Source organism: Mangifera indica, chromosome 12 (genome assembly GCF_011075055.1).
Source record: "Mangifera indica cultivar Alphonso chromosome 12, CATAS_Mindica_2.1, whole genome shotgun sequence".
Lineage (NCBI taxonomy): Eukaryota > Viridiplantae > Streptophyta > Magnoliopsida > Sapindales > Anacardiaceae > Mangifera > Mangifera indica.
The window spans coordinates 5,132,506-5,204,594 of record NC_058148.1 but is presented as its reverse complement, the minus strand read 5'-3'; the positions used below and the strand labels follow the sequence as shown (position 1 = coordinate 5,204,594).

Here is a 72,089-nt window from a genome sequence, read left to right as displayed (position 1 = left end):
AAATAAAATAAATCATATTTTTCCAAAATATCACTTGCTATAAGAGCTACAAAATATTCATTGTTATTTTAGTTCAAATACAAAGTTTTTACAAAATCTAACAATATACAATAATCAATCTCTTCATTAGTAGCTCTTCATATTGATATCATCATTAATTCTTCATGTTGATACAAAGCAACATTTTAAAAAAACTAACCTACAATAATCAATTTTAAAAGCAAAATTAATTTAAAAGTAACTTACATAGGAAATACTAACGAATTTGTAATTAAAAATATTAAACTAATTAATATATACTGGAAAATCGAAATCCACTTACATGTCAAACATCAAGGTTGGACAATGAAACTGAAGTCCATGTCATCAATTATTAACTACAACACATGCAAAAAAAAGGTAATAAATTCTTACAATATTTTAAAAACTCATGTTTCATATTCCACTTAAAAATAAAATTAATTATTTGATTTGATTAGAGAGATTAATAAAAAATATTTACTATCTTCTGAATCATTATCATCATAGATTGTCGAACAAGACTCTTCACCTTTCAAGAAAATAAAAAAAATTAAAGACAAAATTTAATAATTATTTACTTTGTATTAAAGTTGATAAAAATTCATTTTATTACCTTTTAGGTCAGCTCATAACCAATTTTGAGAGCACATCAATGCCTCTAATGTACCTGAATGAAGTCTATTGCGATGTGGACTTATTACCTTATCAACAATGCTAAAAGCAAACTCAGAAGCAATAATAGAGACTGGAATAGCAAGAATATCTCAAACAATCCTCTGCAAGGTTGGATATTTAGACCCATTTAACTTCCACCAAGTCAATATATCAAAGTCTGGACTCTTAGGTAAAAGTTGCTTCTCTAAATAACATTCTAGTTCTGACTTTCTTAAGATATTACTTGACTCTTGTTCAATAAACATATCAAAATCTGTTAGATACTCTTCATCACCACAAAAACTAGATTGAGAAGAAGATGAAGCATAAAAAAAAAAAAATACTTATTAACAAAATATATATGTATATATATATCACCACAAAAAATACATACTCTTCATTACTATATATATATATATATATATATATATATATATATATATATATATATATATATATATATATATATATATATATATATATATATATACACACACACGTATATATGTATATATTAACAAAATATATTAAAAGACATTAAACATAAAAAAAAAAATTACCTTATAAGTCTATTTTGTAACTCTTATTTGTTATTGATGAAGTGGGCTGTAATAGTCATGTAACCTTTGTTTTGGTTGCTTGCAGTCCACAAATCACAAGTGATTGCAATTCTCCCTAAATTTTTGTTTAACAATTTCATTGTCTTACCCTTTTCAACATCATAAATGTTTATTATGTCCTTCTTAATGGTGTTTCTAGAGACCATCTTGAACAATGGTTGAATGCTGTTACAAAATCTCCTAAACCCACAATGATCTACTATGCTTAAAGGATATTCATGTAGTATAATCATATTTGCAAGGTCTTTTCTATCTGCCTCTCTATCAAATTGATAAGTGGATAATGTCAATTTATTATTCTCTCTATGGGATCCCACAAGCAACTTCTATGCTACATCCTGGTATTTTCTCTTTGGACAAATTTTATGATGATTATGTAAATGTCTAGTGCCATTTTTTTCTCCCACTAACCAATTGTTTGTGGCAATAGTTACACTCCGCCTTGTTAGTTTCAAGCAATTGCATCTGATTACTTCCTATCAGAGCTACAATATGATGACCACTTTCAGAAGATGTTAGTTTTTTAAAATATTGAGAATTTTGCATGTTAACATCTTCAATATTTTTTCTTTTATTAACCAAGGAATTTTCAGTAGACAATCCTATCAAATAGTCCAAAATTTAGAATACAAGTTAATATAGAACACAAATATTAAAACCCATAATGCGAATCACAATCAATAAACTTTACTTATACTAAAACTAAGTTCAAAAAATTTGGGTCAAATACAAGCACTTAAATAAGGTGCAAATACAACTAGACAAAAATATAAGAGAACTTTCAATTTATCCATGCTCAAAACTAAGTTCAAAAAATCATCTATCTGTATATCTACACACAATTAAAAAATAATGTAGTCCAATTGCAATAAGAACACCTACTTTTTCATCAAAATCAATAGTCAGGTTGACACTCAGATGAAAATAACTGGTTCTATATTACAACCAAATATTTCGGGAAACAAAAAATTGAGCCATAGATAAGCATATCTACCTCACAATAAGGGTAATGAGACTGGTCCATTTAATCTATTAGAGTCCAATCAGTCCAGGCTTCCAGTTGGTGGTATCAGTTGAGTAGTTGCATCTCCATATGTTTCACCATTTTTTCGTACAAAACCTGCTGATTCAAGTGCAAAATTCCATCAGCCAATTGGTACTATTCAGTACTCAATTGCTTTTTTTTGCATTCTAATTTTATTGTTCTTACCTATTAGTGTCAAAGTCCAACTACAAGACAAAGAAGATTTGGTCGGGAGAAGGAGTGTGTGGCTGTAGAGTGAAAAATGGAAGGAAAAGAAGATTTAGATTTAGGGTTTAAAATATGGGTGGCAATTTTATAATAAATTTAACATTTTTTATTCACTTCAATTGTTTTTATTAATTTATAATATATTTGTTATTTGTAAAACCTGGTGGATTGGCTGACTAAGTTTTGAAATTGAGATAAAATTAATTTGGTGCATTTGGATTTTATAATAATAAGACTCTAGGGTTTTTTTAATATATTAGATTAATAGTTCAGAAATTAGTAAAAACTGATAATTGATAATTCAAAAATGAGTAAAATTAAGGGTATAGTTTTAATAAATCAAATGTAAAAGTTTCTAAAACTTAATAATTCAGAAATTATTATATTAATATATTATATTTAGGAGGTGGGGAGGGGATGGGGTGGGGCGGGGACATATCACTGATTACAAAGATTTTTTTCGTCTCCATCCCCACCCTTTTCCCTGTTTTTATTAGGGAATCTCCTCCCCTTTAGAGTTGAGAAGGGTCGAAGCTTCTAAATTCGGATCGAAATTACTATCTCTACATGACAAAGACTCATACTTAGACCTTTACTTTAAAAATTCTAATATTCTATCAGTTTTGTTATCTCTTAGAGTCTAACCACCCATATTTAACTAGTTGCAATTTCCTCATATTTTCACACCTTTGATTTAGTTTAATATAGGAGGACATTTTAGTATTATTATTTCTCAATATTCTTTTATTACTACCAACTAAATAATTATTTATACATATCAGTTTTATCAAATACAATAATAATTTGTTCTTGATAATTTTCCAGACAAACTACTTTTAAGAAAGGGAAATTAAAATAATTACCCCTTTTTTTGGGGCAATATATGAATTTACCTCAAATTTTGGGGTTTAAGCAAAAATACCCTTATATTAAAGTATTTAAACGAAAGTGCCCCAAGATCCCTTTAAATACCAAAACTATCCTTCTTAATTAAATTATTATTTTTTAAGGGTAATAAACAAAATTACCCCTAATGTTGAGGTTTAAACCAAAATACCCTTAATTTAAGTCTTTTAAACAAAAATGCCATAAAATAATAACAAAACTACCATTCCTTTATTTCTATATAAACCTCATACCTTCCTTCATTTTTAACATATCTGAGAGAAATTTCTAAAAAGAGAAAAGAAGTTCGTATTCAGAATTTTGAGCGAGAAGAGAAAAGTTCGTTATTTCGAGGTATTTATCCCTGCTATTACTTCAATCATTATTATTTTATTAATAATACAATTATATATGATATTTTATATAATAAATTATAGTTGTGTGTAATAAGTAAAATAATAAAAATTAGATAGGCTATATTGTAAATATTATAGTAGTATAGGATAAAATGATATTACTTTAATTGTTATTATTTTATTAATAATGCAATTATATGTGATATTTTATATAATAAAATATAGTTGTGTGTAATAAGTAAAATAATAAAAATTGTAAATATTATAGTAGTATAGGATAAGATGATATTTGTTAATAAAGGGTGTTAGAGGATAGTTTTGAATAGATAATATATTAGAAGGTAAAATGATATTTTATAATAAAGGGTGTTAGAGATATGTTAGATAATATTTAGGAAAATATCATATTATAAAATGTAAAGGTAAAATGATATTTCCACAAATTAGTATAACATTAATTAAAATATTTAAATAGTCACAATATATAATTGAATTATGGAATAGGTATAATTATGCAATAGACATATGTAAATAGTATTTTCAGACATATTATTTATGTTGATTATATATTTTATTGTATGATTAATCAAAATGGTTGGATATAATTCAATTAGATATGAAGGAAAATGGATAGAAAAGGATGACAATATTATAAAATATGTTGGAGGTAATAGGAAATTGATTAAAATTCCAGAACACACATCATTCAAAGAATTAATCCAAATAGTGAGCGACAAGTGTAATTAGATCGAAGAATATTTAACATTCAATTAAGCATAAAACTAAAGCATCTCGACGACGACATTTCGGTAGAAATTTCGAATGATGAAGATGTTGAGGTTCTTAACGGTCTATCTAACATCTTCAAAGAATATGTTCCAGTTTTTGTTATAACTACAGTTAATGATGATAGTTATGAGGCTCAACAAGCAAATACAGATTTACAAGGTGGCGAACCGAGTAATTATCCAGAAAATTAAACTATTGGTGTAAAAAAGATTCAAAATATCGAGATCAATCCGAAACAAGAATTTTTAGAGGAAGATTTTGCATATATAAATGAAGTTGATATTGATGCATTGTATCTTAATGGCTACGAAGAAACTTTTCCAGAGTGGAGTGAATTTGATGGAAAGTTGTACATGATATTCCAATTGAGGAATCGGAGGTTAAAGAGAAGGTACAAGTAGTTTTTCGAAAACAAATCCTGTTGGTAGGAATGTTCGTACTGATACATTTCATTGGTTACCACCTTTTCCTGATCAACCATCTATATCCAGAAGCTCAAAAGTATTGACCGATAGTGATTCTCCAAAAGTTGGTACATTATTTCTAAGTAAACAACATATCAATGATGCGATATATCAAGACACGCTTTGTAAGGGATATCAATTTTTGGTGACCAAATCAAACACGCTTAGATGGGTGGCTAAATGTCATAACGAAGAATGTAAATGGCGTGCACGAACAGTTAGGGTGGGAGAAAGTGATAGTTTTAAATTACGTCGTTTGAATAGTCGTCACACATGTTGCAGAGATCAGATATTACCTCATCATAGGCAAGCATGTGCATGAGCTTTAGGACAACTTTTGAGGACCAAATTCATATTAGTTAATCATGTTTATCGACCAAAGGAGATAATTATTGATATCGCTGACCAATATAAAATTGATATATCATATGCATAAGCATGATAGGCTATAAATTTGGCGCTTCAATCATTGAGGGAGACACCAGAAGTCATTTATGTTGCTGCCAGAGTATTGCTTCAATTTAGAACGTTATAATCCGGGAACTATGACACATACACTAACGGATAAGCAAGATTGATTTAAATACTTTTACATGGTATTCAGTTGTAGTATTCGTGCATTCCAGCAACATATTTGACCAGTTATTTGTATTGATACTGCCTTCTTAAAGGGTAAATATCTGGGTCAACTATTTATTGTTGTTACATTGGATGACAATAATAAAATATATCCACTTATTTTTGGGATTGGTCTTAGGGAAGATCATGACACATAGTGTTGGTTTTTAACAAAGCTGAGAGATTGTATTGGTGAGGTACCTCATTTAGCCATCATTTTAGATTGACATGTCAGTATAATTTCTACAATGGTTGAAGTATTCCTTAGTGTGCACCACAGTTATTGTTGTCATCACCTCTATTGTAACATGCGATCCAAGTACAAAAAGAATGTCAAAGTTGCATGGATGTATTGGAAAACAACTAAAGCGTACACAGAGTATGAATTCCAACAGGTAATGAAGTCATTGCCCCGTATGCACCCTGATGCAGCTGCATACCTGTGTGAGGTGGGTTTTGATTGATGGGCACGGACATATTTTCTAAGGCATAGGTATAATATAATGACTACCAATGTTGCTGAGTCATTTAATGTCTTGGTCAGACACGCTCGAGACTTACCTATTACGATGCTAATTGAGTTCATCAAAGGTACATTACAGCGATGGTTTTATGAAAGAAAAAATCATGCCAGTAAGTTCATATTCAATGTTATAATATCTTATAAATGTGTGTCAGTAAACTTATACTTGATTACTCACCAGATCTGTTTATATTTATATAATTTACAGATGTTTGTACCAGTTCAGTCACACCTTGGGTTGCAGATAAGATCGCCAAACATATGCACAAGTCTTCAAACTTGGAGGTGTGTCCTATAACATATGAACGATATCAGGTCCTTGGTAGTGGCTAATATGATGTCCTGGTTGACCTGACGGAGCGGACATGTACCTGTAGAAAATTTCAATTATCACAGATTCCCTGTATGCATGTTATTGTTGTAACCAGATATATGAAGCTCACCACTTGCATTCAATAGGTGCATCTATACTACAACACAACTTTTTATCGTACGGTATACATAGAGGTAGTCAATTTATTAGGAGATCAATCAGAGTGGATTTATCCAGAGGAGGCAAGGGTCGATGTTGAACATGAGCGTCAATAGGAGGAGGAGCAACTATCGAAGAACTAACGTCAGAAAGACTCAATGATACATCTCCTGAAGACGAAGAAGATCGACTATCTGATACCCCTGTGTATTAGACGATATCCTCATACCAGTCTATATCTCTCTCAACTGGAGATAAAACTACGGGAAAATTAACATCATCCTGCAAAATATTTATTTTTAGTGCATTTTATTGTTATACCTTATACATATGTTAATGCTTAATAAATTAGTAGTTACTACATCTCCAGTGAAAATAGTTGAGATAGAATCCCATCCCGGAATGTCTTTCCTGTGCCATCTCAACATTCGGGCGACTCCTACAATCGGTGACATATCCACCCATCGATATAACGAGTCCAGCGTCTCATATATCTAAAACTGCAATATCAACATAAATCGGTTAATGTATATATTTACAGTCTTATTAAATTAATTTTATTTTAAACGTAAATTTTTTGTTTAAATTAATAAATAGGCCAAACGACTATTTCCCACCCAAGGTTTGATGTATTCTCAAAAGTCTCCCCTTTAACTATGGAAACACCAAATACCCAACCATGGCCGGTTATATTTAACCAAACCCTAACGCCTGAAAATTTTATCTCCTTTTGCCCCCCTAAATTTTAAAAACTGAAATTTTCCCCCCGCCTAAGTTTTAAAAAATTACAGTTTCACCCTAGGGTTTGGTTTTGAAATCTTCGACGACCTCTCCGGCTCCGTTGCCGACGGCCGCTCCCTCCCGATGACCTCTCCGGCTCCGTTGCCGACGGCCGCTCCCTCCCGATGCAATATCTCCTTCCGGCGATCTCTTTCCTCCCATTTGGAGGTCCGATCGGCGCCCGGAGACGCCGTGGGAGACGAAGAACTTTGTCGAGAAGACGAAGTTCTTCGTCTCCCACGGCGTCTCTGGGCGCCGATCGGACCTCCAAATGGGAGGAAAGAGATCGCCGGAAGGAGAGGTTGCTTCGGGAGGGAGCGACCGTCGGCAACGGAGCCGGAGAGGTCGTCGGAGATTTCAAAACCAAACCTTAGGGTGAAACTGCAATTTTTTAAAACTTAGGCGGGGGGAAAATTTCAGTTTTTAAAGTTTAGGGGGGCAAAATTAGATTCTATTTTAGTTTATTTTTAATATTATAGCAAAAATGATGATTTTACCCCTACCACCGTTAGGGTTTGGTTAAATCTAACCGGCCATGGGTGGGTGTTTGGTGTTTCCATAGTTAAAGGGGAGACTTTTGAGAAAACGCTAAACCTTGGGTGGGAAATAGTCGTTTGGCCTAATAAATATCATAACTACCTAAAACGCTAATGGAAATCCCATGATTTCATATTGTTTCAACTGGTTTTTCTTTTTCTTTTTCGGTCGAAATCTATAGAAATTCGGGAGATATAATCACATATAGAGCAATATGTTATCTGCCACACTCGTACTCCCCATGGGTATGCATTAAACTCATCAAGATGATTAGCTAATTGTAATATCTTCTGGGGAATTGTTTTCCTCAAATCACTCCCTAACAACTCCATGTGAAGATAAAACAACAATGCTAATTTCACTACATCAGTGTCGTCCTCCCCTCACGGTCTCTGTTGGAAAACACGGCTCAGATCAGCATACGTAATTGACTTACACCCATGAAAATATGTCTGAAGGATCCAATCTGTGACATTCGATGGAATATAGATGTCAATATCTACCATATGACTAAATCGAAGGCCTGTCATAATAGCAAACTCATACGCACTGAATCTGACATCCACATCATTAACTCGAAACCATAACTCTTCTCGCGAGGTCACCTTATTTACCGCTTGAAGGATGAAGGAATGTATTAAGACCCTACTAAATTGACTATCCTATAAGTCCAAGAAGTGTCCGAAACAGGTACGTCGAAAAATTTCTAATTGCCTCTCTGTTAATAATTTTTTTATCACGACTCCCACATCTCTATATCCACATGTAGTAACTTGAGCCTTGAAGTGTTTCTCGGAAGGAAATCGCATTTCATCCTTGCCTTCATCCCTTTTCCTTTTTTGTGCAACTCCCTATTTCATAATTAAATTACGATTATATTAAATTTATATCAATTTTATTATAAATTATCCAATTCTACACATAGAGGGCTTCTTAAAAAAAACAAATATCAAATTCGAATTCTACACATCCAAAAACCTTAAAATGGACAAATTTCAATTTGCACTTCATATGAAAAATATCAAAAAACTCCTAAAATTTTATATAATCGCATTTTATCCTTGTAATTCCAACCATGATTTGCCACCCTGAAAACTTTGGAAAAGCGCATTTTGCCCCCACCACACGAATTCGGGGGGTTGACCGTAATTTCACATGTCAATGAACTTTTCCAATTTATACTCTACCCCACCACACAATGAAAACTCGTATTTTCACCCCCAACCACACGATATCGTATAGTCCACGAAGTTTGAAAAATGGACAAAACAACCTCGTCTTCAACAAATCTAACCACACAAATTTGTGTGGTCACTACGCCATTCGCGTGGTGACTGCCCAATTCGTGTGGTTATATTTCACCTCCCAAACTTCATTTTTCAAACTTCATTTCAACAACAATCAACTCTACATCTAATCTAACACAAAAGCCCTAAGAAGATTTATCAAAATCACCAATAAATCAAGCATTTTCAGCAAAAGTTTCAAATCGAAACCCTAACGCTAAACACCCAAATTTCACATCAAATCGTGAACCGAAATGCATAAAGAGATGAGAAAGGTTGTTTTACTAACTTTTTTGTCTATTTTCGTGAACGAAAATGTCACAAAAATTGTCAGAGAAAATCTGATTTGCCAAGTGCGCAAAAATGTGTGTTTGAATTTTCTATTTTCGTGTGTTTTGGCAGAGTGTGTGTGGTTTCATCGATTTTGATATGAGGGGTATTTTTGTTTCTACACAATTTTGGGGCATTTTCGTTTAACTGTTAAATTCAGGGTCAATTTTGTTTTGCTCCCTAATCGTTGGGGCAATTTAATTAATTTCCCTTTAAGAAATATTTTTTTGATAATAAACAATTATTTAAACCAAACACACATTTAATGTCATCTTGATTTGGGGGTAATTTAGTAGATTTATAAAATGATTGATGGCAATAGAAAATAAAGAAATAAATGAGATATTAATTAAAATAGGCAAAAAATTTTCCGTTTTTACGTTTTTAGGCCAGTGAACAATCGTTTTACCAAAATAAGCAAACCAATATTTTTTTACCTGTTTTACCCTTACGTTAAAAACCCTAGTAAAATCCAAAATGAAATATTCTGAAAGTTACTTTGCCGAAAATGGAAAAGGGGAGGCCGAAATCAGCAATCTGAAAATACAAAGCAAAAATCACCGGCGAATATTGGAAGAATAGTAAAAACAGCCAAAATCTGTCGAAGTGGTAATATATATCAACAATGGCTTCACAGGTTAGATACAATTTGTATTTATTTTATTTATTTGGTTGATGTAATCTCCATTGATCGGTTGTAAATAATTTATTGTGGGTATTGCTTAATATTGGGATGTTATTAATTGAATGGATTATGAGAATGTGCGTCGATTTACGGAGGTTTACGGTGGATATAATGGTTGCGATGGTGGCTAGGGTTTGTACAGTAAAACCCTAAATCTACCGAATTATATATATTTGCGTTTGGAATGGTAATAGATGGTTGGAAGTGAAGCCGTCGAAAGACGAAAGCGACGCAAAGTTCAGCCGTAAACGACGGCACTGCGTAAAGCGCGCAAACTGCGCATACCACGCAAAGCGCGCATACTGCACAAACCGCTCAACGCAAACCGCACAACCGCGCGCAAAATCGCAACCATCACGTTTTGGACTGCGATATCACCTATTTAAATTTAAAATTTATTGAATCAAACTCATATCATTTCATTTTTTACATGTTTTTTTTCAAAAATTTCCGATTAATAATCAAGTTGGCGAGAGACAATTTCATAATGCCCATGATTTTAGAGTTACTATTAATATTCGAAGTCACAGGGATACGGTTCAACATATAAGAGCAAAATTAAATTCACAGCAGAAAATATTATTTAGACAAACATGTTTTGGGCATTTTTTGGATCTTGAAGTGCATGGATATAGTTCAACTTTATTACATAGTGTATTATTTCGACAAGTGAATAAGGATGAGTTGGGAGAAGTGTTTTGGTTTCGATTAAATAGGATTGATTGTAGATTTAGTCCAATTGAGTTTGCTATGATTACTGGGTTAAGGTTTAGTAAAGAATCAGATATGATTGATTACATAACTACAGATTCATTGAATTTTAAAAACAAATACTTTCAAAGTGATAAATCAGTGACTTATAGGGATCTAGGTAAAAGTTTCATATCTAAGGTGTGGGGAAATAATGATGAAGATGTTGTGAGGATGGCTGTATTATATCTGATACATTATGGATTATTAGGAGCAGATAATCGAAAAGTAGTATCAGAAGATATATTACAGTTAGTAGATGATTGGGATAGTTTCAATAAATTTCCGTGGAGGACTATGGTTTGGAAGTTGACTGTAGAATCAATGAGCCGAGCAGTAGAGAAACGATATGAAGAAGTTATGAATGACCATCGGGCATACGATCCAGATATTCCAGTGCAATGTTATGCATTAATGGGATTTACAGTTGCATTTCAAGTATCCTTCGTTTTAAATATGATTTATATTATTTTTACTCTTTTGATGCTTAAGTTATTTATTTTATAAATTTGATCTTGTTACAGGATGCAGCTATGGATATATGAAACTCTCAGTAACTTGGGGGGTTTTGTAGTTTGCAAATCTACAGATAGAATTCCTCGTATGTTGAGATGGAAGACACTTGAGCGACCAGGGTGGGATCTTGTTAACTGTCTATTTGAAACTTCTCAGGTATATTAATATATTTTTGATATTAAAAAATAAGTTAATTTGTTATATATAAAAAATTGATACATTTATTAAAATATTTATTAGGATGTTGTCACTCCTGTCTTGATTCCATCTGTTGAGGAAAAGCAATCTGATTGGTTTAAAGAAGTTATGGATTATATGGGGTATATAGAAGAATCTGATGATGATCGTATGCCTATTCAATCTAGTGATGCAATCCAATCTCCTCACCCTACACGTCAAAGCATACCTGTACATAGTCTAGTAAGGTCTGAATGGACTCCACCACCAGTTACTAGGTCGGAGCATCAATCCACACACCGAACATCAATGTCTCCTCGGCAGACTACAAGAAGATCCCCTGGTGTTACACATGCTGCATCCACATCTTCTACTGATTATGTTCGTATTGAGGAAATGCTACGTGGATTCATGGAAACAGTAGAAGAACGTTTTAGACACTTTGAAGAGTGACAAACATCAATTGAAACAAAAGTTTCTGATATGCAACGTATGTTTTATGCCACCACCGGAGATGAGGTTAGTATAAATGCCAAAATGATTTGTTTTATATTTAAAATGAAACGATGATAATTATAATCTTTTATGATAACACAGGATGAGTCAGTTGAGGTCATTTTTGAGGTAGCCCAGGATGATGATGTTTGTCCACCTGATTATTGTGAGATAGCCATTGAGTGTAGACCAACTGAAACACCACTTCAACCTCGATCAAATACCCGAAGGACATTACGGGAAAAAATTATCAAGAAGGGACGAGCACTACTCAGCCCTTTTACTGATCCTATGAGACCACGCCGACCACGAGAGGGGAACCAACAAATAAATATTGATTTTGACCAATGGTATGATAATGCTGACAATAATGATACAGCTTTGACTTATTTGCATGGGCCTCGTAAGAAGCTTGACTGGTGGGGCCACATTTGCACTGAAAACAAGTGGTTAACGGATGAGGTGCTTAATTATCAATATATTTTTATATTTATACGATTTCATTACTATAAACAAAGTAATTGTAATTTATGTTTTTGTCGTTTTTTCAGCATATGGATAATTACTTAGTGATGTTGCATCATTCGTATCCCAATGCTAATTGGACATGTGTTGATACGTTTTGGGATGGTTGGTTACCACGTATTTTACAAGATCGAGAAGTGGTTGATGTTGACAACTTTCAATGGCCTCGAGTATTACTAGACCCTATCGAAGGGATCAGTCCACAGCTTGTACAAGGGGAAAGGGATATGAGATACGTTGCATGGGCGAAAGTTGACAAAGTATTTAAAATGTTATTTATTAGAGTATTTTATTTTAATTAAGATTATGTTATGTTATTTACCAAATTTTTGTTATTGCTTTTGCAGGTGTACATTCCTATCAATTATGATTGTCAACATTGGGCATGTGGGGAAATTGATCTCAAAGCGTGGACTTTTACCGTATACGACTCTTCAACTAGCTTCATATCTTCCACGGATAAGTTCATTAATATGATGACACGATATCAACATCTTCCGGCTATCTTTAATGCCACTAGATACTGGGAGATTAGGGGCGATAACCCTAACTTGGAGCCATTCACGTTGATGCGATGTACTGATGTTCCACAACAAGGCAAAGCCTCTGGTGATTGTGGAGTATTCACACTTTTGATGATAGAGTATTTAGCGACTGGTTGGAAATTTGACTATACATCCTCTGATACTATTCCTTTGCGCAGGATGATCGCGTCTAAGATTTTTGCTCACAGATGCACTTGTTGATATTGTTTCTTAGTTATGTATATTTATAAATTTTTTGGATTGTATGTGTAAATAGTCCATATATTTTAATTATTATGTTATGTTGCTATTGAAGTGTATTTTTGGTTGGATTGGTTGGATTGATTGGATTGCTATTGAAGTGCATTTTTTGTTGAATTGGTTGGATTGATTGGATTGCTATTGAAGTGTATTTTTGGTTGGATTGGTTGGATTGATTGGATTGCTATTGAAGTGCATTTTTTGTTGGATTGGTTGGATTGATTGGATTGATTGGATTGATTTTGAAGTGCATTTTTTATTGAATGGATTGGATTGATATTGAAGTTGATTTTTGGTTGGATTGATTGGATTGATTTTGAAGTGTATTTTTTATTGAATGGATTGGATTGATATTGAAGTTGATTTTTGGTTGGGTTGATTGGATTGATTGAATTGATATTGAAGTGCATTTTTGAATAAAATGTAAACAGGACGAAGAAGATTTGGATAATGATAATAATATAGGGGAGACTCTGCCAAAATTGTTTTAAAATATTACCTTTGTTACAAAGCCAGGTGGCTTTCCACCAAATTAAGTTAAGAAAAAGTGGTGGGAAGGCATTTATGAATTACAAGCTCATGAGAAGAAAATTTGGCTAAAGTAATGTGAATACATTAATAATATTGGAAACTTGGCTTAGAAGAAAGCCACTTTTGCTGATTGGAGGGTCGACAATTCTCCTATAAATACCCCCCTCTCTTCATATAATGAGTATAATTTTTCTCCTGCTTTTCTCCTCATTTCATCCGGTTCATATATATAAAATTATTCTCTCAAGTTGCTTTCTCTCTTTTCTCAATTCTTCTTTAATAATTTATCTTTGCTAAATTAATTTTATAACAACCTTATATATATATAGTTTATCCATTATAGCCATGATATCAAAATTACTTTTAACATTCTTTTATCATCCCTTAATTTAAGCAATAATGCACTTCACAGTCACAAAAATTACAATCTATTAATACAATCAGAGAGAACAAAACAAAAATTACCATCTATTAATACAATCAGAGAGAACATTATAGTTTAATATATAAATAAAAACCATCCATTGAAATTTCTGACAAAAAATAACATTACAGTTTAATGGACAAAGTGAATGTTCCAAACAAAAAAAATAATTTCCCATAGTTCCAAACATTTGGAGATTTACACTGTACTGTCTATTCTCCTCAAATTGCACATCCTAAACATCTGCAATAGAACAATACAAAACATTATTGTAAAAAAATAAAACCCGAAATGCAAATGTAATATATAGCAATTTGATACCTGGACGTACAAGCAATTAGATATCTCGTCTTGCATTTTATAAAGGGTTCGTACAAGTAAGTCTAGTATGCCCACGCTGGCGACACCGACTACAAACAGGTTGACATACTTCCTCCCCCTGCGATGGTCTCCTTCTTTGTTCCGATGGTCGATCTGAACGCCAATTCTGCATTAGAGGTGGCTGGATCGTGGGAAGATTCTCCGGATGTAACCATTCAGAAGGATCTCCTAGTGGTTCAACACTCTCTCTATATACTGCTTGCCAATATTCAGTTGAATAATATTTACTAACCCATTGATAACAATCAGAAAGATTCTGAAACCTGGCCACGGCTACAACGTGTGTACACGAAATATGTGACAATTGAAATTTCTTACAGCTACACTTCTGCGCACTTAGATCCACTATAGCGATCGATTGGGCCACACCGTGGACTTCATATCAGTGCATATTTATTGGTTTGACAACCATGTTAGCTGATTTTAGGATATGACCTGCTATTTTCTCCTCAGCCCACGGAGTGAGTTTATTTGTAGAAGCCTCTGCATGATTACAAAAATATATATTATAAGTGTACATTCAAACATCATGAACACAAATAGTAAAAAATTATACAAACCTGACATAGTGCGCCAAGAGTAAAACCATTTCTGAATGGTGGAACGCAAAAACTCAAGTAGCATCATAACCGGTAATTTTCGTGCGTGCCGTGCTAAGGCATTAAACGATTCAGCAATATTTGTTGTCATTATATTATATCGAATACCTGGGAAATAAGCACGGGCCCAACGTCTATAGTCTATACCCTGTAAATATGGACCTACTGAAGGATTTTCTTCATTAATCATTCGCATTGCATCCTCAAAATCTGGTATTCGATAAGCTTTCGCTGCTCGCCAAAACAACCCCTCTATATGCGTTGTTTATTTATACTTGCTTCGTATATTACCTTTTATATGATGGTTACACCAACCGTGGTGTGCATTTGGAAATACTTCTCGCACGGAGTGAATGATAGCATGATGTCTATCCGAAATGATGGCCAAATCTGGAATATCACCTATACACCCATGTAATGCTCTTAGAAAAGGGGTCCAAGTCATTGTTTCTTCCTTTCCCCCCACACCAAAAGCCAAAGGATAAATTTGGTTGTTTCCATCTTTACCCACAGCAACAAACAGTGTATCCCAATAACGTCCTTTTAAAAAAGCTCCATCAATACAAATAACAGGACGACAATATTCTCGAAATGCTCTAATTGAGCAACCTAAGGCCATAAAGACAAAACGAAACCGATTATCCATATCAGTGTCAATGTGTGTAATGGTGCCAGGGTTTTTTTGTTCCAAATTGTAACAATATACAGGTAATTGTCTAAACGACTCTTCAAGAGAACCTCTAATCTCATTCAACGCCCAATTCTTAGCACGCCAAGCTTGAGTATAGGAGATATCTATTTTGTATCTATCTGCAACATCCGTTATAATGTCTTTTGGCCTATAGATTCGGTTAGAAACAGTAAACACAGATTGCAATATTTTTCCAAGTGTCCATTTACCTGCTTGCCTGTGGTGAGGCATTATCACATCTCGAGGACATGTGTGAGTTTCTAACTTTCGTAATACAAAAACATCTGTGTTATGTAATTTAACTCCCCTTGCCTTTCATTTACATTGAGGATGTGCACATTTGATGTCCCATCTTTTTTTGTTCGAACTAACCACCTTGATCTGATAGCCTTTTTCTAAGGCATCCCTATACATCGTATCTTTCAACACCTGTTTAGATGTGAACTGATCATTTACTTTGATTCTCCCATCTCGTGGTGGAACTGAATGTAATGTAATACCTTCGTTTTCTATATCCTTGTAAGGATCTGGACCACCGAAAAAAGGATTTGTAACTTCTACGTTCAAAGGAATAAGTTGCTCATGCATTGTTGAAGTGTTATGAAACAAACTTTCCTCAGCTAATCTACTTGGACCAACTCCTGCTTCATGACCACTCCCATTATGACCTCTGTTTTCATCATTATCATCACCGGCATCATCACATTCCTCATCACCACCATTATCATGACCATTTCCGTTATCCCAATCATTATAATTACCGTTTTCTTCCTCATCTGATTGAAAATTTTCTGTCAGAATAGTACCCATCTCATCACATCTATATGTTGTACCCCGTAAAGGGCCTTGCTGCCTTCTTATTCCATCATGTATCATAACCTCAACCCCATCACCCTCAGGCATACCTTCTAGCTGTGTCTCAGAATATATATTATCCACAGAGTTAATCGCATCATCCATAGGTTCAGTTCGCTGTTGTTGCATATTGGTTATGACTTCTATAGGCCTTGTAAACACTGTAAAAAATAATGGATCTCTTTTATGTGTCTTTGATAATCTCATCATAATCCGTATATCAAAATCATCCTTCAACAAATACGGTAAATCACTATACGTGGTCGGATTTTGCATGTAAATTTTTACACTATTGCAACTTTGATTAACGCCTAACCGAGAACATACTGCTTCTACGAATCCACCAAAATTTATTTTTTTACTAACTGATACAAATGTTTCAACTCCACCAACGTATTTCAAACTATTATCACCTCGGTTAACTCAATGTCCACCATATCCAAGCAAATATATTATACCCATATTTCTGCATCAAAGAAATTGTAAAAGAGATGAGCAGACATGCAAAACGCAAAACGCAAACGCAAACTGTGCAAACAGCTCAAACCGCGCAATCCGCGCAGCGTGCAAACCACGCAATTAACCAGACATGAACTGCGATTCCGTTTTTACTTAGATCTGGCGAATAAAACTATAGAATGCATAAATCTGAATATTTATAAAAAGATTTAAGCAGCTAAGAGGTGTTGATTACAGTTTTAAACTTTATATTTGAGTTTGACAGTTTTTTGGATACAAATATTATTTATATAAAGGAAATGCAAAAAAAATTTACTTGATATATGATAATGATGAATGCGAGAGAGAGCACACATAAAATTTGTTGTCGTTGAAGTGTTGATAGAAGAATAACGTTGAGAGAGAAGACGACGGTGAAATAAGATGAAAGCTGCGCAAATTGATTAGTTATGTTAAATGAGAAAGGGGTATTAGTGGAAAAAAAATATTGGTTTGCTTATTTTGGTAAAACAGTTGTTCACTGGCCTAAAAACGTATAAACGGAAAATTTTTTGCCTTTTTTAATTAATTACCCGAAATAAAATTTAAAAAATAGGGAAGACAGGTGGAATCGAAGTCGGAGGAGGAGCATTTAATTCAAGATAATCAAATTGGTATTATCTTTTTACACTTTTATCTTTATTTTTTCTAAAAACCAAAAATATCTTATTTTTAATTAATATAATAAATAATATAAAAATTTTTTATATCTAACCAAATGGAGTTACTTGAGATTAAAATAAGTGTTAATTCTTGTAACATATTGGGCTTCGGTGGGCTGATTCCGCCCCGCCCGGCCCCTAGCTACAGCTCCACTTGTTGGACCGTTGAAGATCTACAAACTCTTCTGGTTCTGGCATTTCAAAGAGAAGAGAAGAATCTATAAACTGTGTTCTTTTGAAACGAAGTCAGCTAAATAGAGTAAAATGCACTACTGGGTTCGAGCTTCTTCCTCCGACTTTGGAGGAACTCCTCCCCAACCTCGCAGGCAACGAATTTTCTCTGTTTCTCTTTTTTTTAATCTAATTATATTTCATATGATCATCAATAATTTAGCTTTTTTTTTTTTTTTTAACAGCGGTCACACGGCCGTTAACATCGGGAAATCTAAAGTCGTGGTGTTTGGAGGCCTTGTAGACAAGAAATTTCTCAGCGATATCGTAGTCTATGATATTGGTATATTCTTTTTTCTTTCTAAAGCTTCAACATTTGTTTTATGTGATTTTTCCGTTTAGTTTTTCTCTCTTATTTTTAATTTTTTTTTTACAACTGTTTAGTTAACACACGTTTATTTTTGTTTTCACCGTTATTTAGGTTGAGTGATTTTGATGGTTTTGTGATCTTTGGTCATGTATGATCAGTTTCTGTGTTACACATTTGCTTGCTATTTTATAGCTTTTAAAGAGATCAAAGTCTTCCATTTTGTGAATTTATTAGTTCAAAATTCTCGAAGGAAGTAAACTAATTCTTACTTTAGCTCATACTTGAAAATAAAGATGAAACGGTGAAGAGTCTTGTGGCTTAATTTAGCTTGTATTATTAATTCATGAAATGAAAAAATAGGGGTTTAGATCCAATTTTCATTTATATATTCTTGTTGTTGTGTTGGGTTTTTTGAAATGCATACTGCATTCCATGTTGTATGGAATCTTAAAGAACCCTGTTCATTGCACTGAGACACAGATGAAAATCATTGAAAGAAAAGTCTTTGTAATGCATGATTAACTGTAGCATTGCTTTAGAAGGTTTTGGACAGGTTCTCAAGTTGTGCATTTTGATTTTTTAGATAATAAACTGTGGTTTCAGCCGGAGTGCACGGGTAATGGTTCTGATGGACAGGTGGGTCCCAGCCCACGAGCATTTCACATTGCTATTGCAATTGATTGTCATATGTTTGTCTTTGGTGGACGGTGTGGAAATAAAAGGTATGTCCCTCTATTTTTCCCTGTACAATTGTTTTTTCTTATATACCCAATAATTCTGTAAATGTGTTATTAAGCATGATCTTGGAATTTCAGGTTGGGTGACTTCTGGGTTCTGGACACGGGTAAGAATTTAGTCGTGCAAGCCCTTTATGTTGACAATCATGTGCAGTGAAATTGGATATACTTTTCTTAGAGCTTGTGTTCCCTTTTTTTATTTGTTGTGAATTATTCAATCTTGTTTCAGATATATGGCAATGGTCAGAACTAACCTCTTTTGGTGATTTGCCTTCTCCACGAGATTTTGCTGCTGCATCAGCTATTGGAAACCATAAAATAGTTATGTGCGTATTTGCAATTGTATTGTTTATCAAATAGCTGGTTGAGTTTTTTGTTTAGTATTTGATTTTGGAAGAATTCAATTGAGTGCAGGTATGGTGGCTGGGATGGTAAAAAGTGGTTGTCAGATGTATATATATTGGACACAAGTAACTTCTTTGCTATTGTTTTGAGAGTTTGTTTTACTTATTTGTTATTTTGTTGATTTGTTTTTGTGTTACAAGATTCTACAAAACTTATGTCAAATTTGTTTGATATGTTCTTTGCTTCCTCAAATAGTATCACTTGAGTGGATGGAGTTGCCTATATCTGGATCGGTACCACCACCTAGATGTGGTCATACAGCTACGATGCTTGAGAAGAGATTGCTTGTGTATGGTGGCAGAGGTGAAGTGGCATAACTTATCCTTGATGTAAACAATTCTTTAAAATTTTTTTTTATGTATTCTATTTCATTTTTGTTTGGGGACTGTCTCATAATCCTTATTAAATTATCTTATGTTCATTTAGTGACTCTTTGTCTTGGCTGACAAGATTGCTTTTCTTGTATTTGACAGGTGGTGGCGGACCAATTATGGGTGATTTATGGGCCTTAAAGGGGCTTATCCAAGAAGGTTTATAGCTAATTCTTCATTTCCATCTTAGTTAGAAGTATTTTATTAATTTCATCAAGCTAAATACATCTATTCTTGTTGCTGGTTTACTTTTAGCTTTCCTTCACATTCTTGTTGGTAAAAATTCTTTCAATGGTAGTTTTAGGAATTTAAGTTGTTGTGATCATCCATTTCATCTCTTGGTGTATGCTGTAAGTTACTCTTTCATGACAAAATAACATGCTATATTCATTTACTTAACCTGATTTGACAATAATATTAATGCTTAGATCACATCTCCTAGATTTTAAATGCTTGATACAGAAACAGGATTTAGATCTTTATTTTTTTTTCTGAAAGACTCTTAGGTCATGTTTGTTTACAAGAGTAAGAATGATTGAATGTAGAAATCTTGCTATGGGCTTTTCTAATCAACTTGCAGGAGACTGATTCATGCTAACTTGCAAATTTTGATGCTATTTTACATCTAGAACAATCAAAATACACAATTTCAGAACCCGTGACGAAATTTCGAAAGCAATGATAGTGATTATTTTGTAGTAAAAAGTCTTTTCTTTTTGTGCTTATATGTGAGTCAGTGCCCTATATTGAGTTGCATTAACATTATGTTACATTTCATGATCATTGGCTTTATGTCAGAACTTGTAGAAATAGTGTAACATTAGATTTATGTAAATCAAGTTTTGTAATTACTAATTTGTGTTAATATGTGGTCTTTGTTGTGGAAGGAAGAGAATGAAACTCCTGGATGGACACAATTGAAGCTTCCTGGTCAATCACCCTCTTCCCGCTGTGGCCATACCATTACATCTGGAGGGCACCATGTAAGGACATACTAAAACCCTTAATGCTTACTTGTATGTTAATGTGTCATAGATAGTCTTTTAGGGTAGATTAATATTTGTTTGAAGGTGGAATGGGCTCTTAAAGACTTAAAATTATACATTGTAAAATGATCAAGACTGCTTGTATTACTGCAAACTTGATTCCCGTGAACTTGAAGTCAATGTTTACATATGTACTTGCTTATATTACTTAAAAAGAAGAAATTAAAAAAGAATTAATACTATGAAACCCTTGAGAGTTGCAGTTTAATTTATAAAGTGAGAGGGGGAAGGAAAGAACCAATGTTTTGGAAACTATTCAAGACCCCACCAAATAGGAAATTTTGGTAGCAGAATCATTAAAAACCCCTTTATTTTTAGGTCTATGATAATTTCCCAAAAAAAAAAAAAAAGAAAGAAAGTGGACATGGAAGAAGAGTCAATTGCCCAAACTTTATGTAAATCTAGAGTGCATTTAACTGCTTAAGCATTCAACAATTTCAGTGTTCTTTGTACTTGGATGATGTTGGTGCGCATTATGATACCGGTAACTATGGCAGTTTTTCTCCTTGCCATTAATTGAAAAAAATTACAACAATAAACGTGAGTTTGTGGTTTGAAATAGATAGTCATTGGTCCTGGTTGTACTAGATGTTGAGCACCTTAACTTGGGTCAATTCTCATTGGCCATTCAGTTTCATATGACTTAGGACAAAACATTTAAACTTGATAAAGGAAATTCAACCACATTTTGAGTTTTACTAGAAGCTAATAATAAATTGACATTGCAAGATTGTTTTTTTTTTTCCCTCAAAATATGAAACTTTGTTTCATGCTATATACCTTACTGTGGAGATCTTATATGTTTTGTAGCTCTTGCTATTTGGAGGACATAGCACTGGTGGTTGGTTGAGTCGTTATGACATTTATTATAATGACTCTGTTATCTTGGACAGAGGTGAGTGCTTCTAAACTTTTCATGTTGAAATCTTCAAGGATTTGTGTTTGATGTGTTCTTATGATGTTAAGAACCATCTTTATTATTTTTGTTTTCACTAATCTGCTATTTATATTCAAGGTTGTTTAGTTGAAGCTGTGGCAAATTAGGAAAAAAATCAATTATAAATTAGAAGAATCAACTATAAAATTAGGAAGAATAAATTATAATCAATTTGTATTTATTTGTTTCCTTTCCTATTGCACAGATGTATGTATATATTGATCCTAAACCAAGAGTGATATACACAATAAAGTAAATTTTTCCTTTTTCTTACAATTTCTACAAGTTCTGCTTAACATGGTATTAGAGCTTTAGGAATTAGTCCAGTGTGCCTTCATTGCCACTGCATTTGTTTGCCCTACATTTCCCTCTGATGTGGCCTTCATTGCCGCAACTATAACACCACTTACACGATCGCAACCTTCAGAAGCCTTCATTTAATAGTCATTAGCACAGTTTTCTTTTTCCGCTATAGCCTTCATTGTTGCAATAGTCTCGTCTTCAAATACCATTGTCACCAGATTTATCTTTCCCCTGAGTCATTGGATCATAAATTTTTCCTTGTTATTGTCATTGTTGCTGGTGCTAGCTCATTTGCACAGCTGTAACCAAATCTGATCTCTTAGGCCATCGATTTCTAAGATCTCTATCCAAAATCTTGTCCAACTATTTCTTCATAGATTTGACAAATTTTCATCATCATTGAGGAATCGAGGAAATAATAATCACGCTTGTCATCTCAATCTTTGTTGATCTTGTTCCATTGCTGGTCTCCCCGCCATCATCACTAATCTTGTGGGTGGTTGGATTGACAGCAATTTGTGGCTGTCGAATCGAAGAAACTAAAAATGTTATTCACATCTTTGAAGATGAAAAAGCCTAAACGATGGTCAACTCTATCATTTTCAAAAAAGAAAGGGACCAACCGACTTTTTATTTTCGAGGAGCTCCCTACCTACTGATCGGGGTGTCATTTTTTAAGGGTAGAAGTTCTTGAGGTATAGAGGTTTCCTTTCCTATAGATGTATGTATGAATTGACCCTAAACCAAGGGTAATATACTCAATAAAATAAAGTTTTCTTTTTTCTTACAATTTCTACAAGTTCTTTTGCTTAACATGGTATTAAAGCTTTCAGAATTAGTCCACTGTGCCTTTATTGCCACTGCATTTGTTTGCCCCACATTTTCCTCTAATGTGGCCTTCATTGCTGCAACTATAACACCATTTTCACGATCGCAACCTTCATTGTTGTAGAAGCATTTATTTAACATTCATGATCACAATTCTGTTTTTTAGTTATAATAGCCTTCATTACTGCAACAGTCCTATCGTCAAATACCACTATCACTAGATTTCTCCTTCCCTCAAATCACCAGATCATTCCTGGTTATTGTCAGGGTTGCTGTTGCTGGCTCATTCACATAGCTATAACAACAAGATTTGATCTCTTAGGCTATCAATTTCCAAGATCCCTATACAAAATCTTATCCAATGATTCCCTCTTAGATTTGACAAAATTCCATCGTCATTGAGGAATTGAGGAAGTAATCGTCAAATTTGTCATCTCTATCTTCATTGATCTTGTTGTCATTGCTAGTCTCCTCATCATCATCATTGATCTTGTATGTGGTTGGATTGAGGGTTGTTCGGGATTGTCAAATAGAAGAAAAGTAAGACGTTAGTTGTGTATTTGAAGAAGAAAAGACCTTAACAACAATCAACTCTATTGTTTTAAAAAAGAAAGGGACTGACTGACTTTTTGTTTTCAAAGATCTCCCAACCTATTTCAAGGTGTCATTTTTTAGGGGTGAAAGTTCTTAAAGTACATGGGTGTAAATTAGATAAACTAAAAGTTTAAGGTTAGAATTGATATCAACTTGACCTACAGGGATGTATTTGATACAAGATTGAACTACAAGGTTTTATCTTTTAGTTCATAAAATATAGGGGTGTAAGTGATAGATACTAAAAGTATAAGTGTGTGTTGGTTAACTGAAAATTTTTAGAAGATGATTTATCAACGCTTATCAAACATGTGTGAGGCAGCCAAATCTCTGAAGAAACCATCAAGTACATGTTCATTGACGTATTCAGGCGAGTTGCCTATTTCTATTTGATTAAATATCTTGGATGGAATTTTTGTCAACCCCTGGCTTATTGAGTCAAGAGCAATTGATCGCATGACTCATGCATCATAGAAGTTCACTACATATACATCTTGCCCAGGTAATAAGCAAATTGCCATAACTAATGATCTCTAACTACTGTTGCTGGTATAAGAGATATTCAAATTCATCTCTCACTTACCCTTAAAATGTGTTTTATATTCCAAAATTGTCAACAAATCTTATCTGGGTATAAAAACTTTCTTGAGATTCATATTGCAATGTGGTTTTTTACCCCACCTATTGTATGTTTTAGGACTTGGATTTGGAGAGGACAATTGGATGTGCTAAGGAATGAAATGGGTTGTACTACCTTTAGATAGCTATCAGCTTGAATAATGTCAAGAACATATCACCTTAATCCTTTTTTTTCCCCCTAAACATCATCAATCCACTAAAGAAAAGGGATGGCTTTATCATCGTAGACTTGGTCATTTGTCATTTCACACTTTCAAAAAATTGTATCTTTTCTTGTTCATAGGATAAGATATTGAAAGTTTTCATTGCAATGTGAGAATTGGCAAAACACAAACATGTAACTTTTCTGATTAACAATAAAAGAAACTTTGTTCCTTTCATTTAGTTCATAATAATATTCGGGGTCCTTAAAAAATTCTTCATTTTTTTGGTAAGGTGGTCTGTGTCGTTTATTGATGATTTTACTAGAGTTATTTTAATTTTTCTACTCTAATAGAAATTTATGTCAACATAATCCTCCAAAATTTTCACACGATGATACAAACTCAGTTTTGTGTTAAAATCAAGCAGTTTAGGATTGATAATGCTAAGGACTACCTCAATCAAGTCTTGACATCATATGTTCAAAAGGAAAGGATAATTCATGAGTCATCCTGCATACATACAGTATAACAAAATGGGTTGTTGAAAAAGAAAAGGTCATTTACTTGATGCAACTTAGACTCTTCCCTTTCAAAACATTGTACTGAAATTATATTGGGGGAAATTGTTCTTAAAGCCACACATCTTATAATCTGCATACCATTTAGAGTCTTAAATTTCAGAAGTCCTATGGACATGCCCTCCAATTTAATCCTAACCTTTGCGCCACAAATCACTTAGTCCCTAGAATATTTGGTTATGTGTCCTTTGTTCATGTTCATAGTCAAAACTGGGGAAAACCCGATCCAAGGGTCATCAAGTGTATATTTTTGAGATATTCCTTAGTACCAAAGGAAAATAAGTACTATCATCTTCTATCCAAAAAATTCTATGTCTTGACAAACGTCACATTCAATGAGAAAGAAATTTACACTCCTCTTCAGAGGGAGAATTTAGTCATCAAAGATAAAGATTGTGTCTTACATCTCATTTTTTCATCCAAACAAACTATGTCTTCTATGTTTAAGTCACTTGTGTCCATGTCATCTGAGTCACAAATTGAGTCATCCAAATAAAATATGTCTTCTGTCTGAGTCACCTGTGTCCATAACCATTCAAAGGACTAAATTCCACATAACCTAGTACAATACAATCAAACAAAGCATGTAGAAGTGGAGTGACATTTCATTAAGGAAAAGCTAGAAAGTGGGTTGCTTTGCACACCTTATCTAAAAAATGTCAACTCGCAAATGTACTTACCAAAGGATTAAATACTGCAACATTTCAAATAATGGTGTCCAAGCTAAGAATGAAAAATATCTATTCACCTGCTTGAGGTGGAGTTTGGAAATTAGGAAAGAATCAATTATAAAATTAGGAAGAATCAATTTTTAATTAATTGTTTCCTTTCTTATAGAGAAGATGCATGTATAAATTGACTCTAAACCAAGAGTAATACACAGTGAAATAAAATTTTCTGGTTTCTTACAATTTCTTGAAGTTTTTCAGCTTAATGGATGCCATTGTGATCAGTGATCATTTGTTTCAATGTCCCACAACTATAATATAAAACTTTTAGAAGACCAAGTAATTATAAAGTGTAATGCTAGTGTGAGGTAATAGGAAGCCAATCAACACTCGATTGGATCTTCCCATATCTTGGGAGGGGTTGGGATGGTTCCTAGCAGTAACTCGTGTAACCTATGTTTTTATTTTGGCTTATTGACTCCATTTTTGGTGTAGTATGATTTTGGAATTTGAAGTCATCACAATTTTTCTTTACCTTTATTAAATTTGGTTGAATTCTGATCTTTGGTTTATATTTATACATTTACTTTTTGCCAATTTAGTATCAGCACAGTGGAAGCGCTTACCTATTGCTAATGAACCACCTCCTCCTCGAGCATATCATTCTATGACACTTGTAGGCTCACGCTATCTCTTATTTGGAGGCTTTGATGGGAAATCAACATTTGGGGATATATGGTGGCTAGTTCCAGAAGGTATGAATATCACCATTTAATGGTATCTCATGTATATTTGGTTATTGTTGAGTCATCTTTTTCTTTAAAGAAGCTTCTCAGAGATGACTTTTGTGAAATATTGTATATATTAATTTATTTTAAAATAAAATTTGTATCTCCTCTTGTGAATAGGGATTGCAAACGAGTCGAGCTAAGTTAAGTAGTGTTTTCACTTGACTCGAGCTTAGTTTGATAACATATGTACAAAGCTTGAGCTCACTGAGTCAGTAAGATCTCAGCTCGAGTTTGAGACAAAAACGACGAATTCAAGTTCGACTAAAAAAATTACATATTAATAGTTTAATTTTCCAAAAATTACATTTTGACCTCATAATCTATATTTTTATCAATTACCCCTATATTTGAAGTTAAAAATAAGATTTTAAGAGTGCAAGTATAAAGTTGAAACTTTTTGAGGTTTTTTAATATACTCAAGTTGAGTCATGAGTTTGCAAGAGTGGTTTGAATTCAGTTCGAGTTTGACTTGAATTTATGATTCAGATTCATAACTCAGATATGTGGCTCAAATTCGCGGTTTGAATTTGTAACTCAATAACAAAACGATGTTGTTTAACAATTATTTAACATAATTTGAATCGAGTCACGAGTCAAGTTCAAACTGAATCGAGCCATATATCTAACTCACGAGCCAAACCGAGTTGAACTCTCTTTAGCTTAAGTTCGGTTCAGTTTTAAAACGAGTTGAACCTCTTAAATTGAACTCGGTTCATATTCTAAGTAAACGAATTTGAACCGAATCAAATCGAGCCGAGTCAGCTCGGTTCAAGTCCAACACTAGCCATATTGGTGAATAGAGACACTGTTTTGCATGCATATGTATTCCATGCTAAAAAATAATGTACTGTGGTTCAGTGCTTTCTGAATAGAAATTTAAACAATGTCAAAAGGCAAGCAATTATGGGTGTTTCAAAATTCATATCTGGTAATTGAAGTTGGAAGACTGTAAAAAGAATGATAGTTGAAAATCATCAAGTGAACAGAAAGAAAATTTTAGTAGGCAATGTATTAGTTATATAATCTTAGAGGAAAATGGATTTTACTAGAAGTAAACAAACATGCAACTAGAAAATGGTGCTGTAGAATTTTCATTTATCTGTGACAATCTGTAATTGATATTAATTGATTTCTATTGCTGATTTCTAACATTTTCATGTTTGGACTTAAAGCCCATGTTTATAGTCTTGCCACTTTTATTTGTTTTGCAGAGGACCCAATTGCAAAACGTTTTACTGATTCTCAACCTGAAGTTCTTTCTGAAAATAAGGATGTTGCAAAGGAAAATGATAATTCCCTATCTGCTTTCAAGGTATTAATCTAGTTTTGTCCAAATCCTCTTATTTTTCTGTTGTAGCCAGTGTGTTGAGGATTGCAGCCCTGCCCTTAACTTTCAGTTCTTTCAATCAGAGTAGAACTTAACTTTTGATATTGTACTGAACTTTGAAGTTTGAATCAAGCACTTTGTGTGTTGGCAAATTTTGTGTAGTTGATGGAAATTTTTGGGGGTAAAGTATGTTTTGGAAAGTTTTACTTTCCTGGTTAAATGGAATTTATAGTGGTCTTGTTTCTTTACCCATTTTGATGGGAAGCTGTTTTTATGTTTCTTTTCTACTGGTAGCTATTTCCTCTGATTGGATGGAAGCACGTTGTGTGTGTGTGTGTGTGTGTGTCTGTGCATTTAGTAGAACACATTGATATGACACATATTTAGGTTCATTGAATGTCTAGTTACAAAGTTTAAATAGTATTTGAGTTTCTTTAGTAATTTGACTTCATAATCTAGTGAAATCTTATTTACAACCGAAAAATGAAATCTCATACCACTATGCTTTAGATTCTTGTTATGAGCTTCTGTTGAATTTAGAAACATAATTGATTGCTTCTCCTTCTGGAGGTAAATAAAATTTATCTTAATTTCTATGGCATCTGATTACCCTTCTAATGTCTTATGATTATCAATCAGTCTATGCTAATTGTCTTTTGGTTTCTGAATGAGTAATGATCGTCACATCTTCTACAGGAAAGCCACTATGTTGGTTCTGCTGTTGCAGAACTGCAAAAAAGGTTAGAAGTCTCAGTTTCACTTTCAAGTCCTAGACTTCCAATTGTGGATGAGTCCGAAGATAAAGAATTCCTTGACCTAGCATCCAGGTTAACTGGAGTAGTTTTCAGTAGTAAACAATCACAAACTCAGGTAAATTTTATATATTTCATGATGTGTACTTTTGTTATTTTCTACTGATAATGTTGTGTGTTTTGCGGAAAAAAGGCAACTCAGGCGCTTCGTGAGCATTGGAAGAAGTGTACACCAAAGTCAATACCAATCAAGGAGCTTAGTCCATTGCTTCGAGATTATCAACGTCTAGTTACTCGTCACCATTTGTAAGAATTTTCTGTAGTCCAAATCATAGTATAATCTATGATCACTTAATTCAAGGTTGAAACATTGGGTCCAGTATCTTGAACTTGAAAGACTTGAAATATTGAACTCTCTCAGGCTTTGTTATTGTTTGAATGTAATTTGACGTCTACTCTCACAAGAAGAAAATTGTCACAGTCAAAGCCCAAATTTCCCTGTCCTTAAATTTTTGCTTGCTAGCTATGATATCAACAACTGGACTCCATATTGGTTAAACCGTTATGAATAAAACTCTGCATAGAAATAAATTAAACAAATTTGTATGTACAATCTAAGATGACAGTTTGTGATTAAATGATGTGATTGTTTGTTTTTCTCTTGTTTTAAAATCACCTAATCAGATACTATTATCTCAGTTTGTACAAATAAGTTTGTAAATTTGTTTATACATATAGTATTACTCAACCATTATTACAAACGAATTGTACTTGATGATCTATAGATCTTTTTGTTTAAGGTTTATAGATTTCCTACAGCATTGTGTCACACAATGTCTCTGTTGTTTGGCTGCAACACATCTGTTTGGTGTTTTCTTTTTCCTTTCTATTCTTTGCTGATTAGTTATTTCTCGTTGTTATTGTCTTTTATATATGGCAGTGCAAGTGGTGGACCTTATTTGCAGTCCTCAGAGTCGGGTCTTCTTGGAAAAGAGGCTTATACGTTTTATCACCTAAAAAATGCTTCTCAGGTATGATTAAGAAGAATAATTTGGACACATTGTTATTTTTCCGTTTAGTTGTTTGTTTATCCAGAGGTGATTATTTGGATATCTGAAATTGCTCCATGCATGGTATGCTAAACTTACTGCAGATACAAGCCAAATGGGATTATGTTGTACCTTTTTTTTTCTCTTGACTGTGGTGTGTGAGTGCATATGTTGTTTACTGAATTTCCTCTGTGCTCTCATTTTTAACTGCATGTTTATTTACAGTTGCGTATTGTTGATATCCCAAAGCTTCTCGAGGAGTACAAAAAGCTTTTATCTGACTGAATGGTAGTCTGAGGGAGCTCCCTTTATTGTAATTGGCATAATGGAGTCCTTGAATCTTACCTGTATTAGTACTATTATCAGACATTCTTCCTGATATGATTCTGGATGTCTGCTTGTTTGTGTAGCGTCCCATGACATGGCATTATTGATCTATCAGGTATGAGTATAGAAATAGATATTTTGCATAGGGCTTTTTATGCCATCAGTTGGATATACATTTCACACTTACATGTTTTGTTTATATCATGCTTAATGAAGTTCTCGACCTTAGGCCGAAGACTTTAGTAAATTTAGTCTACTTCAATGGGCTAGCATTACATAAAATTTTGAGTCAATCATTCAAGGATGGTGCATTCATCATGAGATTTCAGCTAAAATAGCTTTCAAGAAAATGCACCCAATTTTGAGTTTATAATTGGGTATCAAAATAATGTATCATCATGTAATTGAATGTTATATTATCATTAATTCAAAATCTTCAATCACGTAATGTTATATTATCAGGATACCATTTGACTACTCAACTAGGTGCATATGTTTATATTGTAGAACATTTAGGGTTCATAAACAAACATTAAAAAAAAAAAGAATTCATTCTAAATGCAACCACAAAGGCATTATAATTGGTTTAGAGCCAAGCCATCTTAATGTGTGGATTCTAAGTGCTTGGTGGGCTCATCCAGTTTCCTCATCCTCAGTCTTTCAGTTTCTGTCATCATCTGGTCAAGGAGATCACAAACAAAACAATATCTCAGTTATCATAATCTGAAGAATGAAAGAGAATTGAGGGAGAGTAATCGGGATTTAGAGAACACCTTCATTAGTAGTGCAACTAGCTGAACTTTTTCCTTGTTATTTTCATTGAAGGCTTCCATGGCTTCTTTGTATTCTTTCTCGTATCACCAACCGAATACCTTCTCAAATTCTATTGACACCAAATCGCTAAAATAGTTTGGAGATAAAATAACAATTTACTAACCTTCTTTTGGCAGCACTGTCCCAATGGCTTCAGCTCTCTGTTAGCAATATCAATTTTTTTCCTTACAATTGGAACTTCCTTTCCTAGAGGATCTGCTAGCTCCTCCAATTCCTTGCAGTCCATAAGAAAGAGTAGCTTCTATTTCAAACTTTACTGGCAAAACAAGATTGAAGAGTTTCTGGATTATCTGAAAAATATTCAATAAGTTGTAATACTTTCTTCCCAGATTTGTGCCAATTGCCTTGATTCTTCTTCAGCACGGCCGGAGTTGAAGTTCAACTTTCTCCCTGACCTCCATTTTCTTCCTTTGAATTTCTTCTTCTCTAGCTTGGAGAGAAGAAATGACCAATCTTGATTCCCTCACCCCTTCGTTCTCGTCTGTCAACAGCCTGCCATTGGCATTAACGCTTGCCAGATTCTTCATGTTTTGGCCTTTCTTACAATCACAACTGGAATTTCTGCAACTACTGTTTATTTTGCTGGAACATGAGTGTTGTTCTTTTGTATGCTTCCATATGGTCGCTTCTTACAGTATCTTCTATTGCTTTTGCCTTACAAATTCTGTCTTGATAAAACTAAATTGCTTTATTTTGACAACATTTCAAAGAAGGTAAATAACCAAAGAGTGCTCTCGAAGCATCACCTTTCCATTTGACAGCCCATTTCAAACGAAACAAATAGAGGTCCTTGAAGAATTTCCATTAGTTGAATATGCTGATGTTATTTTCATATTTTTTGAGCTTAAAGGTTTTGTTTCTTGTATGCTAACGAGTCTTTTAACTCTGTAAAGTTTCTATATATAGACTGCATGGCTCCTCCATCTCGCATGTGTGATGATTTATTTACTCGGTTCCCACCTAAGGTTTGCGATATTTTACCACCATTTTTTAGTTTTAAAAGTCATAATTACCATGGTTAAAATTCAATTTTTAATTATTAGTTGTAAGAATGAAAAAGTATTTCTTATATTTTAAGATTTACATCATTAAATACTCTTAAAATATAATCAAAATTTCCCTCTCCCAATTAGAAATTTACTATTTAGACCCCTATCTTCAATTGAAAAAATAAAAACCGTAAACACTATTTTGGATATTGGAATAGTAATTGTAATAATATTGTTAGACACAATCTAACCAACCATAATGGTATTTGGAATTCTTCAATTTAACCAAATCTAATTTGAATAACATTGTTTGGATATAACATGGGCTATACCACACCATTCGAATTTTGACTGAATTGAATAGTATTGATCACCACCAGTTTTTGTCACCAACGGATTTTTCATTTTTTTATTTTTAATAATTATTAACCTTAAAATTAATATAAATTATGGGTAAAAGCATATAATAAATTTTTACTTATTATTTATACATATAGGAGGCATTTGATTTGGGTAATATTTTATTATCAAAATAAAAAAATTATCTTGAAGATAAATTACTTAGAAGATTACTGGGTATAAATGATTACTATGTTTGATAGAATTTGATAAATATAAATAATTATTGTGTTTGGTTAGAGGTAATAAAAGATTATTAATAAATTATTTTACTTAAATACCATTGAATATAATTATTTTTAAATATTTTTTATATTATTTGTCATATTAATTAAAAATAAATTTATTTTTGTCTTAAAAAATTAATAAATAATAATATAATTATAATAAAATCAAGATTACCTAGGTAATCTTTAAATACCTAAGATGAATGTGGTAATCAGATTACCGTCTATATTATTTGTCACGTCAATATTGGTAATAGAAGATTACTGTAATATTTTATTACTAACAAACCAAACAAAAAAATAAAAGATAGATTATCAAGGTAATCTTCAAAAATTGAAACCAAACGGCCTTAATAGGACTACTCCATAATCAATCCCCCTCCAAATAAAAAATAAGATTAAGGCATAGAAAAAATACCGTCCAAAACCCTGGTCAAGATAATAATGGTATTCCTCCGAAATTTGTTGTCACTTTGGGCTTCTAATACCAATGAGTTTCTCAAATTCCTCCATGATTTCTCGTACATGATTCCACTCAACAGTTTTCTTCATCTTCTCCGTGGCCATTCGGGCAGCTTCCCTTTCAGCAGCTACACAACTTGCTGTTTTAAAGCATACTCTTCCATTCTGTTTTACTAAAAATCTACCCTGCAACTTCTTCTTATTATCATCTCCACGTTCAGCTTTCTGCATGCAACTGGATTTCGAATCAGCTCCTTTCTTTGCAGCCATCACAAGGTTTTTCCAAAGATTTTGCAGAGAGATAATATGTTAAACTTATAAGAGATTACCTATGAAGTTGTTGTGATATCCCTTTTTTTTTTTTATTTGGACTTAAACTCTAATCTTACTTAAGCAAGCATTAAATTAACCTTTTATGTTGAACTAGCAAATCATTAGAAAATTAAATTGGTTATTAATGGTGAATCAATTTCAACAACCATAGCAATTTTATTAAATGAATCTAATCATTGTAGTCACGGCAGAGACTAGCAATTATCTATGGAGTCGAGTCGTTAAATACGAGAAACCCAAAAAAGGGTATAAACTATGTGGGTATGACATATGAATAGTGAAAAATGTTTGCAAAAGTACCATCATAAAATTCTGTTTAAAAAAAATGATTTTATGTGAATTTAATATATATAACAACCCATTAATTATATATTTATAAAAATATGATAATATTAATTTTAATTTTAATATTTTTTATAAAACATCTCATTAAAATATATATAATTTTTAAATATAAAATATTTGATTGATTATTATACTATACAACATAATATATATTCCAAACTTTTCCTAGATGGAGAATGTGATGGTAATCACGTGATTTTACAATCCTTCAAGAAATAAGGCATTTATTATTTCCTTAAAATTTAGAGAAATCAACTAAATTAACCCAAATTTTTGTGTGTGTGTGTTGGAATGTATCTTATTGGTGCCAAACCAGTTCTTGAATGACGACATTGTGGCCTAGGCAAAGAATATGCCAACAAATAAACCTGAGATAGAAGGGAAAAATGGTTGGCATGAGATGAAAATTACGGAACATAACATCCTATAATTAAGAGTTTGTACTGAGTATAATTGAGTTTCAGGATACAAAAAAGTATAATGAACATATTTGGCAAACTAAGTGGAACCTTGATCGATACTACACCAGCAAATGAGATTGGATTTGCTCAAAATGTTAAAAATTTTCTAATATAAGTTAACATTAATTATGGTTTTTGTTTAATATAATCGAGTAATTAACTAGTCTAATACTAATTTATAGATAAATTTAAGTGATTTATAAAGTAAGTCTAATATACTTAAAGATTATAATTTGTGTAGACAATATAAATATAGGTTTTAAGGTTTATTGAAATTTGATGGGAAATCAATTAACCTACTATGTATTCACTAGATCTTTACTCCAAAACCAAATGCAATATGTCTATAGTATAGTTTACCCATTCAAAGCTTTTATTGAGAGAGACTTTTAGAGTAAAAGAGTAAGTCACTTTGAGAGTTGATCTCAACATATAATTTTATTAGCTTTATGAATTCAAGTTGTATGATGATTCAAGTATTTCTCAAATCCTAAAGTTTAATTCAAGATTTTATAATTTGTGCATAGATATTGTGATTATGGTTGATTGATTTATTTTATTCAGTTTATGGAAAATAAATCTTACACAATGAACCTATGAAACTTTTAATACCCATAAATTTATCAACAAAAATTAGCAATAGATTATTGTCCTTCAAAAAAATAAAATAAAATATCAATTAAAAGGAGATTTAAGATTACCCACTGGCCGTGGTAGAAACCCAGAACATTGGAAAAATACATCCCTGCATATAATAACCACAAACATCATAAGAGAAACTATATATGCACGAAAATTTTTAAATTAAGGCATACATTTCCGAACACTATGCATAGGTCTTTTAGGTAGTATGTACATGATGTATTTTCCATAATTCCGCTATGAAACGAGAACATTAGAAAACCATCTATATTTCAATGATCAGTTCTTGGAATGAGACGATATGACATGAAAGCCTATCTCATTCCAATAGTAACCCTCATTGGGTATCATGACACATAATGAAAGCGATTTTGCACAACAATATAAAATTAAGACACACAACTGGATTTTTCACACTTTGCACAAACACAATTCACTCGACATAATTTAAAGAATATAAAAACAATAACTTTAACAACATAAATTATGTTTCATATATCAAATATACATACTACGATAGGTTTATCAATCAGTTACAGAAATTTAAACACTCAATCTAAAAAAATGTATATAAAATGCATGCCATTCAACCAAACCAAACAATTATATAATTTTTGTAATACAATCCTTAAACATTGCTTTGATACCACTGTATGAGTTTATGGTGCAAGAAGAGACAAGCACACAGAAAAATAATTTTAAAAAATTACAAAATAAGCAAAAAACACCATAAACCCGATTACATTTATAGAAATCTTATTACAAACCTACTGATTTTCATACAATCATAGGGTGTATCAAGAAGTCATACCTATGTGAGTAGCTTATTCATCTTTAAAAGTGATGGAAGTGGCTACAATCATGTTGAATCCTAAGTCTAGGGTCGCACCTTGGTATCTGCATGAAACACAAACAAACGGAAGGTCAAACAAACATAAAGTATCTACTAAGATGTTTGTGAACATGGAAGTGTTTAGAGTGCACGGGCATCCTTTGTGTGTCTAGGGCAAAGTGAAATAGTGAAATCACATCTCTTTATATATAGATTATGCATGACTGTTCATGGTGATGCATGACCATGCACCCAATATTAATCTTATCCATACAATCCATGATTGTTTGTATTATGGGCAAGATAAGATTTATGGATTATCCTTTTTCGAGGATAATGCATATGCAAGTGCATAGACTATACACGGTCATGCGTAGGCCAAATTATCCATAAGCGACTTCATCTTTATCCAATTGGATAAAATCCATCCTTCACAATCTTTATCACATTAAAATATTTTAAGATTATTACACTTTGATCTCTAAATTCTAAAACTTGCACTTTGAGCCCAAAGATTTTTCGAGATTCAAAATATTTATTCAGATACCAAACTTGATTCATCTTGAATAATCTCATGCCTTCAGAGTTTGGTCAACTCTTGTTGTGTATAACACATAGGCTCTTTGTTAGGTCAATAGTGATCAAATTTGTTTTGAGCTCACAACTCAGTAGCCATCCATTCACAAACTAATACTGGTATTTAGCAAGATATCATGGCCACCATACTAATGAAATGTCAACGATTAACTTTTAACTTGTCAATAATACAATTACTTATACAATTCATTCCTTTTATCATGCAACATTTCTTCAAGGCTAAGACACAAATTTAGTGTTTGTCTTAGTAAACCCTTGATGTGCATTTACTAATGTCTCTATCACTGACCAAATGATATTCCACCAAACAATTCCACTAGAAATCATATATTTATCGAAGTTCAACATGTTATCATCAACCTATATATATATATATATATATATATATATATATATATATATATATAATTCAATGAATAGATCATAATACTTAGATACTTATATCATAATCACATAATTGGGTTTTCATGCTTTATCCCTACCTAAATCGAAAAACAAAATAATCACCATATTTACTTGACTTCCAACAAAAAAACAAAGTCTTCATATGGCTGAACAAATTCCAACACTTTTAAGCTCTTTTTTGGTGTTTTCCAAAACAATAATATTGAACCCCTAAGTGTTTTGATAATGCTAAAAACATAAATTTGAATATCTAACATTGTTTAAGGAATGTGTGAAAAACATTACCAAGTGGACACAAATTGAAAAATACAAAAATAGGACACTCACGCCCATGTATTATGACTACACGTTGTGTATCAAGCCAAAACATGAGGAAAAGTGGTCGTGTATCTTTCTCATGTAGTTTTGGACAAAGTCAACATGGTCAAACAAAATACATGCTCGTGTGTCTTAAAACACATATTTGTGTATCAAGGACACCCGTCACTCTACCTATTTGTGCACATAGTACTACTTTATAATCAATCCCCCTCTAAATAAAAAATAAGATTAAGGCATATAAAAAATATCGTCCAAAACCCTGGTTAAGATAATAATGGTATTCCTCCAAATTTGTTGTCACTTTGGGCTTTTAATACCGATGAGTTTCTCAAATTCCTCTATGATTTCTCGTACATGATTCCACTCAACAGTTTTCTTCATCTTCTCCATGGCCATTCGGGCAACTTCCCTTTCAGTAGCTACACAACGTGCTGTTTTAAAGCATATTTTTTCCATTATGATTGTTGTCGTCATCGTCATCGTCATCGTCTTCTTTATAACATACGATCGAAGTACAAGCGCAACTTACAAGTAATATGTGTATACATTTGAAAATTTTATAAATTTTGATAACAAAGTGCTTATTTTATTTATAAACTCATAGGTAGGGTGTTTATACTGGAAAATAGCGAAGGCATATACAAAAGCGGATTTTAAGACTACAATGAGATCTATTGATGAGGTGCATCTTCAAGCGAGGGATTATCGACGCGAAGTGGGGTTTCACCAATGGAGCATGACACATTTTCTAGGTCACATAATATAATAACAACTAACATTATAGAGTCATTTAATACGTTCATCAAACATGCACAAGGTTTGTCATCATAATGCCAGTCGAGTTCATTCAAGGCATATTGCAGCATTGGTTTTACAAGAGAAAACCATACAAGTATGTATAATGTTAATATTAATTATCCAATTGACCATGACTTTTTACACTTATGCTTCTTTATTAATAGATATGTCGATGCTTTTTAAAATTATAGATGAATGCCCCTACCATGTTACACCATGAACAGAGGAAAAGCTTGACCACAATGCGTTGAAGGCTATATGCTTAGAGGTTTCTCCAATTATAAATGTTAGATATCAAGTTATAAGTAATGGTAAAGACATGGGTATTGTGGACTTTTATGAAATGATTTGCATATGCATGAAGTTTTAGCTTTCATATATTTCATGTAAGCATGTCGTTGTTATCGTAAGACATATGAAGCTCACCAATGTCTATACATGGGTTCATCATTTCTACACCATCGAATACTACCGTGCAATGTATGCGAAAGCTATCAATCCACAAAGTAACTAATTAGAATGGTTACTTGCCGCCAAAGAAAAAGTTATTATGTCGCCCTTCAAACAGAAATCAATGTCCTTCACAAGGTGAGATTGTTATACCAAAGGTTTGTAGTTGTTGTAATCAACTAGGTCATGTACAAACAAACTGTAAAAGCCCAACACTGGTTCCAAGCTCTATGCCATTAGGTTATCCAAAAAAGATAAAGGAAAGAGATCTTCACAGTTTTAACCTTCTATTTAGTTTGATTAATGTTTGATTTATGTACTTGTTAAAATGAAATACAATCTATTTAGTTTGACTAATATTTGATTTATGTACTTGTTAAAATAAAATGTAATCTATTTAATTTAATTAATGTTTAATTTATATACTTGTTAAAATGAGATGTAATCCATTAAATATTATATCAATATTATTTATGTTCTAGACATATGTTAATTTCTTTTAATCAGTTATTACGTTTTATGTATTGTTTGAATTTTAATTTATACTTTATCGGGTTAATTGCAATAAAACTGAAAAAACATGAAATCAAACGCATAACCAATAAACCATCATAAATAAAATATATACATAACAACTCTAAAATCATATGAGTAACCAATGATAAATAAAAATGTACATTTGTGATTTATTTGATACAATGTAAATACAACTGTGAGACCAAACATCTATACATTGAGGTGGAAGACTGGAAGAAGAAATCTAGGCTCCGTGAAACCGTGATACACTCTATGAAACGCAACTTAAAAATACCGTAATTGATGTAATCTTTGCCCGAGGTCCTCGTGGATCCCCCGATATGGTTATTGTTTAAAAAATCGCATTTCGCCCCCTCTCCCTTGGCGTCAATTCAACTCAAGGGATATTTCTCAAAGTTGGGATTCTCCAGATTGAAAATTTGTCCCCCAAGGTGAAGTTTCGATTTCAAAATGTCATATTATCCTATCAAAATCTCATTTTCTGACTACCATTTCAACAATAAACAATTATACATTTACTAAAATACGATAGCTTTAAACTAATACATCCGAAATAAGCAAGAATTAAGCCACAAATCAATTATTCAAAAATGAAAACCTTAAATTAATAACGCCCAGAATTTTCATCTAATTGATAAAATATAAACATCAAAATGATTCAAACAAGATAAAAGATTATATACTCACTTTCTTTATCATTTTTGTTATCAAAACACTACAAAAATGTTAGAGAAAACCCAAAGATTGCACAATCATCGAGTCGCATGGAACACCTTGGGAATTTTTCAAAATTTGAAACAGTGAATTCAAGAAATGTTTGGGTGAGAATATAAATTTAATTAGTTTATTATATACGAGAACATTTCAATCATCCTATGTAAAAAGAACATTTTTGCTTAAATTATATAGATTTAAACAATTTTTTTAGACCTTTAATATTTAGAATAATTAATTTAATTTCTCTAAAAATTATCTTAATAATTTATTTTTTATTATTTAAAATATAAAAAATTATAATAATTTTTATACCCAAAATAATCTTTATAACATTTAAATAAAATAATATATTATTATTTTATTATTATCCAATCCAGAAGTGTTTTGGAATATTTTAATTATAACCAAGCCACCATGAATATAAAAAAAATGCAACTTCACCAATCGCAGAATCCCGAATTTCGTCATAACACCATAATCACTCTTAAGATTGAAGATATATACACGTGGAAAATGATCTACCACTCTAGCTAAAAATATGTACAGAAGAGATTTATCTCAACCTAGCTGAAGCTAAAAAACCTTTTTTAGTTATACTTTTTCTTCTTTTTTTTCCAAGTATTTTTCAAGGATAAACTAAATCTCCTCGTAAAATATTTGGTATGAGGCTACAATAATAATACAGAATGTATATCAATCAATAAAAAATCTATATAAAATTATGGCATTGTGTTTTCTCTCCATAGGTTGTCCTCCAAAGGCTTCAAAAACAGCCATGATAAGGCTGGCTGTGGATCAACTTCAACAATCAGCAATCAATGATTATGTCTCCAAAGTAGCATCAGAAATGCTAATGGCTATGCCTCTCCATCTAAAAAATATGCAGCTGCAGCCTCTGCTGACCCCTCAACTTCAGCAGCTTTGGCAATTCTAAGAGCGACTGCTGCTTTGTAAGTTGCCAAATCAGCAATTTCAATGAGCAACTGTGCCCTCTGACGTTTGCCGATGGCTGATTCAACACATCTTTCTGCCAAGGCTTTAGCCTCTTCAACTCTAAGCTTAGCATTCTGTTCTTCCATGGCATATTGCTGATCTGTGACCGCTGTAAGATGATGGAAACATCAGATTTATGACTTATAGCTACAAAACTTTAGAGAAAGAAAGCCATAAAAAATTGTAAAACAGTTTCAACGAAGTTAAAGGGACTCCAAACGCAGTGCTTCAAATTTGCGTGCCAATAATATTTGATGCAACGCAAGAGCTATCTAAATCAGCATCACATTTCCAAGAGTTTTTTTTTTTTTTTTGGTTAACTCAGGGGAACCCTTGCAATAAAACCCCTAGACCCGCAATTACAGACCGGATAAATTAGAGGATGTACTTTATTGTGATACATCACATTAGAGTCATTCGAACCCTAGACGTTTGTAAATAACCATTGACCTTTCACCACTTAAATCAACCCCTGGGGTCATCACATTTCCAAGAGTTGATAAACCAAAAAATTGAATTAATTTCTGTCACAAGCCTAACAGTATCTATAGATAGACTAATATTGGAATAAAACATCCTAGGTAAGCCACAAAAATTTACAGGTTACAGATTGAACAAACCTCGTATGAGAACATGTTGTTTGCCTCTTCCCAATTGGCTAGCCTGCCGTTTGAAGGATCTTCTCTTTTGTAGTGCAGGCTTTGGAGTCGAAACATATTTTTTTGCTTGTTGACCCTGCTAGAAAGGAACTTCCAGGTCAATCAGATAAACCAATTGCTAAGCAGCAAAAATACATGTAGCTAAATTTGAAAATAAATATACTACCCAAGTTCTCAGAAAAATAAAAAAGAAGAAAACAGGGGAAAAGGGATTATGTAGGATAAAGTTCAAAATATTGATATGTAGAGGGGTTTAACTCCAACTCTTTCAGGTATCTGGAATCTCAAGAAAATATAAAACGAACACTTCAAAGGAAATCTTTACCTGGAAAACCCTAAGTAGTCCTGAGCGCTTCTGCTTCCGTTTCTTCACCCAGTAACTATACACAGCTTGCACAACTTCCCTCCTACCCAGATCCAAGCAAAGATTAACTGCTGCATCCTCATTAGAGTAATCATCAGGGCAACAAAAGTAAGCCTTCTCAAAGGCATCCACCATTAACTCAAAAGTATCCTCTGAAACACGGTTATTAATATCATTTTCGGTGGATAACTCATCATTGAACACCTTTAGCCACTCTTCATCTTCAGAATCCATGTCATAGTTCGCAGTCTTCTTTTCCAACGCTCTAGATACCTCATCATTGTTGGTAGAGATATATGAATCTGGTCTGGAAAATGGAACAGTAATACTATCCTCATAACCTGACACCACCCAAACCCCAGGCACCGGGATAACTTTGGTAACAGAAACATGAACATTGCAATCAGAACATTCCCTATAAAGATCCTTGAAAATTAGCCAGTCTTGTCTGTTGGGAAACTCAAGCTTCCAATTATCATCCCCAGTCCATATAATATCATGAGTGACACGGTTAGATGAACAAGGCCTCATCATTTTTTGTGCTCTGTGGGAATATCTTGTTAATCCATCTTTCTTTACTACAATAAGCCACTCTCTTGAAGAAGACATCTCTAACATGACAATGGCTCCTTCAACCCTGTAACATCTGTCTGCTTCTATAACCAATAAACTAGTAGAGCAACAAGATGAAACCAAGTCTCGCCGTGTTTGGACCTTGTTGGAACTGACCTCTTTTAATCTCGATGCAGGCCTACTCCAAAATGTACTCCTAAGCTTATTTTTGGACACTACAGAAGAGAAAGGGATCCCATTTTTCCTACTACTAACTAAATCAGAAACTAAGGTTCCACTACCTCTGTGTGCACCACCCAGAGAAGGATTCCTAGCTCTCCCCCTCAATGAACTCCTCCTTTTCTGAATTGTGCGAGAATTCAGAGCATTTCTAAACTGCATGCTTCGCCCAGTTAATTTAGAAGCTTTGACAGAAGGATGTAATGCCACCCTGTTCACTGTACTATCAACTACAGGCACCATGGTTTTGGTTTCGCATACATATTCTACATCGTCATCAGAAGACTCATAAGATTGGTAGCTTTTGATGCTTGATATTATATCATTATTAAAGTCCAAAGACACAAAATTATTTACAAGTACAGGTGGCAGGCGCTTTAATCTAATAAGCATACTGTAATGTATGTACATAAAACAAGAGGGTATTGCAGAAAAATCAACAGAAAACGACGGCATGTCTTGCATGTCCCTAAAAAGCGTGAGCATACCAGCAACACCAAGGGGGGGATCCTGAAGGAAATCAAACCAAAGTATGAAATCAATGCCAAGGAAGAACACAAAAAAGACATAATCATTCAATTCAAATCCTCACAATTACAAGCCAAAACTCGTAATCAACCCAGGAAGATTTTAACTTTGTGATATATAATTGTTTCCGCAATCAGCTTAAACCAAAAATCTCAAATCAACTCAACCAAAATCTCAAATCAACTTCACTTCCACACACCAAAAACATCTCAATAAGAAAGAAATGCATTGAAAAACAGGGGCATACCAACTCAATAACAACACAAAATTTAGATAAATAACAACACACATACCCACAAAAAGCGAATTCCATGCAAAGAGAACACTTCATTGATCGGCTGTGATAGCAAAAATGAAGCAAGCCCACGCATTTCAAGTCGTGCCTTCTCCATGTAGCTCAAAACCAAACCCAGAAAACAAGCAAACCAACTACTCTTATCAACAGAAGAACTCTCCAAACCAATACCGAACACACGAAAGCATGCAACTTCATCTTCTCGCACAAAACCCGTTAATCTTTTAACATCAGCACCACTCTCCTCACTCTTCCTCCTCCTCTGTCTACGACAAAACCGAATCCCATACATTCTGTCACCCGAAAGCTCACTACTTTCACCAGTAAGTCTCTTTCTTTTCCTCCTATACACCATCCCAAACATCTTGTCCATACCTTTTACGTCCTCTTCTTCTTCGTCCTTATCTTTCTTGAACGCTTTCGTTTCCTTCTCATTCTCAATAAAGTCTGTAACATCAGTCTCTTGATGATTTATCTTCATGTTTTCCAAATGGGTCCACCCAGTGGCTTTGCACTTGAGTCCACCAGGCCCATTCCCGTTGTTCTTCTTGACCAACGGTTGTTGATACCAGTCACCCAAATCGCACAATATCCGACGACCCGAACGTAGAACGCGGGCCCCATCGGCTCCCTTCACAACTCCGAACACCCTGGGTCGTCGCATACCCACCGACGGCATTGCCTTACGGTTCTGAAAACACCCGGCTTGATCTTTCTCGATTCACTGAGTTAGAAGGCAACACTCGCTCCGAGCGGACTCAGTCCAAAATCATTCCCAGCCTCGAATATCTCTTCTTAGGTCGGCTTCTCCAGTATATCTAAACAAAACCCATCACAGAACTCGACAGCACACCGATCTAGAAGTTTCACCCAGTTGTTTCCCGACACAAACCACAAAAACTAAATAATAAATAAAAATAATTGCTCACATAACATCGTAACACAACAACCCGACGACTACAGCAGAAAAGGATTCGGACGTAAAAAATCGAATAAATATAGAAAACAAAAAGAAGAACAACAACAAGAAGAGACGGAAACGAACTAAAAGAAGTTAAGATCTGTGGATTAAGGGGTAAGAGAGATCGATTGGGTTGTGGGTTTCAGGTTGTGAGAGGGAGAAGGAAGTGGGATTGTGGAGAGGGTGGCGGGCTAGGGTTTATGATGAAAACCACTACGCCGTCCGAGGTGAGCCGCTGGATTGAAAGATGAAGGGCTGAGATTCGTTTGGGCTTGTTTAATTTCCTAGAAGGTTTTATTTTTGTTATGTTTTTACTTTTTAGTGCTTAAAGAGAGAGGATATTTTTGGAGTCGCTTGAGCAGTGAAATGACTAAATAGGATTCGCTTGGAAGGGTAGTTTGGGATTTCGATGGAGGTGAGGGTAAAAGCGGCGTTTAATCCTCCGGTGAATTTGGAAGGAAATTTGAAGAATAACGTTGTAAATCTTGAAGCGGTAAAAGTAAAAAAATTTTAAATATAAAATAATATTTTATGAATAATTAAAATTTATTTTATTGCCTACTGATATGACACGTGTAAATACGTGATGAAATACGTTTTAAATCATAATTATTAATTATGCATATATAAAATACCACGTGGACAGATTAGGTAGAAGGTTCTTTTCATAAAAATTGATTACGTCATCAGTTAAAGTCTGAAGTTTTATTGTGATTATCTTAACGGAACTCAAGTTTTTCACTAGAATTTATTTGGTCTCTTATCCAAGGTAATAGTTCTAAGAAATTTCATATAAATTTTATATTACTTCGTGGTTTTGTAAAAGCTTTTTAAATGACTGTTTTGCACCCGGGGTTATATAGTCAACAATATGAGCAATACTATATGTACCCATTTTGGGTACATAAATATATACACACTCATATGTGTCATCATATGATTGGGTATTGTTTTATCCTTAATTCAAAATCATTCAATCACATGATGACACATATAAATATGTATACATTTATGTACCCAAAGTGATGTGATCCATGGAAGACCAAGAACATGTGATCTAATAATGAAAAACTATGACAAGAGTGTGGTAGGTTGTATAACACTGAAAACATTGAAGACATAAGCTGAAGGTAAAAAGCATGATGTGGCAATCAAAGATGACGTGGAGAGCATCAAACACATAGAAAATGATATGACACATCCTTGGTGACGTTTTACTTGACAAAATATGAAATGGAAGCTTAATTAGGCAAAAATTCATGTGAAGAAAGCAAGGGAATTCAATTGAAGTTCAATTTCCTAGTATTTCTAGTTTTCTAGTTGTTTAGGTGTTTTATTTGTTTTAGAGTTTTTGTTTTATTTTCTTTAAGAATTATAATTGAATTAGGATTATTATTATTATTATCTTATTTAGATTGAGATTATTATTATCCTAAAGATTATGTTTATTATTATCTTATTCAGACTAGGGCTATAAATATCAATGTAACCTTGGGATAGAGGATATACAATGGATTAATAAAATTATAAGATCTTTTTCTTGGTTCTTTTGAGAACTCATGAATTTATCAAAAATATTTTCTTTTGACATTCAAATATGACTTATCACTCTCCTTCTTTTCTATTCTAGAGTGTGGCGTCAACGCATACCTTTGGTTCATGTCGATTATAGATATCGGGTCATTGTTTTTATACTTTTGGTTCATGATTATCCATAATCATTGGGTCAAGGGTTTTTATAATTTTGGTTCGTGTCAATTATATGCATTGGGTCAAGGTTAATTACGTGATGAAACCGATTCAATCCTGGAAAAATATCTTCTTGAGTGTTGGGTCTTGTGTCAAATCGTCAAGGTTCGTATCACAAAGTGGGTACACATAGTTTTATTGCAACAATATTATTCTGTATAATATATTATAAATAAAATATATATATATTTTAAATTAATATAATATAATAAATATAACATACGATATGATATGATATATATTATTAATATATATTTTTTATTATTTTATTAATATTTTATTATTTTACTTTTTAAAAAATATATCATATGATATAATACACAATACAAAGAATTAAATTTTTAATACACGATTTGTCTATTATATTTTGTTTTATTTTTTTAAAAATGATTAATTTACCCTTTTTATTGAGATTACAGAACTGACATTAATATTTTTAATAAATATCAAATTATTAATATATTCTCACGAGTTTAAAAATTTATCATTTAAACGTTAAAAAATATAAAATTTTAATCAACTTTCAAATATTATATTATTTTCAGTTTTTTAAAGATTTTAAAATTATTGTGGAGCATATTAAAATTTTAAAACCACCTTTAAACTTTTGCCAAATTTAGAAAAACCCCAAAAACTTTTTATTAAAATCTCCAATATTTTAAAAAATTATAATTTATCTCTAAATATACGTTGTTTTGAAAAGAAAAAAATAGAATAGGGAATTTTATTCAAAATTATATTTATACCATTTCACTTAACCAATTCATCATGTGTGGAAAGTTCTTTGTATACATGTATTTTCATGTCCCATTATTGATGGACATGTTATATAATAGCATCAATTATATACAAAATAAAATATTAATAAGTATATCAAACTCTTAACTTGTCTAATATAGTGGTTGAAAGACTAAACACTATATCTAAAATTTTATTTGTTTAATATGATTGATTTTGCCCTAAAAGAATCGTCTGACCTAAGTAATTTTTTTTCATTATAAAAGAAAAAAATTAATGAGTATATTTATATGAAATATATTATAGGGGTTTGGTCTGATTAATTTATTATTACCGGTATTATTGATATTGCATGCCAATTTGGTATTAAAATTTTATTTGGATAATCATAGTTTTGTTAAATGTTCTTGCGTCAATTAAAATAACAATAAACCCTAAATTATTATTGTGACTATTTTACCCCACTCATAATTTTTAAGAAAAAAAATTCTTATTTTAAATTAAAATTGTCCATTTGTTATTGCCTACATAGAATCATCCCTATGTTGTTACTTGCGCAAAATCATCCCACCATCAATAGTGAGACTAAAAGGAGATGAAAGTAGATGGAATGAGACCAAAGGAGATTAAAGTCGATGGAGTGAAATCCTGTATAAACTATTGGAAAATTTCCCAAATCAACTAGTAAAACAAGGATGAAAGCCCAAACAAATAGCACAATCTTATAAGAAACAAGTGTATCGATGAATACTGTGATAAGGAAATTTCAAGGATGTTGCCTAGAAAAAATCGACACAAATAGTTGTTAGGATAGTACCCTATAGCCAATCATCACCAGTGTATTAATTGTTGTATCATATATTTTGAATTAATAAAATAATAGTTTTATCTCATATGTTGTACAATGTAGATGAATGTCTTTGAAATTGTTGAATCGTGATGACGAATTTAGTATATGTCAATTGATTGTTAGAATATATGTTTACATTAAGTGATCGTTCTTAAAACGTCTGTAGTTTTAATATTACCTTAACAAAAGACTGAAGTAATATAGTAAGAACTATCATAGTGTTGAACAATCCTATTTAAAGGTGGTGATATATTTCATGTGTCAAGATTGTTCACTAACAGCTTAGAGTGATACATGGATGCATATTGTAAACGTGTTTGTCAGACATATCCACCGAGAGGATTTCATATGGATGGTTGCACTAGTTCTATAAAATAAATCCTTTTAGCAAACATTGGTATATATGATCTTTAAACTTAAGTTTACCGGACCATCTATGCAATGATTAATATGGTTTGATATTAATGTAGCCCTTATAAAAGGTTGTTAGAAAGATAGTGATTAGTTATACTGAGATATATATGAATATAATGATAAATCAATAAGAGATTTGTCATTCTGAAGCACGAGAACACAATAACGGTTTGAGGTGTGGTTGATGGCAATAAAAATATGATAGGGTTTTACTATGTATTGATTGTGATATGTGATATAACCTTGATATTAAGCCTCAATTTCTATGCACTTAAGGCACTAGAAATAGTTAGATTAAGTCTTGAAATGTTGGAGATGGAAAAATAAGCCAAACAGACCTGAAAACAATGTAGAATAGTTTTTTAGATACCATCTACAGTCGTACACAAGTTAGGCATGACTATGACATGCCTAGAATTTGCATTTTCATATGTCATGTATGCTCATGTGCATGATTGTGCAGGCTTATACATGATTAGTAATGAGTTTTTTGGCAATCAATGGATTGACGTATAGAGGTCATGAATGCTCATTCATACCCCATAGCTTAGGACACGACATATGACTATACATCAAAAGGTACAATCATGCATAGACTAAAATTACAAATTTACTTTTAGAGTTTCATTTCATGCATGACCAGGAAAGAGAAGGATGGTCATACATAGAGAAAGATGTTTGCCCATGCATATGATTATGCACGCTCATACATCACAACTTAAGCATGTATGCTCGTAAGCTTGTGATCATGCATGCAATGAAAGTGTATGACTATACACCAATAATGTACTATCATATATAATAGAAAATAAAAAAGACAAAATTTTAAGTATGGGAAATGTCAATTTTCTTAGATCTTGAAGAGATAGATTACATATATGGGATACTATAATTATAGTATCTTACCTTGATAGTCTAATTTAATAAAAGGGAAGAAATAAGTTAAGTAGGGTGAAAGTTACTTTTGAGCTCATAGTTAGGTGGCTTAAGATTGCATGGGTGCGTACTATGACCATACCTTAGTTAGTCAATCATGAGACTAGTTTCACTCATGAGTCCGTATATGTCATTAAGGTAGTTACAAGATGGCACCTATGAGATGTTGTCTACACCACTTGCAATAAGGCATTGCTCGTGAAAAGCAGTGTGGTTCGTAATAGGACCTAACCACCTGAAGTAGGGTGTAGTAGGTTGTAGTAGACTCAAGTCATATGTCATAGTCCAATTGTTGATGTAGGGAAGGGATTGCATAGGAAGTGTACTCACATGGTCAATATGCCTAATCCTTGTATTAATCTAGTTTAATTGACACATTAGTTGCGGTTCAGTTCAATTCAATCAAGTATAAGTTTTCACCCAAATTATCAAAAGTTAGTAAGTCATATTAGTTAGGATCCTAAAAGGATGGTTAGATGACTAGGTCGATATGTCGAGGTTTTTGAGGCAAATTTAGGGGTCTAAAGTAGATCCCAAGTTATGATTAAAAATAATTAGGTTCATGTCATCAATGTATGAAGCATCAAAGATACTTCCAATGACCATGTTAGGGTCGACTAAGTCAATGGGTGAAATGAAAATTATGAAAAGTCTAAGTTAAGTTTCCTATTTATTTAGTGATATTCACTCACTTCCTTTCTTCTTTTGTTTTATAGGTGACAAGTGATCGTGATGACTGCGGTGTTAGAGGGTCAGTAGGCATAGGCCTTCTTGAGAGGCAATATTGTCACTTATGTTTCATGTTTCTTTGTACTTGGATTTAATTTGTTTACACTTCAATATTTTGGGTTTGGAACTTGCGTTATGTTTAATGATTATCTCTTGTTAGTGTTGACATTCTTTGAATGCTTTCATATAATTTTTATATTAAAGGGTATTATTGTCATTTTCAACTATGTGTGGAATATATTATTTCTTGTTAAGTGAATGCATGTTTTTTTAGTCAATGTAAATGATGCTTCTCTACAAAAAACAATAGTTTTAAAGGGAGACATTACAATGAGGCACAACCATCTTATAACTCATGAAGCGACAAATAATTTGCATGAACAATAATTTACATTATGTGATTACTCTCAAGTGCATATTTGTTTTAAATACAATAATGTGTTAAACATGATCCAATTTACCTTAGGTACAGAAATGTTCTGGGGTTCTAACAATAAAAAACCTAAAGATTTAGACACTATCTAAATATACAATTCTTTTTCAGGAACAACAATATATGAGCCCTAAAGCGAGATCTAACACAAATTATAAATTATTGTAAACCCTATAAATTCAATGAATATAAACCCATTATTCATACATACACTACTCAATCAACAATAACTAGCACAACAATAAATTAAGAGTGGAGCAATGTTTTACACATCTTAAATTAGAAAACACTTCAATGTAGAGATTAAGTACAAATGGAGAGATTGAGTGGAGATGGAGAGATTCACTGAAAGTGGCAATAAGTGAAGGTGGAGTAAATATGGAAATTTAGTGTTTGGCAAATGAATTTTCGTTTAACTTCAAGAGTATTATTATCACTAAAAATAGTTGGAATTAGAAAACGGCTATTTTAAGTAAGAAAAATCAACACTAATTAATATGTAAAAATAATATCATTAAATATGAGCACTATTATATACACACAATTTTGATTCTATAATTAGATATATAAATGATATATTATCTTATAATTGAGTATTATTTTATCTTTAATTTAAAATCACTCAATCGTATGATGACTTTCTAATCTCAGATGACTACCCAATTACGTTTCTTTAATTACGCCCAACATTTTTCTTAGAATCCTATGTCGGCACTTTATTTTTAAGTATAATGATATTTATACTTATAATAAATATCAATTTAAATATTAATGATTAAACATGATTGAATTTTACTTTATTATTAATTCAAAATCGTTCCATCATTATTATTGATACTTAAATTGATATTTATTATAAATACATATAAAATTATTTATTTCTTAATGAAAAATTTATGCAAGTGAGATGGCTAATAGTTTTAATCCTAGTAGTAGATACCAAAAGCACTATTGGCTTCTTTATTAGTATAAATGTATATAAATAATTCATCATACAGATTTAGTTTGAGATATATAAATCATCAACCAAAAATAATTTTTTGTAATCAATAAAACTAAATATATATATATTTTTTATATATAATTTAAAAATATATAATATATAAATATATGATTAGATAATTTTAAATTAAAAATAAAATAATATCTAATTAATAATAATATATTATTTATATATTTAAATTATATAATTCATTAGAAACTACAATTATGGGCCTACTTGTATGTAGCAACTTTTGTTTCACATTCCCTTAATTGGAGCTACTCTATTTATATGGGATTGTGCCTAATAGTCCAGCCCCTGACTTGGCCAATGGGCTCTATACTCTAGTTTCCCACAAATCCCCAAAAAAAAAAAAAAAGTTAGTTCTTTTAATATTAATAATTTAATTAATTTAATAATTTTTAATAATTACACTAAAATTGATAATAAAATTATTTTTAATATTTTATTTATCAATAAAATAATACCATTTTTTAATTAATATCTTATTCTTCAAACATCATTGATTAATATTTTTAAGTCCATTTAACTGATTTTATTTTCAATTATGAACTGGGAAAAATTTGTGAATAAAATGATGTATTTTCTTACTTTGACTTGTGTGGTTGGCTTGGTGGGTGAGTGGTCAATGGTAGAAGTTCCGTTGATAACTGACAAATGGTTCATATTTGCCCATGTGTTTATTCTGACAACACAACACATCCATTTCGTGCATGTGAAATATTAATTGTATTTTTCACCAGAGAAAAATATATATTTTATATTTGATAAATAAATAAAAATTCTGCTATTATTTTATATAAAAAGGGATAATAAATAATATTATCTTTCCCCTTTACATAGATATTTTTTATAATATTTAATTATTAGGCAGGAGATTTTAATATGGTAATAAAAAATTTTAATTTTGTAAAAAATATCTAATTGTGCAAAATTGACTTTCTGTTACCCTGACCAGTTTTTTTAATTATAAAATAATTTTTATATGACTTTAATGTCCCCACTCCCACCTACCTTTTTCTTTTTATCTTCTTTGCATAAACACCTTTTAAATAAACATAATTTTTTTTGTATTTTGTTGAAATAAACATCTTATGCATTAAGTATCTTATTTTTGTATTTTTTTTTTAAATTTGTGCTCCTTTTAAATTACTTCATAAACATTTTAATTTTCTACCCTAAAATATTTGAAAATTGAAATTTATAATAAAAGAAAATGGGTAATTTTAGGTTAATATTATTAGGTTATTTTGAGTAATTTAATTTAAAAAAATCTCTAAAATCCTACCTGTTTGGATAATGGCAATGCAATAAAATAATAATAAAATAATAAAAAAACTGATAACTGATATTTAAAGAAGAAAAAATGGGCAGTGAAAAATTAAAGAGGCTTAAATGTTCTTCTCAATTCCTATACGTCTTCTGGTTTAGACAAACACCATCATTTCCTTTTTCGAGAAAGGAAATTATTGAACAAATCAACCCACTTGTTGATTCTTTAGTTTCGTTTGGATCACCAGTTCGAACATCTTTGTTTTGTAGAAGCTCTTTTAAAAATCTCAACTTTATTGCTTTATTGGTTTTAAAAAGCTTTGTTTTACGCACACCCATTTGGATATTTTATCATTTACATATCAGGTGAGTTTTTGTTATTTAATTTTCATTTTTTGGTGAATTATTCTGAGTTTTTGTTTTTATGTGTTTTTTTTTTCCGTGTATCGTTTTTATGAGAAATCGAGTTATTTTTGTGTTTTATTGTTCATGATCAGTGCATGTTTATATGGGTTGGTGCTTTTTGTAGTATATTAAATGATTTTTGCTTTGATTCTGGTTTGAAATGGAAAGTTGTTGGATTTTTTGTGTTTATTTGCAATGAATGATTGTTTGTTGCTTGATTTGAATTTGCATGGTGATTTCCAAGATTGAAAGTGTTAATGTGTAGTATGTTGTTTGGTTGCTGAGAAAACTTCGGAAAAGTTATCTGTTTTGTCATCATGTTTTAGGCTACAGAGCAGGTTTTTGCTTGGGTAAGATAAAATCTAGTGTTACGATTTCGTGGTTGCAAAGTGTAGGATGTTGATATGGTTTTGCACGACAAATATGGTTTCATATTTTAATTATTTATGAATTGGTTTGCTTTTATATTGAATGATTTCAATAGTATAGAAACAGCACTTTGAAAAGTATAGTTTTTGGCTCATTGCAGGTATATTCTTTTGTACCATAGAGCTGAGATCGTAAATTCGTTTACAAAGGAATTGAATACCTAACATAATTGAGTTTATTGAATAAGCATTACAATGGGAACTTCTGAGGTGCTTCTCCAAGTTTTGCCTGGGGCTGCCCCTCGACTTTTGAGTTCTGACATTGGTTCTGGAAATTTGGATTTGGCATTTTCTTCTGGATTCCACTTCAAATGTACAAAGGAAAGGGCTTCAAGGTATAAACAATCGTTCAAGTGCTCAAATATAGCACAAAATCGCATGGGAGTGAATAGATTTACAGGGTTATGTGGTGGTTCCTTTGGGTACTATGAAGTTTACAAGTTACGGCGTCTGAGTTGCAAATGCCAAAAGGCTGAAAGTCTCAATGGGAAGACAGCAGCAGAAGGAAATGACACATGGTTTGTTGACAATGCAAAGACATTAAACTTAAATGGTGTTGCCAACAAACCTAATATTTTGGAGTTTGAGAATGTACAGAAATTTGAGGAGGAAAATAAGGGTTTGACATCAAATGGTTCTGTTGGTTCAATTAGAGATACCACAAGCAAGACTAGTGTAGATCCAATTGAGGATGAAGCATGGGACCTACTTCGGGATTCTATGGTTTATTATTGCGGAAGTCCTATTGGTACAATTGCTGCAAATGATCCCACCAGTTCTAATGTGTTGAATTATGATCAGGTCTTCATTCGTGATTTTATACCGTCTGGTATTGCTTTTCTGTTGAAGGGAGAGTATGATATTGTTCGGAATTTCATCCTCCATACACTTCAGTTGCAGGTAATATGATAATTTAATCATAACATTATCTATTTAAGCTGCATTTTTCTAGTAAAAAATTACTGGGGTCTGTTGATGTAAAATTATCTCTCATTTGTTGATTCTTGTTAAACGATGCACTAGATTGCTTATTTCGACGACCATGCTTTTTTTGCATGTTGGATAATTTAAAAAGTTCTCTCATCTGTCTGGATAGCATCTACAAACTTACTTTCGAATTTTTATCTTTTTCTATATATTGCAGAGTTGGGAGAAAACAATGGACTGTCATAGTCCTGGTCAGGGGCTGATGCCTGCTAGTTTTAAGGTGCGCACAGTTCCTCTAGATGGTGATGATTCTGCAACAGAGGAAGTACTGGATCCTGACTTTGGGGAGGCAGCAATTGGTCGTGTTGCACCAGTTGACTCTGGTAAGTAAGAGTAGAAGTGTGCATAATTTGGTTTAAACTGTAAAACCAGACCGAGCCACTGAAAAATTACAGTTTGCTTTAGTTGTTTGTAAAAATGGTTTTGTTTTAGTTGATAAATTTTTTAAAAACAATTTTTAGTTTGGGTTATGACTTGGGTAATTTTCAAATTAAACTAAATCGTAAACCGTATTTTTTTAAAATACATATATATAACTATTTGACATAATTTTTCAATAAGCAATTAGGAAAACAATTTCTTTTTTATATTTATTTTATCATTTTTTTCATATGTATATTGTATATATATTTCAAATTATTTTACATATTTAAATATTATGTTTTAGAAAATTATAATTAAATTAATTTTATCAAATAATATATATTTAGAAGTGAATGATTTTAATATGTTCAAATCATAATTCAAACTGTATTTTTTTAGTTTGGTTTGATTTGGTTTGTTTTGGAAAATTTTCAAATTATTTTTTTCAGTTTTGTTTTAAAAAAATCTCAAATCATACCAAACTGGACCATACATACCCCTAAGTAAGATTTTTTTTGTTTAACAAACCTAAGGCAAGAAGATCTCACTTGTTTTATTTGTGAATCCTAGGTCTATGGTGGATTATATTACTACGTGCATATGGAAAATGCTCTGGTGATCTCTCAGTTCAGGAGAGAATTGATGTGCAAACTGGAATTAAGATGATTCTGAGGTTGTGCCTTGCTGATGGTTTTGACATGTTCCCTACATTATTGGTTACTGATGGTTCTTGCATGATAGATCGACGATTGGGAATTCATGGTCACCCTCTTGAAATTCAGGTAAATAAGTTCTTGCTTATTACTGTATGATGTTTTTTCTTTCATTCATTCTTCTTCTTCTGTTCTTTTTCACTATCAGTTCTAGACTAAGCAGCCTCATGTACCTATGAAATCCGAGAGTGAACAGAAAATGTTCAAATAAAGGAAAAAAGAAGTGATAAAAGGAGCCTTCCAATAAAAAAAGAAGTAAGAATTGTCAGAAATCATTCACTGTTGTTATACAGGTACCTTTATAATTGGTTAGAATCTATTAGTTTGTAGGAAATAAGAAAAGCCAACAGCAGAAACTTAAATAAGCAAACTTTCACACTTGACCATTAGTTTACCTTGAATAACTTAGTATTAACTAGATTTTCATTTGGATATAATAGCAGAGCAGTGTATCTTATGGAAAAGATATTTTAAATACACCAAAGAATATTTTTATTTATCATCATAATGAATTGTTGACTAGCTTGCACGCCAGCATGGCATATTCTAAGAAAGTCTTTTGTTAAGTCATAGGAATATCCAGACATAGTAACGGTTTCAAGGTTGTTGTCTGCCAATACATCTGTTCTCTTTTTTTGGTTATGGTTGAACCTGAGGGATATCTCTATGCAAACCAAGGTTGAACTTTTCAGATACAATATGTTGTTTGATAATGTTAGTGCCATGTGGTGGGGCTGCATCAAATGTGCTTTTCTTGTCTGATAATTAAATCCTAGTCTTATTGCAGACGCCATTTTTATTCCTGTAGGCACTTTTTTATTCAGCATTACTTTGTGCACGTGAGATGCTGGCTCCAGAGGATGGATCAGCTGATTTAATCCGAGCACTAAACAATCGTCTGGTAGCTCTGTCCTTCCACATCAGGGAGTATTATTGGGTTGATATGAGGAAACTGAATGAGATATATCGCTACAAGACTGAAGAGTACTCATATGATGCAGTTAATAAGTTTAACATTTACCCAGATCAGATTCCTCCATGGTTGGTGGAATGGATGCCTAATAAAGGTGGCTATCTAATTGGAAACTTGCAACCCGCTCACATGGATTTCCGATTCTTTTCTTTAGGAAACCTGTGGTCTGTTGTCAGCAGTCTTGCCACTACAGATCAGTCTCACGCCATATTGGATCTCACTGAAGCTAAATGGTCAGATTTAGTAGCAGACATGCCTTTTAAGATATGTTATCCTGCTCTTGAAGGTCAGGAGTGGCAAATTATCACGGGCAGTGATCCTAAGAACACGTAAATATATCTAACTTTATCTTGTCAGCGTTTTATTATTTTTCTCTTCTAACATTCTTGTGATTTCATCATGTCTCTCATGTTTGTTTTTTATGTAGGCCTTGGTCCTATCACAATGGTGGTTCCTGGCCAACTCTCCTCTGGCAGGTTAGTTACAGTTGAATACTTAACCATCAATACAATTACTGTTTCGCAGATAAAGAATAGTGATAGTAATATACAATGGTAGAGCTGAATGCAACATATTTAATATTGGAGTCTTTGGAATGGCATTGGTGAAATATAAGAAGATAAAATTATAGGCATAGGAGAAATCAGATTAAGAATATAAAAGAAAGGTAAGATGGAGTAGATGAACTATAGAAGTAGACTTTGGTTGACATTGTATTGCGGTTGTTTACTAAGAGGCATACAAGAAAATGCTAATTTTTTGTGATTAATTCATGATGTTTTACTGAGTGCAACAGTATTTGTCAACAGGCATACAGAATAATAACTTTTAACACATTTAAGTGGCATTTTGCAGCTTACTGTTGCTTGCATAAAGATGAATAGACCGGAAATAGCTGCAAAAGCTCTTCAGGTTGCTGAGAAACGCATAGCCTGTGACAAGTGGCCTGAATATTATGATACCAAAAGAGCAAGGTTCATTGGAAAACAATCACACCTGTTCCAGACCTGGTCAATTGCTGGATACCTTGTGGCAAAGCTTCTGCTTGCGGACCCAAGTGCTGCAAAAATTTTAATAACCGAGGAGGATTCTGAGCTTGTCAATGCTTTCTCTTGTATGATCAGTGCCAATCCAAGGAGAAAGCGCGGACGAAAGAATCTAAACAAGACTTACATCATATGAGTTTTAAGTCCACCTAAGAAGGGTAGGAATTCTACCAATTTATGGTTTATTTATCCTCTACTGCTGATAATAATAATAAACAGGATATTTAATTGTAATGTAATTATTATTCTTTTAGGTAGTTCAGCTGAAATGGCAACACAGTGCTTATTCATGTATCATAATATTATTTTGTAAAGATCGTTTATATTGATTTAAAGTCATCATAGCTCTTTAAACATCAATATATAATAGATAACATTATTTGAATTAATTTTGAGTCATATAAGCTTATTACAGTTGACCATTGTAATTAGATTATGATTTAAGCCATGCTATGCAAATCATTTGCATATGACATTCTTAGAACATTTAATTTGGTGTTAAGCTATGTTGCCGGAGGCATACTTTATCCCTCATCTCAAGAGTATATCGCACAATTTAGTGTGAAAACTGCTGACAGGGTTGCCGATGTTTCATTGAATGGGTTGCTTTCAGCTGCTTACAGGCTTAATCTCTTAGTGTGAATTCATTTTTTAATTAACATTTCATGTTTCTCAGCTACTAATGACAGGATTTGGGTTGAATGATGCAAGGTTGTTTTTTTATGTTGGTTTGAAATGGTAAGTGCCAATAACAAATGGTCAAGGTTCTTCCATTTGTTAACATCATCTAACTTACTTATATGTCAATGTATGATATAGGATTTTTCAATTTCTGGACAATTGTGCTTGCTTACAAAACAACAGATAAGTCCAAGGTTGAACCCTCTTAGTTACAGTATTTAACAATGGTGATCTTATGTACAAGCTGGCTTTGGTTTTCTGCTGAACTTTACAAACAATAGAGGACAAATAGAGGGTGATTATAAGGAGAATTCATACGGCCAGACAATAGTTGGATATACTAATCTCTAGAAACATAGGCTGTTCTACCTTGGTGTTTTGTTGGGACTTGGTCTTTCTGCTCAGTAAACAAATATCTGATTCTGGGCAGTCAAGATCAAATGCATGTTTCTGCCAAAAGGATGTGGAAAAGATTGCACCATGCGGTTTAAGATTTTGAGCTGTAAAAATGATTGACAAACTACAGATTATTTATTCTAAGATTTTCCATACTAAAAAAAGTCTCTTTACATCCCATGTTTTATACTTATTGAGTGATTTATTTTTTTAAATCTGATTGGGTGTTGGCATGCCAGAAATTGATCCCAACATTTTTAACTTTTTATCTTTCTTATTATGTTAGTTCACTTCCATTTCAGGAGATTTTTGTTCAGTATTACAAATCTTATGTTGTTATCAAAATTTTAGAAAATTTTAGGGCTTATATAACATTATAGGCCAAATGACTATTTCCCACCCAAGGTATGTTGCATTCCCAAGTTTCCCCGCTTTAATTTTGATAATCCCAAATACCCACCCATGAGCAATTAAAATTAACGGAATTCTAACCCTTGAAAGCTTTATCTCTTTTTGCCCCCCCTAAATTTTAAAAACTAAAAGTTTTCCTCAGCCTAAGTTTTAAAAAATAACAGTTTCACCCTAGGGTTTCATTTCGAGATCTCTGACATCATCTCAGACTCCATTGCTAGCGGCCTCTCCCTCCCAAAGCTTCCTCTCCCTCCAGTGGTCTCTCTCCTCCCATTTGAACATCCGATCGGCGTTGAAAAAGCGATGGAAGATCAAGGGCTTCATCTTCCCTGAGGAAGATGAAGCTGTTGTCTTCGTCTGGGAAGACGATTGTCTATGTCGTCACAAATCAATTAAAATAAGAAAATAAGGGGGGTTTTGAATTGAATGCAAATTATAATAAAAAATAATAATAAAAATTCAAAAAAATAATCTAAAACAAATAATCAATTAGACAAACTTTGGCTACGGTCACATCCACCATTGAACTACGATTGGTTATTGATACCAAAAATATCAAATTAATTATTTAAATATTCGTTGTGGTATTAGTTACCTATTTTTCCTTACGATTAGTTAACCAAAAACATGTATTCCAATTAACTCTTATTGATTAATAATTCGGATACGATCTCGAATTTAATTAAACAATAACATTAAGAATCAGAAAGACCAACAAAGCAAGACAACATAAGCAAATGACGTTGCATTTAATCCAGTTGATTATTTTCCTAGGATTTACAGTTCCTGACGCAATAAACGATAAATCCCAGTTGCCACTTTGATTAGACGGATTCAACAATTACGGATTCAACACCTAAACTAATAATAGATTATATTAATTGATAAACTAATCGCACGTCTTAGCAATCAACCAATACAATCATGGAAAATAATTCAGAAAGATAATCAATACTTGAATAATTAAAAGATGCATTAAAGAACAAAACTTAATCTCACAATCATTGTAGTTCCATGGTTTCAGATCCCTTTAACGAAGAGAAAATATTTAGCCACTGTAAACCATATTTAGCTCTCTAATCCTCCAATTACAATGATGAATAATCATCCCAACAAAATAAAAATAAAAAAAATATAATTTTTCCCTATTCAGATATGGAAATAAAGGTCAATCATAATCTTCTAATCCAGCCAAGCAAAGGTGATACATATCTTCCCAAAAAGAAAGGAAAAGATATATATTTTAATGTATATCCTTTCTCCAAAAATATTATTCCTTATCTATCTCAATTAATCCTTTTTTCTAGCTAATAATTATCCCTTTTCTAATAAGCAAATCTTGACATTTTATAGAATATCTCAGCTGATTTGGACGTCCAGATTCAATTTTCGAATTCTACTTTCGTCGTTTCACATATCTACGCCTAGTCAACATCACGGATTTTGTAGATTAATAGGTATGCTCCAATTTTTAATCTTCTTGGCCCAACTTACTCCGAAAATATTCAAAACTTCCTAAGTGTAAAAGATAAATAATTCCATTAGATTGAATTAAATTATCACACAACATAAGAGAATTAGAACTCAAAATAATAACAATTAACGACGTTATCAAATTCTCTTACACTTATCTTTTGTTTATCCTCGAGTAAAACAAAAACAAAAAGGTTATATCAATCTCTTTTCTCATGAGACCAAAAAGTGTACATACCTTAGGATTCAAACCAACCAAGACTCAAGCAACAACACGCATCATCATCAAACTTTACAAGGAAATATGCACAAAGACAAATCAAGACAATCGCGTTCTAAAGCATATATGAAGTTTTTGGTGAATCTCTTCACGGTTATCACTTATACCACTCATGTGTTTAATGGTTCGGTGTTTCGCTCAAATTCTTCCAATGCAAACATTCTACCATAGGCTTGCTTATGCACCAAATCTCCACCACTTAGATCATATACATGTATAAATCAAAAGGACTTTATTTTAGGTTGTAATGGGGCTTCGAGTGAAGGTGAAAATTAATGGATACGAAAGGTTAAAACCATGAGCATTAACAAAGCATTTAAACATATAGAGGGAACAAAAATCTAAAGCTGAAAACACCACATTTCTCTTTTGTAATTTCTTTCTCCTGCCTTTTTTTTTTTTCCATTCAACTTCTTTTTTTTTTTCTTTTCTCTCTCTCTTTTTTTTTCTATTTTTGATTTTTTTCATCATTTTTTTCCTTTTTTTTCTTGAATAACTAAGAAAATTGGATAGTAAAGATAACAACATAAGGCAATAACGATAACAATCTTCATGCCAACTTCTTTTCATCATCTCATCCTAATACATTTAACTCCCTTTTTCCCCCCACACTTAAATTTTTCAAGATAGTAAACTCACCAAGCAACAAAATTTAGTTTAAATGCCCTGCTAACATTCATGATTGGGTGAGGATATTTGCTTGAAGGTTTGGGTTTGTAATATGGTTTTAGCTCAAAGAATCAAGGGTTTTTTAAGCTAAAGGGTTTTAAACAAGAATGCCTTAATCATTTTCATGCAAGTATATATCAATGTAGTCTCAAAACAGTTTAAAGCAAGTTCTAGAGACATATTCACATGAGAGAACATCACTCATCAAAGAAGACATAGATTGATATGTATGTTTCAATCTTTTTTAGCTCAAAACTCACAAATTAAATCAATTCACCTCAACTTCAAACATAGCTCTATCATTTAATTATTTAAATTTGTTTAAGTGCATACCCCTAGTTAATCTAAAAAATCAGTGTATATTGCTCTCATACTTAATAAGCTAAATCCCAAGGCATGTATACAAATTAATTCATTCAAAATGAAATTAATTGAACTGTTTGGTTGACTAAAAACAGGGAAGAATACTCCAATTGCCATATCAATGAAAACAAAAACAAAAACCAACTTTAACCAGTAACGAACAACAACAAAGACAGAACAAAGTGAAAAATAAGGCATAGCCAGAAGAAGAAAAACACAAAATAGAACAGAATAAAAAAGAACAGAGCATAGAAGAACAAAACATAATAAAAACAGGACAAAAGGACAGATCATAAGAATAGATCAGAAACACAGAAGACAAGTAAAGAAAAACAGAAAATAAAACACAAGTAAACCCTCCCCCACACTTAAACCAAATATTGTCCGCAATGTTTAAACAAAATACACAATGATGAAAACTGAAATTTAAAAGAAAAGGAAAAGGAAATTTCTCTGGGTTTGTGGAAAAGGAGCAACAGTTTGAATTATGGAGATGGAGGATAAGGTGGCGTGAATCCTTGAGAATTGAAGAATGCCATCAGATTACGCTCCATACAGTTTAATTTTGGTTCACATTTATGTAGTTGTGCCCCTATGTTGTCTAATGAATGAGCATAGAAAGATGATGGAATGTTTGCTTGTGGTTGGGTACAGCTAGAATTTGCTTCTGTTGTTGTTCTCTGCTGCCTATTTAGCCTAAAATGAGGCATTGCTGCTAGTCCAGGTTACACGAGACTGAAACTGCCATCTACTTGTTTTGTCATAATTACCATCTTGTTTAAACAAGTCATGTTCAATGGTTCCACCTCACAAGCAATGTGCATGTTATGATTAGAAATACCGTTTACTCACACATGACCAGTTAATTTTAATGGAACCTTAACCCCTGAAAATTTAATCTCATTTTTCCTTCTACAAGTTTAAAAACTAATATTTTTTTCCTAAGCTAAATTTGAAAAGATTGCATTTCCCCCCTAGTGTTTAGTTTCAAAACTCGTTCACTTTCTCCAGCACCATCGCTGACCATCTCTCTCTCCCGACGTTTCTCTTCCACAGATGACTTGCTTTTACTCCACCCCAATCCATCCGACACTGAGAGATGTCATTTGGGAAGAGAAATCGTCTTCCCAGATGACAAAGACAAGATCGAAGACAACTCGTCTTCTCAGAGGATGACGAGGCATCTCGTCTTTGTCATTTGGAAAGACGATTTCTCTTCCTAAACGACATCTCTCGACGTTTGATGGATTGGGGTGGAGTTGAGGTGGGCTATCGATGGAAAAGAAACCATTGGAAGGGAGAGATGACCGACGATGGCGCTGGAGAAAGTAAAGGGGTTTGGAAACTAAAACCTAGGGGGGAAATGTGATCTTTTCAAACTTGGCTTAGGGGAGAAAAATTAGTTTTTTAAATTTTGAGGGGGAAATGAAATCATATTTAAGCTTATTTTTAATATTAAATATAAAATAACGATTTTGCCCCTACTATCATTAATTTTAACTGCTCATAGGTGGGTAAATGATATTTCCATAGTTAATAGGAAAACTTTCAGAATTCAGTATAGTTTGGGTGGGATATAGTCCTTTGGCCTAGAAATATCTAATAAACCCAAATTAATGGTTAATTAAGTGATATAAAAATCAAAGATTAAAGGTTTATTTTTCTTCTGGACCATTGATTGGAATCGAGTGAGTAACCAAAAACTTAAATTAACTTGAATATTATGCTCCATATACCATAAAAAATAAAACTCAACCTTAGAAATAGTAGTTGCACTATCCCTCCTTCCAGAAAAAATTAAAAGCCAATAATCGTTATAAATATTTAAACACAGGACTTTTTAAATAAGAGCTCTTGGAAGCACTATGGTTGTATGGAGCAGAATCAACCGACCATTCATGCCACAAATCAGTAGGATTAAAATCAGGATTGTAATCACATTGGGAGCATACATATCACTCACTCTTTGCATCCTCTTTTTTTAGAAACCCCAAAGCAATGTCAAATTCGGAAATTGAAAATGAACATTCTATCCCCATTATCCTAAACTCAACTATTCCCTTCGTAAATAAATCAAACTCCTCATCATCATTAAATTGAAATGTTGTATAAAATTCACGGGTTAGCTCAATAAAGACAGGGCAGTTCACATATACATAATTTTTCCAATCCAGTCTATTCACAAGTTCATCAATTTCATTACGAATGCCCAATTGATCAAGAGTTTGAGTATGAACATACTTACAATGGTAGATTTTGTGCTCACACATAGACCCATATCGTTGTTGGTCTTATTCATCAATAAAGGTATTGAAGCCACCTAGTTTGAGCTTTAGGCCACTGGAGAGTTCCACTTTCTTCCCTTTTCGAGTGCACTTTCGTGGACCAGAGTGGATTGAAGTAGTGGCGGTTTGTCGTGGCTAAGGTGATGATTAGGAAGATGATGATTAAGGTGTTGAATGTGCAGGAGAGGGTGAAGACTATTGAGTTCGATTGACGGGTGATTCGTCGGGTTTTGATGACAGCTCTGGTGTAAGGGGTCTCCTATAGGTGGATTTTGCTAGTCTTTGATGTTGTGAGCGAGTTCTAACCATGATGTTATAGAATGGGTGAAGAGACTGCTTGGTTTTTAATAGGAGAGAAAGTGTGGTGTGTGGGTTTGGTAAATATGATTTTTGGAAACATATAATCCCAGCCTTATAATTACACTGAATCATATGGGTCTCTTGTATTTAAGAAAATAATAAAGTAATAGCTGGACCTTGACAGAAACGCATGACCCAGTTCTAAAACACCAAAATACAGATTTCTCCCCTATGAACATTTACAGAAGGCTAACTGGAACCTAGTAGAAGGAAGAAGATGATTGAATAGTAACATAAAAATAAATTAAAATGAACCTAATTGAAAATCATAAAATAATTGCTAATTAAATATCTAAAAATCTTAAACTGAAATTTAAAACAAAAATTGATGTTCATAAAGGCACATTGACCATGAAGTTTGATGGTGAAGCTGTCTAGTTTAATATTTATGATGTTATAAAATATCCTGATGTGGATTTTCTTGTTTATTCAATTAATTTAATTGATTCTTTAGCGTAAGATATTTTTGAACTTGATGGTGATGATGAGTTGGAAGTGGCTAACCATAAGCATATTTTGAAAGAAAGTGATGAATTTAAATTAAATTCAAATGTGCAGATTACAGTGGCAGAAATGAATGAGTTTGTGGAATTGAAAAATATAGGTAATGTATCTTATATTGAGCTGCTAGTGCCTAATGAAAAACTAGTACCTTTGTTTTGTAGGCACTAGAGCTAGAGCTAAAATATCTTCCAGATCACCTCAAATATGTGTACCTTAGAGATAGGGAGACCTTACTAGTAATTATTTCTAATAAGTTAAATGAGCAGCAAGAAGAAAAATTGGTACAGATTCTGAAGAAGCATAAAATAGCCATAGGATGGACCATTGCTAATATTAAAGGAATCAGTCCTTCTACCTGCATGCATCGAATCCTTCTTGAAGAGAGAGCTAAACCAATTCGACAATCACAAAAGAGGTTGAACCTGTCGATGATGGAAGTAGTAAAAAAGGAAATTTTGAAGTTGCTTTAAGCCGGAGTAATTTATCCAATTTTAGATAGTGAATGGGTCAGTCCTATTTAAGTTGTACAAAGAAGACTGACATTACAGTGGTAAAAAATCAAAATAATGAATTGGTACCCACTCGAGTTCAAAATGGGTGGCAGGTTTATATCGATTATAGGAAATTAAATGTTGTAACCTATAAAGATAATTTTTCGTTGCCGTTTATTGATCAAATATTGGAAAGGCTAGCTGGCCAAGCTTACTACTGTTTTCTAGATGGCTTTTCAGAATACTTTCAAATTGTAATTACTCTAGAAGATCGGGAGAATACGACTTTCACATGCCCATTTGGAACCTTTGCATATCGACGAATGCCATTTGGAGCTTGTAATGCACCAACCACTTTTCAAAGGTGTATGGTCAATATATTTTCAGATTATGTTGAGTACATTATAAAAATTTTTATGGATGATTTTACTATTTATGAGGATTCATTTGATAATTGCTTACACAATCTCTCACTTGTTTTACAAAGATTCATTGAAACTAACCTTGTTTTAAATTTTGAAAAATGTCATTTTATGGTTGAGCAAGGTATAGTTTTAGGATATGTAGTTTCAGCTAGGGGTATAGAGGTAGATAAGACTAAAATTGATATTATTCAATCTTTACCTTACCTTGTTAGTGTGCGGGAAATTTGTTCTTTCCTTGGCCATGCAGGTTTTTATAGATGCTTTATTAAAGATTTTTTGCGTATTGCATTGTCATTGTGTAAGTTGCTGCAAAATGATGTGGCTTTCGAATTTGATGAAGGGTGTAAAAATGCATTTGACAAGTTGAAGCAGTTGTTGACTTCTGCACCAATAATTCAGCCACCTAATTGAAGTCTTCCACTTGAAATAATGTGCAATGCGAGTGATTATGCCGTAGGAGTTGTTTTGGGCCAGCAAGTTGGAAGGGTGCCACATGCTATATATTATGCCTCGATGACCTTAAATGATGCATAGAAAAATTATTCAACCACTGAAAAAGAATTTTTGGTTGTTGTTTTTGCATTAGAAAAATTTTGTTTTTATTTATTGGATACTAAAGTTGTTATTTATTCTGATTATGTAACCCTTAGGTATTTGATAACAAAGAAGGAGTCAAAACCAAGGCTTATAAGGTGGATTCTTTTGCTGAGTGAATTTGACCTAGAGAGCAAGGATAAAACTGGACAAGAGAATTGTGTTGTTGACCATTTAAGTCGCCTGGTTCATGTGAAAATAGAGCAGAGTCTGCAGGAGCAATTTCCTGATAAACAGTTATTTTCAGCAAACTGCAGGCTACCCTGGTATGCAAACATTATGAATTATTTGGTTACTAACATACTACCAGCTGATTTATCTAAGGCTCAAAGAGATAAACTGAAAAATGATGCAAAGTATTACGCATGAGATAATCCGTATTTGTGGAAACATTACGCTAATTAGGTTATAAGAAGGTGCGTACTTAAAACTGAAGTTTCTTCTATTATTACCTTTTGCCATTCATATGCTTGTGGAGGCCATTTTGGAGCTAAAAGGACAACAAGAAAAATTATGGATTGTAGATTTTTCTGGCCAACTTTATTTTGAGACACATACTCTTTTTGCAAATTTTGTGAACACTGTCAGAAGACAAATAATATTTCACAGAAAAATGAAATGCCTCAAACTCATATTTTAGTTTGTGAAATGTTTGATGTTTGAGGTATTGATTTCATGGGGCATTTTCCATCTTTTGGGAAGACGACAACTTCCACATCAGACGTCCAAATAGGAGGAGAGAGAGACCGTCAAAGGAAGAGGAAGCTTTGGGAGAGAGAGGTCACTGACAATGGAGTCGAAGATCTCGAAATGAAACCTTATGGTGAAACTGTCATTTTTTAAAATTTAGGTTATAAGAAACTTTTAGTTTTTAAAATTTAGGGGGATAAAAAGAGATTATATTTTAGTTTATTTTTAATATTATAGAAAAATGATTATTTTATCCTTATTATTGTTAATTTTAACTGTTTATGGATGAGTATTTGAGATTATCAAAATTAAAAAGGAGAAACTTGAGAATGTAACATACCTTGGTTAGGAAATACTCCTTTGGCCAATATTATATCATATAAAAGAAATAAGCTAATGAAGTGATATGAATATTAATAAAATTATATGTATTTATGATGCAGAATTTGAATCATTCTGTGAATAAATAGCTGGTGAAGAAGACTTACCGGATATTCAAACCCACGTTAGGAAGAATATGGCTGAACCTATGGGTCCCACGTGGGCCCGTATTACGCAGAAGAATGCCACATGTCCCGTTCTCATTTTGCCGGCCCATTCTTCTCTCTTCCTCCATTCAAAACCCTGTCTTTCTCATTCACTCCTTCACTTTCTTCTCTCCCGAAACGCAGCTCCACCGCCACTATGCTATCGTCCGCCGAACACACGGCTGATGATGCAGACAATATCAGCTTCACTTTCACCACTGCCATTACCGATTCCGAAGAACTGAGGCATAGGCTTAGCACAAGTTCAGGCTCGGAAGCCATAGCATGGACAAGTACAAACACAATGACAACCTTAATCGTAACATCCTCCTCCACCACAACCGCCAAAAACCTCCAAGCACAGCAATGCAAATACCAGTGCTGGCATGCAATCCAACGCGCGACCTCTACAAATGTACTCACGTTAAGCGACTTCCGATTCGTCCATCGCTTCGGCAGCGTCTACCTTGTGGAGCTGAAGTACGCGGATACCGGCTGCCTGTTTGCTGCAAAAGTCATGGACAAGAAAGAGCTGGTGAGTAGAAACAAAGAAAGTAGGGAAAGGGTAGAAAGGGAAATATTGGAAATGATCGATCATCCTTTCTTGCCCACTTTGTATGCTACGTTGGACTGTCCAGGGTGGTCGTGTCTGTTGACTGAGTTCTGTCCCGTTGGTGACCTTCATGTCCTCCACCAACGGCAGCCGAAAAAAAGATTCTCAGAATCCGCAGTTAGGTGCGTATTACTTAAGTACAGAATTTTATTGGCTTGTTACTTTATAAAATTAGATAATATTTAAAAATTTTGATTTAGGTGGTCGTGCGTCTGCATGTGCAGTGAAGAATGATGCGTGATTATCACGATTGGAGAACATTTAACTTTCATTATGTGTGTGGTCTTAAAAAATATGTCCCTTGAACGGTCATGATTGTGAGCCCACATTGTTTTTGGATATTCTGTCATACATGCGATCATGTTTAAAATTTTGCATGCCAACATTTAAGGAAGTATTTCATATTGAATTTCGTGTTACATTACTACAAATTTTGTAATTGCATAATATGTATTTTAATTAATTAATAACATATATAGATAATTCTAAAAATCAACTTTACAAATTCAAGATATCATTAATTTATTATGCTTTCCCTTTATGTTTTGGTAGAGCAATTGTTTCACAACTTTTTTTTTTTTTTCTATTAACACATTTCCATCCAGGAACTCAAAAAGGAAAAACGAAATAAAATTTTCCCACCTTTGGTTAGGTTAAAATTGCCTAAAATGCACTTTGTTCTTGCATGCTATGGGCAACCCCTCCCCACCATTCCCCCTCAACAAGAGCAACTTAAAATTTTCTCTTTTGTTTGTCAAATAGGTAAGAAAGATATTCTCAACCAATTTAGCTTTACGGGTCATGGGATTGCTTATAAAGCCGCATAAAATTCTATGGTTCTTCGTAGGCATGCCCTAAATATGATAAAACCACATAAAAAACTATAATTGAATCTCTTCAACAAGTTTAATTTGTGTTAATGACACGATTTTATTGTCTCATTGAGATGATAACAATTGACAAGGACTACTCTATTGGGATTTTATTAGCTCACAAAGAATGCATTCGAAAGATAAGGTCGATGTTGGAAGTAACAAAAGGTTGGCAGGAAACTCACAAAGATGTTTTTGAGTAGCTAAAGCAACAAGAAAAGGTTGAAGAAGGCATGGAAGGAAAGGAAAGTGTTTGTTTGTTGAGAAATTTGAAAGGAAAATAAGAGAAGTTTACCATGTTAGCAGGTCCACAAAAAACAATGACAACAATGAGATCAAAGACTTCAAAACTTATTTGCAGAGAGTGTTATAGTTAAAAAATGAGAGTTTGGGATTGGGAGAGAGAAAGTTTGAGATTGAGATTGAAAGAAATTTCGATTGGATTTATTTTTGTGAAGATGAAGAGGAAAGTTTGTCTGGAAGGAAGCTTGGAAGAGGCGCACATGGGGGAGGGGGGATGGCAAGGTCACTAGTAGTGGTGGGAAAGTTTGCGTTGGTGGTGAAAATAAGTGAATTTGTTTTGGTGAAGGAGAGGAAATAAAAAAAGAAAAATAATTATAATTTAAAATTAGATAGAAAAAATTATCTAAATGCCTTTTACAATTAAAGTAGATGGGAACATTAGATAATAAGTTTTAGATTGGGTAATTGTCAGTGAAGCAATGGGAAATGTGGTTGTGCCTTAAATTTTCGATCAACTTCTCTTTTTAATCTTTCGTTATTCCTTCACTGTGATACTGATACATTTACCATGGTTGTTGTCATCATCTTCCAAGATGGTAAATTCATCACAATCCCTTTCTAAATTTTATTTTATAATTATGTTCGTATGCAACTATTTAAAAGATAATTTTAACTTTTATTAAAAAAAAACATAAATTTTAAATTAGGTTATGCAATATGAGTTAACCATGCTAAAATTTTCTGAATTTTCCCCATTTTTCAAATTTGCCCATATTTTATTTTTAAATATTACCATGTTAAATTGTATGTCTCCATTGTATTTGTGGTAATATTGTAATTTCGCTAGCGTAAATATCATCTTTGAAAGGTAAATTACTTACTATTTTTCATCCATCATTCCCCAAAGTTAGAAAGATAAATGACTATTTATCTCTAACTATTTAAATTTTTAGTTACCATATTGTTTTTAATTGCAATCACCGAGAAATCATACCGAAAAAATGTGATATGACTAAATTATAGCCAAGGTGTAAATTGATAAGTGGAAATGTGTAGTAGTTGTCTGTAATGATTCCCCCAAAATTACACTGAAAAAGGTTTGAACTCATTGATTTATACCTGTAGTGTGAGAATACAACCAAATTGTGCTTCCTAATGCAATTTCAAATAACTTTTTATTTTAAAATTTTAAAAAGAAAAATGATGTTTATACCTTTTTGTTTTTAGTTAATTTATAGTTTAAATAATTTAACAAGTAATAAGTCTAGTTTTATTACACTTTGAGTTGTTGAGATGAATAGGGCTTGAATCATAATTTGCTTTGTGTTTTTAGGTTCTATGCATCAGAAGTGGTTGCTGCTCTAGAATACCTACACATGATAGGGATAATTTATCGTGACCTAAAGTTAGAGAATCTGCTTATAAGATCTGACGACCACATCATGTTGACAGACTTTGATATCTCTTTAAAATGTGAAGACTCTACATCATTTGCTCAAATCGTCTTTGATAAAAATCCACCAATTACATATCACAATAGTAATCACGCTGTTGATCTATCTCCATTTGGCAATTCATCATGCATCATACCTAATTGTATGGTGTTAGTGGTCTTGTGTTTTCACCCAAGTCATGATAAATGGAAAAAGAGACCAAGAAAGCATGGGGCTCTTGAGATAATCACTGAACTGATCAAGGTCAGATCGATGTCATTTGTTGGGACGCATGAGTACTTGGCCCCAGAGATTGTGTTAGGTGAAGGTCATGGTAACGTTGTGGATTGGTGGACTTTAGGGATATTCATATTTGAAATGTTCTATGGAATGACGCTGTTTAAGGGAATTGATCATCAGTTGACCTTGGTTAACATTGTGGCTTAAGCCCTCGAGTTCCCTAAGTAGTCATCCGTGCTTGAATCGGCCAAGGATCTGATTACACAACTTCTTGTAAAGGACCCAACTAAGTGAATAGGATCAATGATGGGGGCTACAACCATCAAGCATCACCCATTTTTCAATGGGGTTAATTGGGCATTGTTGAGATGTACATAACCACCATACATCCCTCAATTGATTGACTATCAGGATTTTGTTGTAGTCATTAGTAGCAATCATAATTTTGTCAAGTATTACTACTATAGAGAAATTTCAAATTTAATAGTAATATCAATAATATTTATGTATTACTAATGAATATAAATATATGTATATATTGATGCTCTTTATATAATTATATCATTTTGAATTATAAATAATTGATTTACCTTACATTTAAGTGAATATGTCGAAAATAGATGATTTGTGTGTAATATGAGGATGAGTTTCTGATGTATACACTAGAATAATTATGATTCAATTATGAAATATATAGAAAAAGTAGGAATTAGAAACTTGCCACCCAAATTAAACACCAAATGATACAAAAAATAATAATAATAATAGTAAGTTTTAACAAGGGATAAAGGCTTAGGAACTCACCACTCAATAAAATCCCAACTAAACACTCAAAGGAATCCACCCAGGAGATAATCCATAAGAAAGAAACTAATTTCTTCTCAATAATCTAAACTTAATGATCTATTGTATTAATGATAAAAGATTACAATTTGTAGGAAGAATACAACCATACGAAGAGTGTTCATCTAAATTCTAACCTAATTAATACCACTTAAGTGGGATGTGGATTGAATTTATGTCCCCAAATTCTTCCAAGAATAATGCATGATTTATCGGATCAAAAACACCTTAAACACTTTAACTCGTCCACCTAGTTACCTTCATTTCTTGCAATGGAAGATGGACAAGTACCTGGAGGTTTAACTTTGGAACAAACCCAAATCCAAGGCTTTCAACATGCTCTTTAAAAGGGAGCAAATGGCTCAAATAATGACACTAGTACAACAACAATAACCTAGAAGATCATCACCACTCACTCCTCATCAAAACTATCTAATTAGATCTTATGGAGAAGATGAAGTCTCTATTGATTCAAGGACTGAAGAAGAGCAAGATCTTAGACCAAGGAGATACTGGAGG

At 32.7% G+C, this 72,089-nt stretch overlaps 3 protein-coding genes and 1 pseudogene across 3 annotated transcripts; 3 read left to right on the top strand and 1 right to left on the bottom strand.

Annotated features, from left to right (window-relative positions):
* Positions 1–18,335: 18,335 nt before the first annotated feature.
* LOC123230272 (protein GLUTELIN PRECURSOR ACCUMULATION 3) lies at positions 18,336–30,444 on the top strand. The gene is made up of 16 exons (XM_044656416.1): positions 18,336–18,487; positions 18,578–18,675; positions 19,286–19,424; positions 19,518–19,546; positions 19,669–19,765; positions 19,854–19,909; positions 20,040–20,147; positions 20,318–20,374; positions 21,107–21,198; positions 22,072–22,156; positions 26,554–26,706; positions 27,954–28,054; positions 28,766–28,939; positions 29,015–29,127; positions 29,762–29,852; positions 30,096–30,444. Exons 1-16 carry the CDS (start codon positions 18,426–18,428, stop codon positions 30,153–30,155), a joined length of 1,515 nt encoding a protein of 504 aa, XP_044512351.1. The 5' UTR covers positions 18,336–18,425; the 3' UTR covers positions 30,156–30,444.
* Positions 30,445–40,005: 9,561 nt separating this feature from the next.
* LOC123193095 lies at positions 40,006–44,451 on the bottom strand. Its single transcript, XM_044605881.1, has 4 exons — positions 43,176–44,451; positions 41,524–42,864; positions 41,160–41,274; positions 40,006–40,648 (listed from the first exon to the last, which is right to left on the bottom strand). Exons 1-4 carry the CDS (start codon positions 43,854–43,856, stop codon positions 40,404–40,406), a joined length of 2,382 nt encoding a protein of 793 aa, XP_044461816.1. The 5' UTR covers positions 43,857–44,451; the 3' UTR covers positions 40,006–40,403.
* A 7,913-nt stretch (positions 44,452–52,364) lies between these two features.
* On the top strand, positions 52,365–57,566 carry LOC123193264 (neutral/alkaline invertase 3, chloroplastic-like). Its single transcript, XM_044606125.1, has 7 exons — positions 52,365–52,628; positions 53,197–53,995; positions 54,240–54,405; positions 55,016–55,227; positions 55,967–56,460; positions 56,559–56,607; positions 56,987–57,566. The coding sequence occupies exons 2-7, from the start codon at positions 53,291–53,293 to the stop codon at positions 57,311–57,313; spliced, it is 1,953 nt and encodes a 650-aa protein (XP_044462060.1). The 5' UTR covers positions 52,365–52,628; positions 53,197–53,290; the 3' UTR covers positions 57,314–57,566.
* Positions 57,567–67,369: 9,803 nt separating this feature from the next.
* On the top strand, positions 67,370–71,873 carry LOC123193153 (annotated as a pseudogene).
* The last annotated feature ends 216 nt before the right edge of the window (positions 71,874–72,089 follow it).

Excerpts from the sequence above, each read along its gene's own strand:
- LOC123193264 (XM_044606125.1), top strand. The coding sequence starts at position 53,291 with ATGGGAACTTCTGAGGTGCTTCTCCAAGTTTTGCCTGGGGCTGCCCCT. Across the intron at positions 55,228-55,966 it reads GTCACCCTCTTGAAATTCAG|GCACTTTTTTATTCAGCATT; the intron begins GTAAATAAGTTC and ends TTATTCCTGTAG. Across the intron at positions 56,608-56,986 it reads GGCCAACTCTCCTCTGGCAG|CTTACTGTTGCTTGCATAAA; the intron begins GTTAGTTACAGT and ends GGCATTTTGCAG.
- LOC123193095 (XM_044605881.1), bottom strand. The coding sequence starts at position 43,856 with ATGCCGTCGGTGGGTATGCGACGACCCAGGGTGTTCGGAGTTGTGAAG. Across the intron at positions 42,865-43,175 it reads ATGGAATTCGCTTTTTGTGG|GATCCCCCCCTTGGTGTTGC; the intron begins GTATGTGTGTTG and ends GATTTCCTTCAG. Across the intron at positions 41,275-41,523 it reads GACTACTTAGGGTTTTCCAG|GGTCAACAAGCAAAAAAATA; the intron begins GTAAAGATTTCC and ends CCTTTCTAGCAG.
- LOC123230272 (XM_044656416.1), top strand. The coding sequence starts at position 18,426 with ATGCACTACTGGGTTCGAGCTTCTTCCTCCGACTTTGGAGGAACTCCT. Across the intron at positions 21,199-22,071 it reads TTACATCTGGAGGGCACCAT|CTCTTGCTATTTGGAGGACA; the intron begins GTAAGGACATAC and ends TATGTTTTGTAG. Across the intron at positions 29,853-30,095 it reads ACCTAAAAAATGCTTCTCAG|TTGCGTATTGTTGATATCCC; the intron begins GTATGATTAAGA and ends GTTTATTTACAG.